Source organism: Cryptomeria japonica, chromosome 10 (genome assembly GCF_030272615.1).
Source record: "Cryptomeria japonica chromosome 10, Sugi_1.0, whole genome shotgun sequence".
Classification (NCBI taxonomy): Eukaryota; Viridiplantae; Streptophyta; class Pinopsida; order Cupressales; family Cupressaceae; genus Cryptomeria; species Cryptomeria japonica.
In genome coordinates, this window is record NC_081414.1 from 901,062,639 (window position 1) to 901,134,727 (window position 72,089).

The 72,089-nt window shown below is 37.4% G+C and overlaps 1 protein-coding gene across 2 annotated transcripts; it reads right to left on the minus strand.

Annotated features, from left to right (window-relative positions):
* Nucleotides 1-31,418: 31,418 nt before the first annotated feature.
* Nucleotides 31,419-36,730, minus strand: LOC131032015 (protein STICHEL). Of its 2 annotated transcripts, XM_057962899.2 has the most exons (5): nucleotides 36,366-36,730; nucleotides 34,765-36,226; nucleotides 33,791-34,010; nucleotides 32,601-33,233; nucleotides 31,419-32,079 (listed from the first exon to the last, which is right to left on the minus strand). In XM_057962899.2, the coding sequence occupies exons 2-5, from the start codon at nucleotides 36,121-36,123 to the stop codon at nucleotides 31,727-31,729; spliced, it is 2,565 nt and encodes an 854-aa protein (XP_057818882.2). In that variant the 5' UTR covers nucleotides 36,124-36,226; nucleotides 36,366-36,730; the 3' UTR covers nucleotides 31,419-31,726. The 2 variants fall into 2 exon arrangements, with proteins under 2 accessions (XP_057818882.2, XP_057818881.2); XM_057962898.2 differs by lacking the exon at nucleotides 36,366-36,730 and having other exon boundaries at nucleotides 34,765-36,332.
* Between the last annotated feature and the right edge of the window lie 35,359 nt (nucleotides 36,731-72,089).

Here is a 72,089-nt window from a genome sequence, read left to right on the forward strand (position 1 = left end):
AAATAATATTAACATTATTTTTAATAGTTATCTCAAACTATTGTCCAATGCCCGGAATTGTACATTTTAAATTTAATTAAATAGAATTAAGTGAAAGTCTATACTTAATACTTATAGTCTATGACTCTATAGACTATAAATCTCTTTTTCGGGAGGAATTTTAAAATGATTTAGTAGACTTTAAAAATAGACCAAAAAAGTAACGAGTATGGTGATGTGCCAGAAAAAATGGCAGAAGTCATGGGACCCACTTCATCGAAAAATAGGTACCATCGACCATTGGATGAACAAAGATCAACGGCTAGGGTGGATTTCGGCCCGAATGTGGGAAGCGAACACCTTTCTGAGAACTTCGCCCAGAATTAGACATTTTAAGTTTAATTAAATATAATTAATTCTAAAAATCTCTTTTTCAGGTGGAATTTTAAAATGATTAAATAGACTAAAAATCAAACTGGAAAAGTGATGAGAGTATGGTGACATGCCAGAAAAATGGCAGAAGTCATGGGACCCACTACATCTTAAAACAAGTAAGATCAACCCGCGACCATTGGATGAACAAAGATCAACGGCTAGGGTGGATTTCAGCCCGAATGTGGGAAGTGAACACATTTGGGAGAACTTCACTCGGAATTGGACATTTTAAATGTAATTAAATACAATTAAGTCTATAAAGCTTTTTTTCGGGCAGAGGTTTAAAATGATTAAATAGACTAAAAATCAAACCAGAAAAGTAACACGAGTATGGTGACGTGCCTGAAAACTAGCAAAAGTGATGGGACCCATGACAACTGACAATAGGTACCATCGTCCATTGGATGAACAAAGATCAATGGCTTAGGGTGGATTTCAGCCTAAATGTGGGAAGTGAATACATTTGGGAGAACGTCGCCCAGAATTGAAACATTTTAAATTTAATTAAATTTAAGTAAGACTGTAAAGCACTTTTTTGGACGGAAGTTTAAAATTATTAAAGAGACTTAAAAAACTCACCCGTAAAGTCACAACAGGTACCTTGGTCCCTCATCCATTAGATGAGCAAAGATCAACGGCTTAGGGTGGATTTCGGCCCGAATGTGGGAAGTGAACACATTTGGGAGAACTTTGCCCAGAATTGAACGTATTACATTTAATGTCCTTAGAAATTTAGAATTTATACTGAAGTATTGAATGTTTTGTCCTTTGGCATCGAATAATTAATAATAATTAATAAAATTACAACATGATTCTTAATGTCCTCGAAATTTATACCAAAGTAATGAATGTTTTGTCCTTCGGCATCGAATAGTTATTAATAGTAATTAATAAAATTACAACATGATTCTTGATATTTTTCCCTTTAGGTTTTACTTTTCTACTTTTTAGAGTTTTCAAAATAAGAGACTCGTAAATTATAATCGTCTTTCATTTCTTAGATAAACCTGTAAATCGAGGGAGATTCAGAAACAGCTACTAGAATGAGGAATGCAAGTTGCAACAGAGACTGTCTGCGCCAATCTAGTGAAATAGAAATTCCAATTTCTGGGTAAAATCTAGAACACCTACATCCCACCTTTTTTGCTTTTGGTAATCTCGTGGTCCAATTTGAGGGTTAGCATTTTCAAGTTTTTATCTAGCTGCCTAGCATTATTTTGAATTATTAACAATAATAGTGATGGGGAAAACGGGAAGCAGTAGTTCAACAAGAAGCCAAGTGAAAAACAAAATGTACCTAACCTAACTGGTTAAAACACCAAGTTTCACTGATGAATACCATGATATTTATGACCCTGCTATCCATGGTGAAAAGCGTATCATAGATATTAGATATACATTGTCTAGTAAGGCGGCAGATGCATCCAAGGCAAAATTTTCTGTTTTCAACCCAATGTTACAAAAAATAACAAATAAAATCGCATCGTGGGATGTTGGATTGGGAAGCATGGTGTTACCTGAAGTATTCCCTTGCCCTGATTTTGTCATGGTCTACGCCAAAAATTATGATGAAGATAAAAAAGCAATTGTCAATACAAATACAAAAGAGGAAATTCTATCCATAAACGAGGGAGAATTCGCTCGTTTGTTGAACCTAGAATTTGAAGCCCAAAATTCAAACGTCCAAATTGACCTTGAAAAGCTGGCAGGGAATTATGAGAGTCTCGATCCAAGTCGTAGAGATTCATTTATCAAAGGTCTAATAAAGATTGGTACTAGTATTGTGTTGGATCAAAATCATAAGCCTCCTTATGATTCTAAAATTTTTGTTCCATGGGTTGAGGACAGTATTTCCTTGCTGTCGTTTTGCCTGGGATTGGAAAATGATAGGGAAGTGGGTGCAAGCCTTCTTGAAATGATTTATAATATCCATTGTGCAAGTCAGCCAGTAAGATATAATTTTATTGATCACATTGTAAAATCCATGCAAAAACAATTACTTATGATCAAAAAAGGTTCCTATAAGACATTTAGGTTCTCATCCTACTTGTGCTATCTCCTTCTATCCAAGTATCGTGCAATATTTGAGACCAACAAGCTTCAAATTATGAGCTATAAGATTGATGAGAAGACTGGGAAGAGAACAGACTATCCAATATATGATTGGAGCCCAAAGATAAGGATGCATGATAACAGAAAGAACTACAACCATTTTGTAGACTTCTTTTTGGCACCAATGTATAATGAAATTACAAGCACTCCAATGCCTAGGTTGCCTATGTCTTGTAGAGATTGCATTCAACTCGGAAGTCAAATAGAATTGGTTGACTGGTTCTTCATGGAAGAATTCACTGTGTTAAGGTTATACAGATCGGCAGTAAAACCATACAGACTTCCAATACATGTGACAGAGAGGGTATTTGCATTAGAGTATGTACGGAAATTGGAGAGCACAGATAGGCACTTCCATGGTCAGCAAAAGAAGAGCATATTTCCTTCCTTGCCTTTCTCATGTGGAGGGTTCACATTTGAGAGAAAAGCATTCATTGTGGCACATGATTTCTTGACAGTTTTTAACTTTGGTGACAAAGGTCTCTGGCAGTATGATCCAATCGGTGTAGTTCAAGCAAGGCTTAAGAAAAATGGGAACTCTTCAGCATTATGTCAACATGAAAGTAAACCATTGCTAGAAAAGCTTAGAAACAAGGACTCCTGGGATGAGGTTAAAAAAGAGATGGAGAAAATTGCAGCTGATAATAACATTTCAAATGAAGAAATTTCATCACAAATTATGGAGGGCCAGGGCAATGAGGGCATCCAAAATAGGAGGTCCTACAATTTCTACATAAAATTTGCTAATCCATCTAAGAAAACTATTCCCAAATCAATTATGCATGAATGTAAAGAGAATTGCTAGACTCAAACCAAAATAAATGATTTTTGGACTATGAGGAGGAATCTCGGTGAACCAAAGACAAGTGTAGAATTTGAGAGCATCGACGAGGATGCAGAGTTTAGCAAATTGTGGGATATGGAGCATGGTGGGACTAAAGGTGATGATGATGAGCATGAGGTTGTTGTTGAGCCCCCTCCAACAACTACTACAATGCCTAAAATATTAGGTGGGGTCAGTGAGTCCATGAAAGACAAATATAGAAAAGGGGCAAACCTTGTGGAAAAAATGGGTTTTCAAGGTGGTGGTCTAGGTCCCAGAGGAGAGGGCATTTGGTATCCACTTTAGGTACAACTTCCATCATAGTCAAAATCAAAAGGTCCTTATAAACCAGTCATTGGACTTGATTCTTTAGATTCATCAGGGATAGGTACTACTCATTACCCTCAGGGTCCACCTACATTTGTTTCTAGTTCAAATCCACAACCACCACCACATCATGGTATTTCCATTGGTGGTGAATCAAGTGCCACTGCCATTGGTGGGGAATCTAGGGATAGTATTCCTATTATTGTTCAGTCAAGTGCCACTATGATTGGTGGGTCAAAATCAAAAGGTCCTTATAAACCAGTCATTGGACTTGATTTTTCAGATTTGTCACTGATAGGTACTACTCATTACCCTCAGAATCCACCTACATTTGTTTTAGGTTCAAATCCACAACCACCACCACATCATGGTATTCCCATTGGTGGTGAATCAAGTGCCACTGCCACTGGTGGGAAATCTGGGGATAGTATTCCTATTATTGTTCAGTCAAGTGCCACTGTGATTGGTGATGTTGGCATGGGTACTACTACTGATACTATTTGTCTTGGTGTTGGACAAGGGCAACAACAAAATATCTCTCTCAAGAGGCCACTAGAGGTAGATACTCAATCTCACACTATTGAGAATCCTATATCAAGAGCCACTGACACTACAAATCAATCATTTGCAGCTTCAGATCACACACCTCAAAAGACTATGAAAACTACACATGAAAGTGTCAGTGGGAGTGGGATAGCATTAGGAACTATTGTTGGTAATCCTAATCCTGGTCAAGCATTAGTTAAAACCACAGGAATAAGTGGAACTGGAGCCTATGGTATTCCTATGTCACCTTTCAAACATTTAATTGCTTCAGCAAGCCCAGATTTTCAATTTCATGATTACTATGAAAAATATGAACACACAACAAAAACAAATAAAGAAAAAAAGAAAGCATTTCATAGGAATTTTGTGTCTGAAGTTGTAAATGAACAACCTACAAGGAACAGGGTATTTCCAACATATGACCCACAGAAAGATATGATGGAGTTCATGGTTGTTATGTCCCCAGACACATCTAAAGATAAAAATCCACCACATAGTCAGATAGATCCCTCTCAATTTCAAGTTAGCACCCTCCAAATGGATTTTTCCAAAGTACATAATGTGGAAAAAATTAGTGTGTCAAAAAGGACTAACGAAGTGGTCTACACTTCACTGCTAAAGGTGGAGAGAGAAAAAAATAAACTGGAGAAACAAATAGAAAAGTTACAGGTAGACCTGGAAAATGAAAAATCAAGGAGGAAAGCAGCAGATAGCAAGTGCAATGAATTACAGAAAAGGATAAAAAAATTGGGCTCTGCAGTAGAAATCGTAGAGCAGGACAAGAAGGATGGAGAATTGAAGGACCTGACAGAAAAACTGGCTAAAAGCAGTAAAAAAATTGTTGAGGAAAAAGCCAGTTTTCAAAAATTATACAGAAGTTATGAGTCTGTTGCCGCCGAAATGAAAAAATTATAGGACCTATTGGATCATGGGAAGGAAAAAGAAAAACATTTGCAAGAGGAAGTAGAGGAAGAAAGAAAAAAATGTGCACAAATGAAAGAAGACCTGCATAATGCAAATGATAAAATAAAAACTTTGGATGATAGATTCAAAGATAATATGAAAAATACAACGAAGTATATACAAGAAAACATTTGGCGAGAAATAATGCAGAGGAGTGAGAAGTTGTGTGAATGGTTTCAATTGACTGAAAGTATGAGACAAATTTTTATAAAAATCAAACGGCACTATGAGAAGAGCACACATGTTTATTCAAAAGAGGAAATGGCAAAAAAGATTTTGAAAGTAGTCTACAGTTCTAGTGACATCTACTTGGCATCTAAGGGAATTAAGAGCTGCATTGATGCCACAATTAAGACATCATCTATCATTCAAAAATGCCAGAAGCTAAGGGAAACATCAGAAGTTATCGACAGTTGTGGACAAAAGATAATGAAGCTGCAAGAAAAGAAAAATAATTTGATTAAACTTGGTTTGCCTAAGCCTGTTGACACAGAAAATAAATTCATTGGAGAAGAAGCTTACAAAGAAATCATGGAGAAAAAAATGAAGTCTGATTTAGACTTGCTTCCAAAGGACACAACTCCCAAAAGCTTTCTGGAATTCATCCAACCATTTACAACTCTAAATTCGCTATTGGATGAAACAGTGATGTCAAGTAAATCTTCTAAATATGGAATGTTGACGAAGTTGGAGTTGACTTTCCATAGTTTACAAAATATTGACCTTCCATCAAACGAAGAGTGGAGCACCCTACAAAAACTGGCACAGAATTCTTAAGAATCATAGTATGTATTGCACAATTTTCTTCTTTTATTCTTAATTTCAAGGTTTTTTTTTTTTCCTGTTTGCTATTTTGCTAATCCAGCCTATGAATCTAATTTATGAATAGGAAAAAAATAGCACCCGCTATTGCTATTTTGCTAATCCAGCCTATGTATCTATGATGCACACTACAAAACTTCAGCCAGTACATTTGTATTCTCATATTCTCCCTTGCTTTAACATTTATGCATTTCTCTATTTCCGATTAGTAGGTTTTAGGCACTCCTATAGCTAGTATCTATGTTTAATTTGTCATGACTCATGGCATGAATTAATATTTAATTTTGAACTCTGTTTTTTGAACAGGAGACATCAAACATGTAGCAGATGTTAAATTGCTAATACGGCCTATGATGGCCATATAAATATGTGCTGAGTTTGTGATTTTGATGTTCAGTGTTCACATGTTGCAAACTTGCAATTCGACCTGAAGCTGTTGTTGCGCCCTTGTTTCTATAAAAGGGAATTCAAGGTCATTTGCAATTTTGCAAAGGGTTCTGAAACTTTGTATTCACTTTTGCATGGACATTGGAGAATCACACAGGAGTTGTTGTTGCTCTCTTGTTTCTATAAAAGGGAATTCAGGGTCATTTGCAAAGGGTTCTGAAACTTTGTATTCACTTTTGCAATTGGCATGTAGAATCACACAGATTGGTGTATTACTATTGAATGAAATGTATCATATGGCTATATTTTGAAAGAATTAATGAAAATCTAAGTTCTCGACATGTGTATTACTATTGAATGAAATTTATCATATGGTTCTGAAATATATCACATAGATTTGAGACTCAAACATGTATAAATAAACAATAAACATCTTTGTATCAATAAACACATTATGGTTTTTTTTTATTATGCTATTTTTAATTTGGAAATAGAAAGTTGAAAAATAAAATTACAAATCAATATTAAATTCTAATTGCAAAAAGTAATATACTTTTGTAATATGAATGATGAGATATAGTAATAAGATTAATAAATACCAATCTCTTACAGTTGCCATTCATCCTCATCAAATTCAGTGCTTTCTTGATTCTCATATGTGGTTTCTTTACTCTGAGACTGAGTCTGCATATCTTTGCCGAACAACATCTCAATGCTACCAGTAGGTCCACTAGTCCCATTGGCACTTTGGTTTGAAGTGTTGCCCAAACCTCTTCTTTCACATTTGGACCTCCAGATTTGCAATGCCCTATCCTAAGGAAAAGTGTGGACATCATACCTAGATGTATAGAGCCTCAAGCAATTCTCCAAATTTTTGTCTAGTTTGTTTCTTAGCTTTGATTTTAGGAACCCCAAAGCACTGAAAACTCTGTCATCTTCCACTAAACCCAATATCATGGTAAGACATAAATCAGCAAGCTTCACATATTCTGGCATTGAATCATGCAAGGATGCATTCTCAGCTATATATTTCCAAACCCTTGTTACTGATCCCTCTTCGCGGGGGTTCTCCATTTTGGCATATTGTTGTTTCATAGTGTATGAAAAATGAGATGATTACTCTCGAAGATGAGTTTCATCTAATATTCCATTTATAGTTACTCCATTCAATTCTCTGGATGTGCAAAATTGTTTTATCAAAGTCAGTAGCTTAATTCGAAAATCAGATGCACTGTTGAGGCTCCAATAATGAGGAAACACAATAGACATGGCTTCAAGTAGGTTATCAAGAGGGAATCTGCTTCTAATTTCTAAGGAAAGATCATATGCAATTTTCTTCACAGAAGTAGTTACAGTCTCAACAATCTTGTCGAAATCTTCCTTTGTAACTCTTGCTAGTTTCTTCCTGGGGCACTTTCTTGGTTCCTCGGGGTCAACCGTGGCATAGAAGTGCATTGGTATCTCAACTCCCCATACATTGGCACATACCTCCCCATCTGCACCGATTTGTAAAAATTTATCAGGATTGTTCAAATCTATGAGTGTCCGCCACTTAACAAATTTTTCATCAGATAGTGTTGGTTCATTTTGATAGAGATTGTCGAGGGTCATGCATGTCATCTTACACAGTGTAGCATATTCTGCAATATACAGAGCTCTTTTTGGGGCAGCCTTCATAATATTCCTCATTTCCTCTAGCATGGGCAGAAGAGTTGCTAAAGTTAAGAGTGTCTCTAAATTACTTAACCTGCCAAGAAGTTCAAGAAATTTCGGTTGATCTAATTCGTCGCGAGTTGTGTGAAATAGTCCAATCAAGGATGGATATTCTGAAAACACTCAATGTGTTGGACCATCCAAAGAGATCCATCTGGTATCATTATCCTTGAGAAGCTTGTTCCCATCAGTTAATCCATCAGCAAAGTGTTGAAATTCCATAAATCGCTTGGGACTTCGACAAAAGTGTGAGTAGAGCTCTCTGATTAAAATTTCAATTTTTTTAACTAAAGAAAACTTGCTCACAATTCCAAAAGCTAGATTCATTCTGTGAGCCATGCAGTGAATTTCAGTAATGTATACTGCAAATGAAGTTTCAATCTTTGTACAAAGACCATTCCTGTGACCTTGCATTACTGAAGCTCCATCTGCTCCAACACAAACCAATTTTTTGGCTACCGTCATGTCATCCATACCTCCATATTCAATTAAACTTCTCTTTACTAGTTGAAATAAATTTTCCACTGTCGCACTCTCCTTCATTTTAGCAACAGATAGTAGATGAGGTTGGCAAGTATGATTCTCTACAGTATAAACATGCATGCATACCCATGAAGTATTGTCTACTGTCGTAACTTCATCTAAAGAAAATGCAATAAAGTTTGACTCTCTTATTTTTTCCTGTACATCTTCTATTTCAACCTCAGCAAGACAACTTGCCCATTCCCATCCACTGTTTACTGACTAGTGTCTATTAGGATAGTTAGGAACTTTCAAAAAGTGTAATAAACCACTAGTTGATGGGAAATCTGTCATAGCACGCCCTCTGCTCAAAATATGAAAAACAACGCTTAACTGAACAACTTTTCCCAGTTGTTCTATTTGCATTGCTTTTCCAAAAACAGCTTCAGTAGAACCTTTAACTTCAGCAGGCTTCGTCTGTAATTTCTCATGAAAATAATACTCTTCGGCATTCCTCACATGCTTACATTCATTCTTTGTTTTCCATCTTATCACTGATTTTTCAACCCCGTCTATCATTTGTTTTTCATAAACTTTACCCATATGCTTTTCTATGGTGTCAAATTTTAGCTACAACCTAATTTCCTTCTTATTTTTCCAAGTGCAAATCTTACACCTACATTCTATTGGAGGCTCGCCTTCAATTGGATTCTCCACTGGTTCAATGAATGGATACTTTGATGCCCAATTAATTTGAAAATTCCTAACTGACATATCCCACTCCCGATCCTTTTTTGATTGTGGTTCACCATTTTTTGATATGGCTTTTCTTTTCCCCTTTCGTGCCTTATCATCAATGGAATTATCACCCAAGTCGATTATATCATTCTGGCTAACTTGGGTATCTACCAGATAATCTTCTTCAAGATCATCTTGATCTGAGATATCAGGTTTGCCGCCATCTTCAACATGCGGTGCAGGTGGCGAATTTTTTACTTGTACTTGTGATGATGTACCTTCTTGATTTTCACCAGTACCACAATCTTTTCCAATGCCAAAGTACGAAGACAATGTTCTGCTTTTTGTTGGCCTCTCCTGGCCTTCCCCACATTCAGGTTTCCTACCCCTCTTCCTGTTCAACATCTCCAACGAAATAAAGGCTGCCAAAAAAATATCAATTTGGTGAAGACGCAATAATAGACTATAATGTATAATATACCAGTTCAAAAATATGATCGCTCACCTTTAGCCTTTAGGTAACAGGCAGTCGCCAATACAGTCAACAACAATGATTTTCCTTGGTCTGAAACTTCGCTTTTGATCAGAATTCAGAGCCTAGAACCCACCAGATTGTGTTGAGATAGATATGATCTTTGCATGTATTTATACCAATCCTTATATGGTGAATTCTGTGGGAATTTACCAGTATACAAATATTTGGCGAATCTTGTGTAATTATAACACGACTTATGTAATTTTTGAGGTGATTATAGGTCGTCCAAATATGACTTATGTAATTTTCGAGGTGATTATAGGTTGTCCAAATAATAGGCGAATAGCGAATACAATATAGTTGGCGAAAGTCGGGGTGACTGGAGACACACGTCAGCAAGATGTTAGGCGAATTGGGTCCCCCCGAATAACAAATCTTCACATGCCTATGGGCGAATTAAGGTCATCTATTAAGGCAACCTCAGAGAGTGTAGGCAAAATAATTAAATTTACCGTGCATCCACCATATATTGTATTGGTGAAATCATCACATAGAAACATTTAATTGCATAAAACATATGGCAATCAGGCCATGACGTTGACGAAAATTGATAATGTTCTGGCGACATGGCCACCCCCATACGGTACAAAATATTCGCCATTTCCGATAGGGCCGACATGAAAAATTTGTCATTGGTGAATGTTTGCCACTAAAGTAATCGCTGTGGTTTACCAATTTAAGTGACTATACCACTACCGGTTTAGTGTTCATCAAAATACCTGCTCTATACATCAAATCTTGCTTATCCGGTTGAATCTACCAATGTGGTCATGAACATATCTCTAAATAAATATCTCCATCACTCATGTAAAGCCACATCATTCAACTCTTCATCAATCGCATGTACTGGTTGCATGAATGCAACTCTGTCTTTGTTTACCGATTAAGAACCTATTTGTCGGTTCACTAGTAAACTTGTCTTTTGTACTGGTTATACCTTACCAGTTGGCTTCCATGACTTATATGACTACAAAAACATTATTTCCATCAATGACAATATAAGACTTAGTCATCAAACATTAATCTCAATCTCCTCTTCACGTTCACCAATCAATCATTTACCGGTTCAGTCAAGTGCCAACATTCTCCCCCTTTGGCATTGATGGCAACACTTAAGAAAAAAAGTGTCAACTAAGTGTGCAAAACAAAAATTGACTTCATGACATATACTCCCCCTTAGCAATTGTGTGCTATTACAAAAATTTGACTCTCTACTAATTCTCCCTTTACTTTTACATGCAAAATTTTGACTGACTCTTCAACTATTACCCCCCCTTTGACAACAATGCCAAACAAAGAAGTAAAAACATGAAAGATAAATATTTGTTACATCAAAATTGCATAGAATATATATAGATGTAGGAGTTCAAAATGTTTTTACAATGCAATTTTAGAAAAATCATCACTAAAGTGTGATTTCAACTGAGTCAGATCATTATGTCAAGTCTCCAAAATAGTGTCGGTTATCTCCACATGTGTCTTTATCTACCCAGCAAACTCCTCCATGACATCTATGGTACTCATCTCTGGTGTTTCAAGGATGGCTTCAATTCCTTTATAAGCTCTCTGCAAGATTTCCAACTCCGGTATCAACTATGTCTATAATTCCTACAGTGATCTGATCCTCTAACTCATTCATTTTCATAAGCTTTCAGCTTATGCTAAAGTTCAACAATCGATTTTCCAAATTTGATAGCGAAGTCATTGAGGGGCTTGAATGACTCACTAAGAACTTCAAGTTCTTGCTCAGCTTCCTCCTCCTTCTTCTTCAAATCAGTACAAAACAATGAAAATTTAGAAACAGTTGAGAGGATTTTACCTCCGGTCTCAAGTCCTTCTTTCAAATAGTCCTTATTGATAGTAAGAGCAACTTTCCCTTTATCAATTTCAAGCATTAAGTACTTTGTTCTCTTCTTCTTGTAATGCTTCTCAACACTAATATAAGCTACATCCTCAAAAGATTTCATTTGTTCTCTGGCATCATAAACAAGTTGTCCAAGCTTGTCAATAGGAGTGACAAAATTATCGGTATCAATCTCTATTAGGAGACTTGACAAAATCTCAACAACATTTCTTATTGTTTCTACCTCCTTCTGTTGTTCTTTCATCCTCTTCTTCTTGGCCTAGGATTTCATGGCAATTGCAATCTCCATCAACTCAGTTGAGCTCAAATTTTCCATGTTTAGGGGTACTTTGATGCTTATAGCATCATCATCATCTTTATCATCAACAATTTTCTTTTTAGAATCAAGTGACAAAGGTGTCACTTTAGGTTCAGTCTTCTCTGACTTCTTCTCCTCTGTTTCCTCTTTGTCTTATGTTTTCTCCTCTTCCTTTTCCTTTTATTTTTCTTTTGTCTTCTTTTCCTCTTTCTTTTCACTTCCCTTATCCTTTTTAGTTTCTTGTACCGGTGGGGGCTTTGTATCAACAGTTTGAGTAACTACTGGTGGCTCCTCATCTTTCTTTTCTTCTTGTCCCTGTTCTTGTTCATGTTGCTAAGACATTTCAACATCATGTACATTTACATTGTTAGTGGCATTAGCATCATCATTATTATCGGTATAATCATCGTCAGAGATATTCACAAGTTCAATTTGTGTGTTCACCGGTTGATCATCTAGCACAATTTCATCAGGCTTAAAATCAGTTATTTTAACACCTTTCAAAAGATCTTCAGCCTCAAACCTCTTTGGTTCATCTTCCTTAACTTCTTCCTCTTCATCTGGAATCAGACCCAGTACCTTCTTCAAAATTTGTTCAGACTCCTCATGGACTGATTGGGTCTCACCAATTAACATTCTTGCCAACCTTTTCTTTGACCTAAAAGATGACTTTTCCTTAGCAAAAATTTCATCTAGCTCTTCCCTAGTAGCTTCAGGTTGCAAGTTTTTCACAAAATATTCAATAAATTCTCTATCTTGTCTTATGGTTGCTTCCCATCTAGCGTCAATTATATTATACAATGAATTTGGAATTTTCCCTTACAATTCAATTAGGGCCTTGTTGTATTTATTCATCATGTAAACAACTGCATCTTCTATCTGCCTTTGTTCATCCTCACTAAACTTATCATAGAGTTTCTTCACACCAGTCAATACACCATATTATTTAATGTTTATTATTAAATTTTCAAGAGGTGTGAGCTTGATTACCGATTTCTATGGAGATTTCACAGTTAGAGTACCAACACACTTTGACCTTTTGCCGCTAGCCCTTAGGGATTTCTTTTCTCCTTTAGACTTAGTCTCTTCTTCATCAGCATCTACTAGTTTATGTGCTTGTTGCTTTTTCCTTTTACTAGTTTTAATTAGTATAGTAGGTGGTTCAACAATCTTACCTTTTCTCTAGAACTAAATCTTTGATGGTTTCTCCTTCTTTGTTGCTACTGGTTTCTCCTTCTTAAGAGTTGTTGGTTTTTCTTTCTCTATAGCTTTCTTCTTTCCAGCTCTTTTATTTACACCGATGGGGGTACTGGTTGGTACCGACCTGTTAAGTAGCATGTTTTTCTCTTGCTTCGACAATGGCTTCCTTTGTGAATCCTACTTGATCTGCAAATGCTTCAACTTCCTTTCTAACTTTCTTTTCTATTATCGGTCTGTTAAGTTCTGAATGCACTTGAAGGGATTTCTCCTTTTAAATGCCAAAATGTTCTATTTTTGTATCTACCAGTTGGGCAAGCAAATGATCAGCATATGCAATCAAAAGATCTGTGTCCACTTCATATCCCATGGGCATAACCCATGTAGTCTAGGGCACAGCTGCCTCCATCATGCAAGTATATGTATCAACCATAAATCAAATTGTGTTGGCATGCATTTTCTTCTGAAAATCTTTAAAATATCCCCATGAAATCTTGTCAAAACCATTACCCAACATTCTGTTGATATTCTTCATTTGCACCAATGTTGGAGTGTCGTCTATCCATTGGATATCACCAATACCGGGGAAATAATTCTTAAAGTAAAAGAATAGACCAAGAATTAGTTGTCCAAACTTAAACCTCAACCTCTTATCCTTCTTGATGGATTCTAGGTTCAGCATCAGTTGACTCCTCAATGCCTCTGACAAGTCATAGTCAACATCCTCTTTTATCATCCAGTGGGCGGTGTGAATAACAGCAATAGGGATGTTGTTCATCTTGCTAGAGTAATAGATCTAGTAACCGATCACCATAGAAGCATACTTTACTGTCGGATCATTGATATTATTCACCGTCATTGCTCTTCCATCCCATTTAGATCCTATTATATTTTCTACATCATTCTTAGGAATGGATTTGAGTACAAGAACCTCACCAGTGGTACAAAATCCAGTGACTGCGTGAATAGCTTCCTTAGAAATTTTATGTGGTTGGTCAAGCCATATAAACTGGTCATGAATTCTGCTAAGCACATATCTCACAAGTTCATCATAAAAATCATTACTGAAATTTAGGGCATGGTGAAACCCTTTCTCGGTAACCCTTTTGAACTATTCTTTTATCACTCCGTTCTTATCGCACAATGCTTTATACTGATAAAAAATAACAACAATACCAAGATCCTCTAGTTTGCAATGATAAAACAATCTAACATCTTCAACATGTAAGACACCATAAGGAACTCCAAATAGGGCTCCAACAGGATCAATTGCCTCAGACTTAAACTAGTGCCTCTTAAATTTAGGACAGGGTCTATCGGTAATATCAACAAGATGTGGAGTGTCCATCTTCAATGATTCAGAAAGATAAGCAAATAACAAGATTTTTGGATAAATACATTTTATCACTTCTTTACTAGGGTTCCAAACACCAACAAAGCTTTCTCACTGATTGTCAATCGCAAATCACACCAAATCACTTCAAATCTCTACCAATGTTGCAAACACAAACTCTTCTTTGCTCTATTCTCCCTCCGAGTACTCACAAGAATGCAATGTGACAAATAACATTCAAAAAGTTCCTTTTATTTGCCCATTATCTACCGCATTGAATGCCTTTACCGGTAAAACCTTAAAATATCTTATAACACACTATCGGTTCTCATAACACATCAAACCAACCGGTTTGATCACAAAATCACTTCACAATATCATAATACATCAAAGTATGCAGATTCAACATACCTCATGGTCCTTTAGGGGGTTCCATAATAGATCTAACATTAAGCTCCCCCTAAGCTTTTTTAACAGTTTAGTTTGTCGGTGAAGGGTTCTCCACACTAGGTGAAGAAATAGAATCTTCAGATGGTTTGATTTCATTTTTCTCATCATCCTTCTTTTTCCAGATTCTATTCATTTCAGCTCAGGTCTCCTCCACATCAACTTTCTCCTTTCCTTTCTAGTCAACAGATTGATTCACCGGTTGGTTGACCTTAGCCCTACAAAACTTTGCAATATGTCTCGATTTATGACAATTATAAGAAGCCATACCAAATGATCTTCAAGGTCTAGCATTGCCTCTACCAGTCCTTCTTCTGCAATCCATAGCTACATGATCGTAGGTATGACAGATTGTGCAAACCACATTCATCCTCTTTTCCATCTCATAGGGACTAGATTGGTTAGCATAGGGTCTTTGCCAGTTAGGACTTCTTTGGTCATTAAAGGTACTTTGCCAACCACCACTAGACCTTTGACTCATGTGAGGTGCCAGATTATTTGCTCCATACATGCACTCAACAACTCTGTGTCCATGCATGTTGCAAGTGAAACAATAACCATTAAAGGTTCTAAGCTTATATCCTTGATAAGTATTGGGTCTATAACCATTAGCAACATCAGATCTGCTTCTACAAACATTAGCAGTATGTCCTAGCTTATGACAATTGAAACAAACAGGCTTATAGGATTTCTTATCGGTGGGTTTCTAAATCTTAGGCACAGATTTACCTTGTTGCATGTTTTTTTTAGTATTGGAAGGCTCACCTTTCTCAAATGTATTGTAAGCCAATCCAGCTGTATCACCATTCATCCTTTGAGATTGGATTTGTTCATCAAGCATGGTAGAACTTTTGTTAAACTTAGCAAGCTTCTCATTAGCATCAACTAGTTCTTGTGTAAGGTCTTCATTCCTTTTCATAAGAGTCTCTCTAAGAAACATTTCCATATCCAATTTTGCCTTTATCTCTTCTCTTCTTTTTCTTCTTTTTCCTCATGCCAGTGTGCATATAGAGTGTCATTTTCTTGATTTATCTTGAAGATCTCATGTTCTTTCTCTTTTGATCTTGTCTTCTATTGCCCTCCTTGCTTCAAGTTCCTGACTCATCAAATAGTTAGGGCTTCTAGCTCTCTCCTCAAGTTAGTCTTCTCATCATTCAGTTTCTCCACCTCATTAACCAATGCACCTATGTTTGCTTCATCAGAAGAACTGCTCTCATAAACCTCCAACAGTTGTTCGATTATCTCTCTTCTCTTAGAAAGTGAATCTTTATACTTGCCTCTCAATGTTTCTAGGGCTTCCTCAGTTTCTGCAAGTTTATCAGACATCTCTCTATAGCTCATATCCCCCATGTCTACCATAGGAATCCTTCTCAAGTGGTTAAGCCTCAAAGAAGTTTGGCTCTGATACCAATTGATAAACTTATAAGGCACCGAGAGGGGGGGTGAATCAGTGCAAAGAAAAATAAAATGAATTTGATCACCAACTTAAACAACTTAAAACTTAACAAGCATAAGAGGAATATCACCACATAAGCTAATGCCCAATAAAACAAATTCCACATAACACAAGAGATTTATATGTGGAAACCCAAAAGGGAAAAACCATGGTGGGAGTTAATACCCACAAGATTCATTATCTCCAGAATAGAAATCTTGACCGGTTAAGGTCTTACAAATATGCCCTGTTAGGAGCAGACCTGGTTAGGAGTCACCTAGTTAAGGGATTTAAATGATTAGCCCTATTAGGAGCTTTGACCTGTTAGGATCAACCTCACAAGAGGATTTAACACTCTGATATAGAGCTACCTGGTTAACAACTAAAAATAAAACAAAACCTATGTCAGTTTATCGATTTAAGTGATTGTATCACTACCGATTTAGTGTTCATCAGAATACCTACTCTGTACATCAAATCTCGCTTGTACGGTTGAATATGCCAATGCGGTCATGAGCATAGCTCTAAATACCTATCTCCATCACTCACGTAAAACCACATCATTCAACTCTTCATCAATTGCCTATGTCGGTTGCATGAATGCAACTCTATCTTTGTTTACCTATTAAGAACCTATTTGTCGGATCACTAGTAAACTTGTCTTTTGTACCTATTGGCTTCCAAGACTTAGATTGCTACAAAAACATTGTTGCCATTAATGACAACATAAGACTTAGTCATCAAACAAGAATCTCAATATCTTCATCACATTCACCAATCAATCATTTACCGGTTCAGTCAAATGCCAACAACAAAACCCTATATACATCAAAATTCAAATGAATTTACAACATAGATCATCACAGATCTTTACAACTCATTACAGATCATCAAATGGATCATTACAATCAATTACAAATCAATTGCAGCCATTGAATGATCACCGCACCTCGATCTGATACATTTTCAAACCCTTAGCTCATTCCGCTAAGCACTTCGCACATTCCCAAGAAATTCACTCTTTGATTGCGTCAAAGCATCATTCAAACACTTCATGCAGTTTCAACCACATCATCACCAACTTATAAACATAATGTAGTACACCACTGAACTCAAAATCGTTACCGGTTATAAGAATTGAATATTGGTTCTTAAACCCTACAGAAAATACAACAGATCTCATAAAAAATGATTTTCGGTAATCAAAGAATGAGGTGGTTCCAATCAAAGATACATTACAATGGTACAAATACATGTTCCAAAACTCAACACTTGACTCATCACCAATCTCCAGAACCAATCAAAACATTTCCACATTTACCGGTTAAGGTCCTAATTCCTAGTTCACTGTCTTCATTACCGATAAGGCATTTCCGGTAGACCAAAAAGACTTAGATGACAAAATAAATATGAAAAACATAGTTGACATATAGTTTTCCATCAATAACAATGCAAATAACTGATCAAAGTCATCAAGCCAATAATCTCAATCTCTTCATCACTATATCATTACCAATAGTCCTTTATCAATTCATCAACATTCTCCATCAGCATCAATTATGCCAATCATGCCAACAGTATCCAACAAACTTAGTGTCTTTGTCTAAAACTATTCTCTTAGGCAATCCATGTAATCTTACCACCTCCATGAAAAATAGGTCAACAACATGTACTGCATCTGTTGTCTTCTTACAAGGTATGAAATGTGCCATCTTTGAGAATCTATCCACCACCACAAATATAGAATCATTTCCTCTCTGTGTTTTAGGTAGTCCAAGTATGAAATCCATGCTTATGTCTTCCCAAGTTCTCTCTGGAACTGTCAAAGGCTTATACAATTCAACATTCTGACTACCACCTTTTTCTAATTGACAAATCCTACAGCTCTAAACAAATTTCCTAATATCCTTATGAATTTGAGGCCAAAAGTAATTCTCTCTTATCAAGGTTGTTGTCTTGTCTACTCCAAAGTGTCCGGCTAATCCTCCACTATGCTTCTCCTTTATCTGATTTTCTCTCATAGAGCTCCAAGGTATACACAACTAATTTCCTCTAAACAACATCTCATCTTGAATGAAATAATCCAGCCACTTACCCCTATCCACCGCAACAGTTTCTATGCAAGCTCTCCAAGGTTCTGCAAAATCCAGGTCATCCACATAAAAGTTCTCCAATTCCTCAAAACCCAATATGTCTGCTCTCATCTTTGTCAGCAAATTTCTCCCTCTGTTTAGGGCATCAACAACTTTATTTGACTTCCCACTTCTATGCTTCAAAACAAAAGTATAGCTCTGCAAGTTCTCTACCCATCTCATGTGTCTTTGATTCAACTTACCTTGACTATTCAAATATTGCAAAGCTTGATGATCAGTATACAACACAAACTCCTTATTCAGCAAATATTGTCTCCACTTCTTCAAAGCTTGAATTATGGCATAAAATTATTGATCATACACTGAATACCTCCTCCTTGCATCATTCAATTTCTCATTGAAATAAGCTACTGGTCTTCTCTCTTGACTCAACATTGCTCTAATTCCATTCTCACTTGCATCACAATCCACTTGAAATACTACTGAAATCTGGTAAAGCCAACACGAGATTCTCTATCACCTTTTGCTTCAACAATTCAAATCTCCTATTTGCTTTGGTTGTCCACTTGAAATCCTTTCTATCTCCTCCCATTGTTTTTGTCATGGGACTACAAATTGAACTGTAATTTCTGATGAACTTCTGGTAGAAACTAGCCAATCCATGAAATGATCTTACCTCTCCAATGCTTTCCGGTGTAGGCCAATCAACAATTGCTCTTACTTTTCAAGAGCCATCTTCAATTCATCTGCAGATATCACAAATCCCAAGTAAATTAACTCTTCCTTCATGAAACTGCACTTCTTAATGTTTATCGACAACTTCTCTTCTCTCAACCTTTGCAAAACTTGTCTCACAAGTAATAGATGCTCCTCCTTTGTCTTACTGAAATATCAAGATGTAATCCAAGTACACAATAACAAACTAACCCAAAAATTTCTTCAATACCTCATTCATCCATCTCATGAAAGTACTCAGTGCATTAGCCAGTCCAAAAGGCATCACCAACCATTCATACAGTCCTTCATTTGTCTTGAACGTTGTCTTCCACTCATCTCCTTCTCTGAGTTTGATCTGATGGTATCCACTCTTCAAGTCTATTTTTGTATAATATCTGGCTCCACTCAAACAATCCATTATGTCATCCATCCTAGGTAAAGGGAATCAACATTTCACTGTGGTCTTGTTTATTGCTTTGGAATTAGTACACATCCTCCATTCTCCATTCTTCTTAGGTGCTAACACTGTTGGAACTGCACAAGGACTCAAACTCTCTCTGATCAAACATTTCTTCAACAACTCCTGCACTTGTCTATTCAACTCCTCATTCTTTGTCAGTGTCATCCGGTGTGTTACTTTATTAGGCAAACTAGCTCTCGGAATCAGGTCCATGCAATGACAAATGCTTCTCACAAGGGGTAATCCATTAGGTACATTATTTGAAATATGTCTCCATACTCTATCAGCAACTCCTTTATTTCCTCTAGTTGTTCTTCTTCATGCTCCGAATTCTTAGTCTTCTTAGGAATTAAGGTAAAACACATATTCTCATGTCTCATCCCATCTAGGAATTTCCTCACATCAACTAGGCAAATTATAGCATAAGTACAAACTTCACTCTTCACAGGCTCCTCAAAAGGCAACAAGATCTATTTCTCCCCATCAGCCACAATAGTGTATATATTCCTTTCTTCCATCATGCATTGCTTGTCTATCATACTACCAAGGTCTACCCAACAAGATATGACATACAACTATAGGCATAATATCACACAAAATTTCATCATGATAAGCTCCAATCTTCAATTTAACCAAACATTGTTCACTTACTAATACCTTATGCTCATCTTGAATCCATTCTATTTGATAGGGCTTAGGGTGTTTCAATCTCTCCAAATTCAACTTAGTCATCATTTCTTCCAAAACAAGGTTAACAGTACTTCTACTATCAACTATAACTATAAAACACTTACCGACTACTTTGCATTTTGTCTTAAACAAATTCTTCCTCTGCAAGGGCTCTTGTTGTCCTTCAGTATGATATAATGCTCTCCTCATCATCAGCAACTCTCCATCCTCCAATTTGTTACCTGATTCGGTAGGTTCTTCTTCTACCAAGGCTGCTCTTCCATGGTCCTCTATCTTCTTGCATTCAAAAGAACGATGTCCTTCTCCTCCTCATTCAAAGTAGGTTTGTCTAAACACTCTCTTCTCTTGTCTTTTGTCTTCATTTCCATAACCCTCATTCTGGTAACCTTCATTTTCTTTCTTCTGGTAAAAATTGATGTCATCTCTTCGGCAAGAACTACCATCTCAGCTAACTTCCTTGTCTTTATTTTGATCTACACAGGTTCCTCAACCTCTGCTATAGGATCTTCCTCCCTGAAATCTTCTGCATCTACCTCATTGCTTCTGCTCATGTCTTTTATTCAACTTCTCTTTTGCCTTCAAGGCATACTGATAAGCATCTTCAACACTCTACAACTTGATCAAACTAAGCTCATCTTGTATTGACATCTGTAATCCATTCAAATATCAAGCAACTTGTTCAATCTCATCATCGGTGTGTTTGGATCTGATGTTCAGCTTGTAGAATGCTTCAATATACTCCTTCACACTAGATTCTTTCTGCTTTAGGTTTTGCAACTTTCAGAACAAATTCACTTGATAGTCAGCAGGAAAGAACTTCGATTTCAACTCATTAACCATTCACTCCGACGATTTGATCTTTTCTTTACCTCTTCTTTGTCAGTCTACCTGCAAATGTTCCCACCAAAGAGACGCATGACCTTTCAATCTTGTACATGCATATTTCACCTTTCAGTCTTCCGTGGTGTTCTCAAAATCAAAATACTTTTCCATCTTCGTTATCCAATCCATTAATTCATCTAAATCCAACTTGTCATCATAATTCGATGGGGTAAAATGTGGTTTGGTGTTCGCTTTACTCAAAACCCTCAAGAACCTTTCTTCTTCCTGATCGATCGTTGATTGATTTTCTACTGCTTCTCCCACCTCAACTTCTTCTTTGTCATCACTCACATCTTCAACATGTCGACCTCGTCTTTGGGCCTTTTGAACAACTTCTAATCGGGCTGCAATTCCTCTCAACATTTCCATCACAATAGGGTTTGCATTTCCACACGCTCCACCACCTCTAGCATTTCTTCACATCATCTTCACGCAAGTCCTCTATAGTTGCGGGTCGGATCCTCAATTTCGCTACCCCACAACAAAAATCTTATAGGACTTCGCAATCTTCGGAATGAAATCTCGCTCTAATTCCACTTGGTGCAGTCACGGTTAGGAGGGTCCTCAAGGAGAACAATCTGGACCGTGCAGTAGATAAAACACAACACAAACAACACAATGTGACGGAAGCAATGCAAAATTAGATTTATTATATCATAGAAATTGATTAAAAATTGTCGACAACATCCGAGTTCACAGATTCGGCTCACAGGCTTGAGTACAAAACATGCATGTTATGCAACATTCGGCTCAAACAAGGATGTGAGCCAACTCTGGAACTGCTAATCTTCCGATCTATCTTCTATGTTCCAAAAACTAATTCCTAAATGCTTAATTACATTGATTTATATGATCAAGAATGATTCGCGTTGACCCAAGATGAAACGTGTAAAACAACAAGGTTGGCCTCCGCTAAAGAGATCCCTCTGGCAAATCCAAAGAATGAAGTGTGGACCCAAGGGAAGGTCGGCCATGAACCAAGGAATGTTGGAAACAACAAAATCAAGCTTTGCAAGCAACGTGAAAAATCCACAAGCATCATCAACAGCAACTAGGTCCGACCGGTCTAGTACACAAGAAAGAAAACAGTCCCATATTCCAGAAGCGATAAATTGGCAGAAAAAGATCCAAATGTCCTGTGGACCAAGGATAAGATTGATGAACATGTCCACGAACCAAATCCAACTCCGCAACATCCGATGAACAAACTGTAGCGTCCTAAAATTGTGACACTTGCAATTTCGACCGCATTTGGGTCTTCATGATGGCGACGCAACACAAAACCTGAATGGAGACCCCGAAACTTGTCCATGACATCAAAAACTACATTTTTTCAGCACCCTGGCCTGATCCTCCTTGCACCCTGCTGTCCCGGGAGGTGGGACCAGAGTGCCTAGCACCCTGGTCCCCCAGGACCATGGCGCCCAGTGCCCTGGTCCCTGGCCCTATTTTGGGCCCGATCTCTTTTGGGACCTCGGGTCTTTATGTTTTCAATTTGGAAAATAATCTTTCCTGGTTGGCCTAAGGTCGGGAAAATCAGTCTTTTAACCCTAATTGGCAAGTATATAAACTACATTTCCTCTCCCATTCTTGTAAGATGAGGGAAAAAGGCGGAAGCGATATTCAAACACTCAAACATTCAAGCATTCAAGCATTCAAGCATTCCTTCAAGCAATTGAGCATTCTAAGTCTCCATTCAAGGCTAAGTGTTGCATTCAAGACAAGGATTCAACCATTGAAGAGGAGATCACATACAACATACAACATACAACAAACAACAACATCTATACCTTCGCATATAAGGATACAAACATCCTTACAACAAGGTACTAGTACTTGTTTTGCATTACAATCATTTACATTTACAACATTTCTCATTTCTTGGTTAATTCCAAAACCGGGGTTTGACCTAAGGGCAAACCCCTAATCCCTAACCCCCCAATCGTCTTCGCTTTTCTGTGTGTAGGTTGCAGGTACGCGGCTGTAATTGAAGATCTGGAATCCTTGTGCAGAGACGAACAGATCCCCCTTTGTTTCGCGGATTTTTCAGAGGACCGTGTGCACGCTGGGTGCCATTGTCCTGTCAACTTTCGCTCAAATTTTCAGGACAGCGTCGTCTCGACATTTTACTGCTAATTCCAGGTCCGCAGCTTCATCCTATATCCCTATCTCAGTTTATAAGCGAATCTTTCTCACTTTCTATGTATTCCTAGCTTAATCATTCTATCCACATTCTTTACAAAAGAGGGTAGCCTTGCTGTCTTAACCCTTGAAACTCATTTAGAATCCAATCTTGCATTGTGTGGGATTGGATCTTGTGGGTTTCAACCCCTCTTTTGAATGTAAAGTCTCCCCTAAGTGAAACCGTCAACCCTAGTGACCTCCTTCCCCTCTCCTCGGAGTGGTGGGGGGAACACTTAGGGTTCGCTCGCGATTTTTCGCTTTACATTTTGGTGAACCCGACGTGAACATCCTTTCTGATTATTCATGGTTAGATCTAAAAATTGGCTTCCTTGATTACATTTCCATGTTTGATCTTTTGCAAATTTTAGAGGTTGATTGCATAAAAACCCTAAATTTTCTTTTTGAAAATTGAACTTGTGAAATGTTTAATTGTTAATGCTTGTTTCAGATCTGCCCTTCTACTGCAAATTATCAATTCATATCTGTGCTTTAATTTTGGAAATTAAGTGGTTAAGTGTCAAAACCCTAATTTTTAAAACCCTCTTGATTCAACCTTTGACCGATAATTTCACTGATCAAAGCATCTCCAAATCGGTTGTAACTTTGGATTCCGCAACAAAATCATAATATCTTTCATCTCTAAAAATTTGGAAAAAAGTTGCGAGGACCGTGTGCACCCCGAGCGCCGTCGTCCCCGACATTTTTTTCGAAATTTCGGGAGTTAGATCTTACTGTATTTTTCTGCTAAAATCCAAAATTTTGGCTGATTTTATCAATTACAACACTTTCAAAATTAAACTCAAAGTTGGTCTAGGGATTGCTTGGATTAAGGCTTCTAATCATTCAAAAATTGTTGAAATTGAAATTTTGTGTCAAAATTATGTTCTTACTGTCCTAAATCTGAAAAGTGTGTTGGTGTTCATTCGACATTTCAGTGCTTTATTCAAATTCTTGCAATTTGTGACTTTTGAAATTAAGTGCTTAATTACACCAACTTTGATTTCCGCTTTCAAAATTGAATTTTGCATGAAATTGAGTCAATTTTTAAAATTCAAAGCTTGCATTGCTCTTAGTATTCCCTCTAAAATCATAAAATTCAAAATTTCAGTTTCCCTCTTTTTCTCAAAATTCAAATTTTGCATTTTTCAACAATCTTGGTAGGGTTCAATTTTGAGATTGCAACTTTAATTTGGCCTATCTACAGATCGTAAAATCACTCAATTTTTTCAGATTAGCTTTAAAATCATCATACCTTTCATCCCTGCAAATTTTGAAAAAAGTTGCGAGGACCGTGTGCACTCCAAGCGCCACGGTCCCTGACATTTTTTCTGAAATTTCGGGAGATTGTCGTGATTGCATTTAACAGCTTAAATCTAGGAGATTGGCCGATTTTACTGAAATTTGCTACCTCTAAATTCAAAATCTTCTCTCTCTCTAGTGCATAAGTTTTACAACAATAAGCCCTACTTACACTATTCACGTTAGACGAAGCCTTAGAATTAAGTCTTTCCAAGGTTTAATTACTGAGGAGATGGAACCTAATTTGAATAGCCTTTTTAACGAGGACATGGGTAATTCCTCTAATCCTCTTAATGATGAAGAATCTCTCCATGAGGTTTCTGTAGAACAACTTTCGAAATTGGATAACCAATTTGACGATTTTCGACAATGGATGTCTCAAGAATACCTCGATAGTCAAGCTCTTCCTTTAATTGAGGGTCTAAAACGTATGCTTCAAAGTGATAAGAATGGAATTGATATTTTGCGTGGTATTGCACACATTGTGGATTTGAATGTGATGCCTATGAAGAGTTGTGCTGAAACTTTAGGTTATACACAACCTCCTACTCAAGTTAATCATTCTATTCCTTTGACAACTTCTATTGCTAGTATGCCTACCTTTACATCAAACATAATGGCTACTTCTATACAAGACATTTCGCCTATGATTACCAGTCATGGGGGCAATCCTCCCTCTTCAATTAATCCTCTTCCTTCATTTAATCCAACTTCTTCATTCATTCCTTCAATGAGTGTTCCTATTACATCTCCACAAATGAACATGACGCAAGGGGGCAATTCATTCAACCATTCCATTCCTCCTTGTAGTGTTCATCTTTTCCAATCTTCTCCTATGACTAACTATCATAGTGTCCCGCCACCTTACTCTTTACCTTCTTTCAATAACATAACACCTCCATCTCAATCTAACACGTCTAATATGAACTCTTCAACTGAAGCGACCATTAACAATCTTGCACAAACTGTCTCTTCCTTGTAGCAACAAATTGCCTCTATGAATCAATCTAAGTTTAGTGTGCCTACATTTGATGTTGCGAGCCCACTTTCTCTTGACATTGTTCGAGCTATCCCTCCTAAACATGTTGAAATCCTGCATTTGGAGCTTTATAACGGTAAAGGTGATCCTCTAACACATGTTAAGACTTTTCAAACAATATGTACCGATTTTGCTTACGACCAAAGGTTGCCTGCAAAACTGTTTACTAGAACATTAAGAGATAAAGCCCTACAATGCTATTGCTCGTTGCCTTCTTATTCTATTACTTCTTTCGAACAACTTGCAAATGCTTTCATTCAACAATTTCAAAACAATATAAGTCCTAAAGTTACTTTGATTGATTTAATGCATTGTAAGCAAGGTGTTAAAGAAAAAGTGACTGATTTCATTGGTAGATACAAGCATTTGTATGCTCAAATTTCTTTTCCAGTGCCTGACAATGATATTCAAAGAATCTTTATTTCTAATTTACAAAAAGATATTCCAGATAAACTTCTGTTTTCTGAGTTTACTTCTTTCCAACAATTGTGTGCAACTCTTCACAATTATCAACTGACTATGAGTCAAATGGAACAATCACATCCTATGGCTCCGAGTGATAAGGGTGATAGTAGTCAACAACCATTTGGGAAGTTTAAACCGAACAGAGAGTCTGTTAAATTCAATGAAAACATCATCAACAACAATGTGAATGCAGCATCAGGTGTGCCTCCTATTTCTAAGTTTTTCAAGAAAGAAAGAAAGTTTACTCCTTTGAATGAATCATTGCATAGTATTATGAATAAGTTATTGGAACAAAATGTGCTTACTCTTCCTCCTATAAGGCAAATAGATCCTACAAAGATTAATTCACCCTATTTTGATAACAAATCTTTTTGTCAATTTCATCGTCAACCTGGGCATGATACTGAAAAATGTTTTGCTTTAAAGGGTAAAATTCAAGATTTGATTGATAATAATACTATCTCTGTTTCTGGAGTGAATGATAAAGGCAACACATCTGTAGCTCCTCCTAACCAAAATCTTCAGATTTTTACTGATCCATTACCTTCTCATACCTCTAATGCGATTGAGGCTAATGATTCCTCTTTCTCATCTGATGGTCTTGTGTCTATGACTCCGAACGTGATTAACTTTGTAGAGCAATAGAAAATCCCTAAAGAACCTTCCATCACATTTGATTCTAGTGAAACTATCAGGGCACCTAATGGTCCTTTATACATAGTTGCAAAAGTCAAGAATACACCTTGCCGTGGAGTGCTTATTGATCCTTCATGCATGGTTAATGTTATTACTGAAGAATTTCTTTTTACTTTGCAATTGAATCAAGTGATCTATGACAAAACAGATGTGATTGTGAAATTATTTGATGCATTTTCTTCTCCTGCAATTGGTTCTATTACATTACCTATTGAAGTCCATAACAAATCCCTTGATGTGAACTTTGCTATTATTCCTTCATCTGAACAATTTCGTGTGAAGCTAGGCTATCCTTGGCTATCTTCCATGAAAGCTATTGCTTCTCCTATTCACAAATGTTTGAAATTTCTCCATAATGGTGAAGTTGTTACTGTCAATCATAGTCTCTTTAAACCAGTTGAAAGAACTTCTAGCGTTCCTATTGATAATTTTTGGCCTAAACAATTCCAATCTCTTCCTCCGTGAAGTGATCATCTTTTCAAATCTTATCAGAAGTGGAAAACAGATATGATCCTATCTCTAAGTGAACCTAGAACACCCAAACTTGATATTCTTATTGTTCTTGAGAAGGAAGTTCTTCCTTTGAAAGATAAAACTAATGTCTTTCCTCAAGAAGATTCCCAACCCATTCCTATGGATGTGATTATGTCTATGTCTAATAAACTTTCTAAAAGTAGACCTATACCTCCTCGTCATGATGGACTTGGTCTCCTTCCTAAACCAAATATTCCTCCTTTATATGGAGCGGTTCCTCCTCCTTCCTTCTATAGAGAGAAGAGACCTTCCTCTTCTCCTATTATCCAGCCTAAGAGACCACAACCTAAACACCCAAGTGATAAGGATGAGAACATTCCTCCTCCTCAATCTTCTCAACTCCCTACTAAGACTAGACGAAATCGTTTTGCACGTGAACGCCAACGAAAGCATCGTCTTAGAGCTCAAGCAGCTGCTTCTCAAACTTCGCAATCTCCAAAAACACCTTCAACAAGCATTATTCCATTCTCTCCAAAATCTCCAAAACATAAGATGCATGATGGTCTTGATCCTGTGCGAGTTAAAGACCCTATTTTATAAATCTTGATGATGATATAGATGAAAATGTTATTCAAGACGAAAATGTTACTTCTCTTGCTTCCGATAGTGAATATGAACTTGTTGATATTGATAACCATCTATCTAACGAATTTTCTAAAGCACTTATCCTAGTTCCTAGACAAGAACAATGTGGCTTGGAACATGAACATAGCCCTTGTTTGGATCTTGTGATAGCTCCATCTGCTGTGTTGGATGTTCCTCCTCTAGCATGTTCCCTGCCTTCCCGAAACATTGATCAGCAAGATCGGGGGTAGATGACGTGCTAGACTAGTTTCATTAGCATAGCAGATTCTCTCCTCCTCTCTTTTGTTACTTCTTCTATGTGTTATTCTCATTCTTCTATTTGTTGTCCTTAGTGTTGTCTACTTGAGGACGATGCAAAGCATTGAGATCTCTTTTGGTCTCTCTCATGTTGACTCAAAAGACACATGTGTTCCCTTCTTCTAGGTGACCTTCCTTGATTGGGGAATGAAGAACAATTATGCATACATACATATGATATACATGAATTATCATACAACATACTGACCCTGAGGAAAGCGAAGTCACCTCGTGCTTTGTCTATTATCCTTGGGTTTATCTCACACTTGGGGGCTAAATCTTTGTGATAATGTGCTCCTTTCCCTTCTCATTTCTTATGTGTATCACTACCTTAAAGCAATCACCCCCGTTGAGGCATGTGCGATTGCTTTAACGTAGGGGGGCATACACCCCGTCTATCCCTTCAGGATACTTGAAAATTTCTTGGCGAACTTAGCTTTGCCTTGAAAATTTTTGGTATTTCTCTTGCATGACTCATAGTGAGGGAACCTTACTACTGACAGTCATGGTTCTCCCTCGTGATCTTCCCTTTTACTTTGTCAATCGAAGTCGTAAGATCCTTAGTCCACTGGGGGCTTTGTGTATCTTGCCTCCTTGACGTGGTGAAAGTCTTTCAATGTTGTTTCCTTGTACTTTACCGGAAGTATGAGCGTACGCTTATACTCCCGCTAAAGTGGGGGCTAAATGTAGCGTCCTAAAATTGCGACACTTGCAATTTCAACCGCATTTGAGTCTTCACGATGGCGACACAACACAAAACCTAAATGGAGACCCCGAAACTTGTCCATGACATCAAAAACTGCATTTTTTCAGCACCCTGGCCTAATCCTCCTTGCACCTTGCTGTCCCGGGAGGTGGGACCAAAGCGCCCAGTGCCCTGGTCCTTCAGGACCAGGGCGCCCAGCACCCTAGTCCCTGGCCCTATTTTGGGCCTGGTCTCTTTTGGGACCTTAGGTCTTTATGTTTGCAATTTGGAAAATAATCTTTCCTGGCTGGCCTAAGGTCGGGAAAATCAGTCTTTTAACCCTAATTGGCAAGTATATAAACTTCATTTCCTCTCCCATTTTGGTAAGATGAGGGAAAAAGGCAGAAGCGATATTCAAACACTCAAACATTCAAGCATTCCTTCAAGCAATTGATCATTCTAAGTCTCCATTCAAGGCTAAGTGTTGCATTCAAGACAAGGATTCAACCATTGAAGAGGAGATCACAACATACAACATACAACAACATCTACACTTTCGCATGTAAGAATACAAACATTCTTACAACAAGGTACTAGTACTTGTTTTGCATTACAATCATTTACATTTACAACATTTCTCATTTCTTGGTTAATTCCAAAACCGGGGTTTGACCTAAGGGCAAACCCCTAATCCCTAACCCCCCAATCGTCTTCGCTTTTCTGTGTGTAGGTTGCAGGTACGCAGCTGTAATTGAAGATCTAGAATCCTTGTGCAGAGACGAATAGATCCCCCTTTGTTTCGCGGATTTTTCGGAGGACCGTGTGCACGTCGGGCGCCATCGTCCCGTCAACTGTCGCTCAAATTTGCAGGACAGCACTGTCTCGACATTTTACTGCTAATTCCAGGTCCGCAACTTCATCCTATATCCCTATCTCAGTTTATAAGCGAATCTTTCTCACTTTCTATGTATTCCTAGCTTAATCATTCTATCCACATTCTTTACAAAAGAGGGTAGCCTTGCTGTCTTAACCCTTGAAACTCATTTAGAATCCAATCTTGCATTGTGTGGGATTGGATCTTGTGGGTTTCAACCCCTCTTTTGAATGTAAAGTCTCCCCTAAGTGAAAACCATCAACCCTAGTGACCTCCTTCCCCTCTCCTCGGAGTGGTGGGGGGAACACTTAGGGTTCGCTCGCGATTTTCCGCTTTACACAAACAAAAAGAAATGCTGAAAGAAATACTGAAACTGCAAAATAAGAAACAAACTGAAAGGAAAATGTTTTTAGTTGATGCAAGATTGCCAAGAACCATCAAATACTCAAATAGTATCAAGTACAAACTTATTTAATTCATTGTGACAATCAAAGTACTATTTTGTTGTCTAAGAATCCACTGTTTTATGCTAGGGAAAAACATATGGAGGTCTATCACCATTATAGTGGGCATCTCATCTAACAATGGGTGATCATCTTCAACATTGTAGGATAAAGGATCTTTCACCAAGGCCTTAAGTGGGACCAAGTTCGTATATCTTAAGAGTCTTTTAGGATTATGACAAATCATATGAATATTTGATGGTTTTCATTCAAGAGGTATTATTGTGAATCTCTACCATTGTGTTAGTGAATAAGTGAATGTAAATGAGTACCTAACAATGCTTTGTGCACGAACCCACCTTTTCTAGATTATGGGAAGATACTTAAAAAGTGATTAGTACAATTAATTTATAGGGGGATATTAGAATAAATTAATAAGCTTTGTCAGCACAAGCCATTGTCAACACAATCGTATGTTGCTCACCTCACCGTCCACCATAAATAGTTCAACCAACTAATTGTAAATTAATGATGTCTTTTTCTTATAGATTGAATATAATGAGGACGGGATTTGTGTACTCCAATTCACAATCATTGCATTTGTTTGTTTCTCTTTATTTGTTTCTTCTCAATATACACCAATTCACTTTTGAAAAAACCCTTAGAGAAATCTTAATCTCTCCAGCTATTAAGTTTTGAAATCTTAAAAATTGTAATGCTTTATGTATTAAGGTGATGATTTTGAAGATATAGTGGCTTTTAATTCTTGATTTAAAATATATTTGTTTAAAGGTATAAAATCGTCTAGTATAGTTGAATTTGTGAGTTTTTAGATTAAAATTGTGTAGTAGTTTTCCTGTATCAATATTTCAGACCACACTCAATGATCCATTAGTGGATAACAGAATGTTTGTACATATAAATGTACTTTTTTTATTATGCTATCTTAACAATAGATAACTAATTGTGATCTAAAATATTGAAACAAAAACTACTAGACAGTTTTAATCCAAAAACTTACAGATTCAAAAACTGTTTTTCAAAATTAATAGTCATCTATGTTTGTGTATATATATACATATATAGGATAGGCTCTTCATCAAGTCATCACCTCCTCTTCTTACAAGATGGCATGGATAGGAGACCAATTTCAGTCTCTTTTCAACTTACTGCAAATAGAAGTTGCAGTGAATTCAAAACTCATTTATATAAACTGTAATATAATTCTCTTAGAAATGAATCTATATGCTATTCAGTAGTAATTTAACTCATGTAGAAAGACTTCCATATGATTTCCGGCTTACACTTAACTTTCATGAGGGTTGGTATATTTTTTTGAAGTAGTAAATGTATAGACTTGCCTAGTGTTAACAGTCCGCACAAAGACATCTTTTAAGAGAAAAGCAGATACAGCTTAAGTTTAGGCAAGGCACACAGTTAAAAGGGAGTCCAAATTTTCTCCTCTTTCTCAAAATTCTGTGCTTCGAGGAATTCAGTTTACTTTCGTGGCAATGCAATGTAGCTTTTGGGTTATAAGGAATAGAATTGGAGCCATCCAATGGAATGTTATTTTCACAACATGAAGGAACCATCATTTTCACCTCAACAGGGCATCCAAGAGCTTCTTGTAATGCATTGGATATGCTTAGCTCTAACCTTTCCACTTTTGCTTTTCGCTGATGGTTTCTGAGTTCCACATGGGCTATTGCACCTGCGTTGGCTGAACATAGAAAATGTTTATTGTGTTAGAGAAATAAATTATACTTTGTCTACAAATGATTACAATAGGCAAGTCTGTCACTGAGAATTAAATTAAGGACAAAAAACAATGGCACATTTGTCTTCTTCAATGACACTCAAAATTACTATTCAACACTATTTCATGTTCATAAATGCTTCTGTTTATGGGTACTACAATGGGTCTTATAGGCTGTTTTCTAAGATATCATCAATGATTAAAGATATCAAGTTTATATAATTTATGAGATTAAGAAGAGTTGTTTTTGGATCAGATTGTGTGATAGTTTTTAATCAACGTTTCTCTTCACATTCTGTGATCCATCATTAGAATGATTGAGTGCTATCAAAGAGTGAATTTAATGAGTAGTAGACCAGACAAAAAAAGGAAGGTGACGCAAGAAATGAGATAAGGAGGAAAATTAAAAATTTTAAAAATAATAAATTAATTAATAGAAAAGAATGATAAGAGCCAACAAGACAACATTCTGAGAAATCATGTACCTTGGCACAACAATAGGGACACCAATTTTCCCTGACCTTGCAGCAAGTCCTCAAGAGTAGTAGACTGACTTGTTTTCAGCACTCTTTTCCATATCTCTTCCACTGTGCATGGGCTCATAGGTCTGAGATCCAGGTTTTCTGCTTCACTTGTGCAATTTTGTGATGAAGATGGCACTGGAAAAATGATTCCTTGAGTATCATGTGAGTGAACAGTTTTGATTGTACCCTGGTTGCAGAAAGGATTAATTGAACTCTCTGCTAAGCACCATTTTGTATCAAGTGAATCTACATTTCTGGAATCTTTATCTTCAAATGCTCTGGATTTGGTTGCTGAGGGAACTTTGTGTGGAGCTTGATACACATTCCAATGATCAATGTGATGAGCTATTTCCTCTTCAAGAGCATGATCCATTTCATACACCTCCCTCTGGTTCTGATTATACAAGGCCATATTAGTATGAGTTGTGTTTGTATCTATTGCTGGGTGGGGATTTGGATTCAACTCATCTGAGCCAAACTGTAGAAGGACAGCTGTGAGCCAAGAAACGCACTCATTTGAAGCCCTCAGTTGCTTTTCTGCATCTGAAAGGATTTTAAGAGCTCGGCCTAACTTCTCTGTTTTGTCCATCGATACTGCACAGAATTATTGCAGTATTAATTATAAAAATGCGCAACTGTCACTTTTCATCTAGTAAAGTGCCCTGTTTTCATCATTCATTCAATTTTTAGAGGACCTTAGTATTAAGAATTATAGGTTATGAAAGTAAGAGTAGGCTATCCCGCATGCAAACTGAACCACAAATAGTGCAGGCTTTCTCTGGGCTTATGCTAAAGGATATACATTTTTTTCATGCTACAACTACTACATGATGGAAGGTCTAGACACTATGTTCTTTACATCAGGGCATTAAAACAAAATAAGAATCAACAAGTCATATGTCAGCTGTCTTAGATGAGATTATTCAACTAATTATAAGGTACAATTAATACTTTAGCTTGTAACTATAGATTATTAACAGATTCTTCAACTACTTATAAGCTACAATTCATACTTTTGCTTGTAACTATAGATTATTTACTATCTTCATTTGAAAGTCTGCTGAAGTAAGATTCATGAGGGCAAGAGGGTGAACCTTTTATTTCATCCTAGTTGTCCAAAGCTATGCCCAAGGGATTAAAATGTGACTTACTGGAAGAGTTGCCGATTGAAATTTGGGTTTCATCTGCCTTTGATGAAAGGCAATTACTGGCCAAAATGCTTGTAACCAGAGTTGCTAACTGAGAAACCAGCGCAAGTGGCTTGACTCCACACTCAATGATCTCTTGTGTGCATCTCACAGTATTTTCAATGTCAGCTGATAAGGCAAAGTCGAGTAAATCAAGCAGTTTTTCGTCTGGCAACAAACCAATCTGCAAATTAAAATTTCAATCAGTGGCAATGTTAAACTGAAACGCAATATATCAAAACATATAAATAAACTATTGTGAAAATTATTATCTATTAAAATATACTGGCATCAATATAGAAAAATAGTACCATCTTAAAAATCAACTGGCACCAATATAAGAAAAACACTCGAGCTACGAAAATGTCACTAATATCCCACCTTACTAAATGAAATAGCTGAGCTCAGTAAGAAAATGGGTACAATCAATTAATTTGTACCTTTTAACCATACGAATTATAGAATCATATGCTTCTTCTCCCTATAATCTAAAGAAAATGGGGACACTCAATTAATTTGTACCCTTTAACCATATGAATTATAGAATCATATGCTCCTTCTCCTTGTAATCTATTTCATGACAGTAATTTCAGACATTAAATTTTTACAGTTTATCTGTTTCTGTCTGTTTCTGTTGTTGAAATTATGTTGTTGAAATTATTTGTGCTGTTTTTGTTTTTGAAATTATTTATGCTGTTTCTAAATTCAATTGCATGAGATTCTTTTTCATCAATGTTTTGAATCACACTCCATGATCTATCATAAGAGCTTATTAAGAAAAAAAATTTATTGAGAGAATTGTAAAAAGCTTTAGGATTCAATTTTTGAGCTAGATATCCACTAGAGACATCTGCTATAACACTTATAAACTATGATTTTTATTTTTTTTAAATGGGCATTGAATCTTGTATATAAAAATGTATAGAGATGAAATGTACCATTTGGCGAACCCTTGAAAGGGTAATTTTCGAGGAAAGAAGGCTGAACTGCTCCAATGCTGTCTCTGCTTCCCACAATGAACCGCCTGCTCTTGTTGTGATTAAATGCAATGCTTCCTCTTCAATATTGATATTTTCTGCAACCACGATTTTCTTAAGCCTATTCAATATATCTGTATCTCTCAGTTTCTGAAAGCAGAATTTCTGACTTCTGGACATTACTGTTTTAGGAATCCAATCTAAATCCACTGCAATCAGAATAAAAACCAAATACCCAATAGCATTTTCCATGCATTTCAAGAATGAAGTGCTCCATGCCTCCGGACTGAGTTCATGGCAGTCTTCTACAATAACCACCTTGTACCCAGAAGCCATATGATCGTACTTTACAGTTTCGAGGCATAATTTAAGTATTTCAATACCATCATTGCCAGCCGCATTTAATTCGGCCATATGAGGGCTTTCCCCCGACAGGCAAAGACAGCATTCTCTGCATTTGCAACAGGGTTTTATTCTCGCGTCGGGAGATGAGCAATTCAAAGCTGAAGCAAAAATTCTTGCAGCAGATTTTTTCCCTGTTCCTCTCGGCCCATAGAACAGATACACGGGAGCAATCTTTTGTTTCAGTATTGCATTCATAAGGGATTTCCTTATAATTTCCTGTCCAACAAACTCATTGAAGGATTTAGGTCTATATTTTTGGCTCAAACCCACATGATTTTCTTTGATCTCTCTCACACTTTGATCAAGATCACCCAGCTGTTCATGGTACTCATGATTTTTAAATGAATGAAATGTGTGGTTTCTCCATTCTTTCCTTCCATGCAATGCAAAAGCGCACTGCTTTGCATGGTTGGATGTGCTCTTGGATGCATGTAATGGATCCATTATCAGATACTTGTTCTTATCACAGCATTCATCATATGAAAAGTTGCAGCTTCTGCTGATCCCTTCACCGCGGCTTGAAATGCATGAGGAATTCAAAGAGCAATTTTCAGACCCATTGTAAAAATTATATGATGATCTTAAGCTAGAAGAAATTTCACAACTGCTCTTACCACTTCTCCTCCCTTTTGGGAGCCTTTTGACGGGACTAGGGCCCTTTATATGACCTCTGCTGTTTCTGCTATATACTCGTGTGAGAGCCTGAGATCTTGAACTGTTTGTCATGCCATTTTGCATCTTGAAGGCCGTTTCTGCCTCCAAGTCGCTGGCTGAGCACAAACAGTTTTGGTATCTGCTGAAAGAGCTGGATCTTTGCTTGTAGTAGAATTCTGCTTTCCTCCATCTTCTATCTACAAATTTATCCTTTCCTGACATACTTCTCAGCATTTGCATTGCAATGTGCCTCTTCTTCATTCGTGTGTTACAAATGCTGTGCTTTTAAAATGCAATTAAGGTTTCAAGTAGTAACGTATCTGGAAAAAGACTGTTCCTGGGCATTGATCGTTTGATCTTCCAACTAAAATTGCATGCAGAAATCATTACAAATTAATTCTAGAATCCACAAAATGAGGACTTAATATAATTTTAACTATACCATAGCAGCAGCTTAAAGGTGAGAGTTTTGAATTGAAAAAAACTCCAGTTCATAATCTTACCGTAGTTCGTGGCTTTGAAAAAAATGTTTGCGTTTACGTAGCAATCAACTGTTAAAAAACGTTATCTTTTCAACATGGTTGAAATTTTTGCACCGAGTTTTATTAAGATATACTTTTCTCTGTAGTCTGTATTGATGCAGGGTTTATTTGCAAGGAAAATGACATGTTTGACTAAAACAACCATAAAAAACCTTTGAATTCGTTTTTACTTATTTCAATAAAAACACTTTCCTCAGTTATGCAATGATCCTCACAAAAAAGCTTGTGATTGTCGAATTTCGCGCTACCCCAGCTGAAAAATATAGCCATTAAAGCACCATTACTCTAGCCGCTCTGCAGTGTGTTAAAATTATATTTCTGACACCCAAATTAGGAAATCCAATGAAGAAAAGGACCATTCAAGAAATAAATAAATGGTTCAAGTTTCCCAAATAAATCAGATCCTTGATTAAAAAATTAAGTTATGTTCTAGTAATTGACGCAACTGATGGGACAGTGCCATTTGTTCCAGCCAATACGAATCCCATTTTTTCTCGCCAAAAGCCGAGATTTAAGCTCAAAATCTGACAAAACTGTACCCCAATTCCTCTCTAGAAGATTACCCTGACCCATACATAAGGAATTCTTGAAACAACACACGTGACTGATAAATTAAAAAAAGTTGAAATTTTACAATCTCAGACCATGTTTTTTGTTTTTAACACTGCAAATAGTTGTCTGCGCGGTGTACTGCCTTTTATCGTCTATTTCCCCAGTACAAAAAGTTGTCTCTTAAGAGGAGGATTCGTCCACTCTTCTTGTCTCTCCATTAACGATCTTAGTCTTGAAGAAAACAAAACAAATGTCAAATCACTATGAGAATAGGGGAAATGGCCGTTGTTACGGATGCAATCATTCATTCATTTGTTCCTGCAAAAGCTTCAATCAGTTGTTTTATGAAGCGAGTATTTGTAAGGCTTCATGATCTCTCCATTTATATGCAGAAATTGATATAACCTGGAAAAGACTTCAACTGCTGACTTTAGACTCTTACACTTCACATTTCATGCATTTCCATGTCCTCAAACTCAAGATAGAATAGTTAGCACAATCATGTTCACTTCAAATCCATGTTCTCTCTATTTTGATTTGTCTTCATATAAAATTTTGAGAGTAGTCTATTCAATTGTATGTCAAGTGTCCAAATTGAAGCCTAAATTGTCAAAATTAAAGATAAGCCCTTAGTCACTAGTGAATAATAGGCAAGAAAGTACATCCAATCTACAGAAAGGAATCAAAAGCATTTGTCAATCATAGGTGTGCATTAACATTTATAAAAAACATATATATTACTTCAATCTTCATCTTAGGTATTCTATATCATTGTATCTTTGATCATGTGAACAACAACATGGGTCTGACTAAGGCATAACAATTTATCTAATTTCAACCTTCACATAATAAACTCCTATTGAGGTGCTCCCCAAAATCATATAACATGCTTTCATGGATTAGATGAAGGCAAGTTAGATTTCAAGTTTTCTAGCTATAAATGATGGAATCGTGTCTAATTTGGATGAGCTCATGACAATTAGTCAAGATTGTGGACATGATGTTGTGTAAGATCACATATCAACAAAGTTTGGTTTGTCACAATAAGCTACACATTGTTCTAGTTTCAAAGTAAGAACAAGTATAAGGATAAAAGTAAGAAGTTGAGTATACTTTTAGTAATGCATGAATCAACATGGCATAAGGACATAAGGATAAAAGCAAGAAGTTGAGTATACTTTTAGGAGAAGTATCATGAGAAAAAGTTGTTTTAGGGAATACAGTCACATTTCATAAAAAAATGCATATCCATTTAGGAACAAAAACTCAAACTTAAATGTATACTCACATGTTTCGATTTGAGCTACATTAAAGTTGGTATATGTATTTATACATGTTTTAACAATGATGTACACTAAATTTTTTATATGTATTGATTACATTGGTGCATAATATAAATTGATATACACCAACAATTAATATAAATTCAATATGGTAGAATAAAAACCCTCGAAATATCAATTGATATACATCAATTTAATGATCTTTACACCAACAATTAATACTATGTACATGAAATTTATAAACCTAATAAATGGGACGCAGCTAAACTGGCTCCAAAAAGGGGTTATAAAACTCGGGTTATTAACTTTTCCAAAAAAAAAACTAAATCTGTTGATCACAATCAACGATCTGTAATTTTTGAAAATTTTTGTGTTATTCACTTTTCGTGTTATTGACGTGTGGTTTTGGAGCCAGTTTAGCCGTAGCCTAATAAATGTTGAAATTTAATGCTATTTTTTGTTATTCTAGTAGAGATGAGTAATCATCAACTAGTATCGCGGTAGTCTACTCTGGGTATGCGCCCGATGTGGCCAAAGGCCTACATTTCATCCAAAGTTTGAAACAATGGGGGATTGTAGGGTGGTTGTCATAGCCTCTTGTCATGTCAAAGTTAGATTTATTTGGGGACCTTAATATGTATAACAAATTGACATGCATTCAGCATTTAGTTGCACAAGTGACACTTTCTATTGTTAATTTTTTTCTTTGAATATATTATGCAACTCAAATGTCTTATGCTATATGAAGTCATATTTTTTGTACATTTTGAAGACTGTTGTAACAATGGATTTTTATATTTCTTACCATGGTTTTTTCTCTTTTATCAAGTTTTGCATGTAAATTTATGCATTTTCTACTTATTAATTTTTTTTGTTTAATAAATATTGTAATTTTCATAACAATAAAGCTAATTGCAACCATATTAATCTACTCTATTCAAAACAAATGCAAAAATCAATATTGGACAAGTTAGAAGATCAAACAAACATAAAATATCAATGATAATTCCATGTTGAATCCTCTAGTTACCCTCCAAGATTGATTTTTCCCAAATTAGATCAATATGTGTACTTACAAATTGACATCATAACATTGCATTCCATGTGATTATAAAATGGGTGTAGGGTGGGTTGGTTTTATAGAAATGTAAAGGTTGTAATGGATAGACATGTGGGAAACTGAAATTGTTGTAGAGAGACATGTGACAAGGAGGTTCAACAACTTGACCACCCCTTGAGGTTCCACTTGTCATGGCTATGCAAGACAAGTGGCACTCCCTTGTTCTTTGAATTTTAATTATATGGATTTTAGAAGATTAATGAAGGAACACTAATTAAATATAATTAAAAAATATTTTAATACAAGAATTAGGAATATGGATAATTGATCAAATGTAATTAATCAATTATAGAGGAATAACAATGATTGATAAAGTGTCAATAGGTGTCTACATTTTGCTACTCTTTGAGATGGTGTTATGAAGTAGCGTTATTTCAAAGAAAATCAAAACATGGTGCTTGGAAGAAAATGTTTGGATTATGGAAGATGCACCAATCATTCAAAGAAGTGACTAGGAGGAAATATGATGAAAGCAGGGTTGAGGATAAGGAATTCTACCCTCTTTGAGATGGTGTTATGAAGTAATGTCATTTCAAAGAAGATTAAAACATAGTGCTTGGAAGAAAATGGTTAGATTATGGAAGATAACCCTGTCATTCATAGAAGTGATTAGGAGGAAAGATGATGAAAGTGAGGATGAGGATAAGGAATTTTGCCTCTTTGAGATGTTGTTACATAGTAGTGTCATTTCAAAGAAGATTAAAATATAGTGCTTGGAAGAAATTGGTTAGAATATGGAAGATGTTCCAATCACTTAAAGAAGTGACTAGGAGGAAAGTTGATAAAAGTGAAGATGGTGATAAGGATCACCCTTTCAGAGGGCATACAAGGAAAAGGGGCTTGGTGTTAATATTTAGGTGTCATCAACCATGTAAATCTTTATTTATTATTTTCGTAATGTCTTTTGTAATTTACCCATATGAAGTTAAACCGTTTACCAATAGTGGTGAAAAATATCATGTAAAGGCAACGTTACTTTTATCGTTTGCGCTCTAAGAAAAGGACAAAATAGCTAGGTGAACCCTCTTGGAATCCTCTATTTTTAGGTGGTTGGACACTTGTTAGGGTTTGTAAGAGAATCTATGATGGTTATGATAATCATTATTGATTCTATGACAATATTTATGACAAATTCCTCATGCAGGTGCCCATGCATGAGAGATACCTTATGACAGTTGTAAGAGCATTTTTAAGAGGCTATTTTGGGTGTTTTTGACTCATTTCAAGGAGATACACTTGAATTTTTCAAGTTAGTTTTGTAGCCTATTGTTTGGTGATACCATGGTGGTATTCATCCTCACATTATAAATCAGGGCCTTAAGTTAGAGTTATTCAATTACTCTTGTTCAATTTACAAAATAACAAAGTGTTGTCAAATTTTACAGAGGTCTACAAGAGAAGTGTATTGTTGTTTTAATATTCATTTGATTAGTAATATACTTGTCTCTCTTTCTGTGGCGGAGTTTTTTCCCAAAAGGGTCTCTCCACGTAATTTGGTGTTTCATGTGTAATGGTTTTCTCATTCTTGTTTTGATTCTACAATCACTTTGATAAGGGTTAATCTTAGTTTTAGATTTGCAATAATATTCATTTAAATTTCACATTGCAAGCTTTCTTCACCTTGTTTTACAACATTTGGTATCAAAGATAATGGTACTGTTGAGGAAGGAACACCTTTCTCTATAAGTGTTGAAGGTTTTTTGTTGCAGTGGGAGCTTTTATTTTGTGGTTTTTTTGCAGATTTGAGAAAGGTTGTATATCATGGTCTCCACCTCTCATCAATATATTGAGAAGTTCAATGGCATAGGTTATGAGATGTGGAAGTTGAAATTTGAGTATCTCCTAGAAGAGACAAACCAATGGCTACCAAGTTTAGAAGAAAATAAACCTTAGTATTCTTCCTTAACAGATGGCAAGTGGAAAAAGTTAGACAAGAAGGCATGAGAAACCATTTGATTGTGTCTTTTTGAATCTATCCTCTTGAATGTATTTATAGAAGACATTGCATACAAGCTATGGAAGAAAATAGGTGATATCTATCAAACTAAGAGTTTGTCTAACAAGCTTTATTTGAAAAGACGTTTACATTCTTTGAAAATGAGGGATGGTGATTCTATTGTTGAACATTTGAATGCTTTTAATTTGATTTTAAGTCAACTTGCATCAATAGATGTTAGTATTGAAGATGAAGATAAATGTATTCTTCTACTTTTCTCTTTGCCTAATTCTTGGGAAAATTTAATTGTTTCCATAAGTAGTGGTGGTGTAGAGCCTAAGATGGACAATGTGATCCCCATACTTCTTTCATAAGAGATGAGGACAAAGACCATGAATGTTGGCTCCCAAGATGCCTTGCATGTTTGAGGAAGGCCTAAGGAAAAAGGACCTAAAGGTGATAAAAAAAAAGGATAAGTCAAAAGGATGTTCTAAGACCCTCAGAAAGAATAGAGTAAAGTATTGGAACTATGGTAAAAGAGGGCATGTGAAGAAGTGTAAAACAAGAAAAAGAGTATTGAATCTTCCACAGATAAGTCCTTAGATGATGGTGATTTCAATGCTTTGTTTCTTTCAACTAACTCTATTAGTAATGATGCTTGGCTTGTTGATTCAGGTGCTTCCTACCATATGGCTCCTCACATGGAGTGGTTTTCCAAGTATAAATGATATAATGAAGGAGAATTTTTTCTTGTTGATAACATCTTAGTGAAGATTCTTGGCAAAGGAAAGGTAAAGTTGTGTTTCAGTGATGGGGAGGATTATTTTATACATTCCAGATCTTGCAAGAAGTTTACTTTTGGTTTCCAAGTTAAATGGTTTTGGAATGCATGTGACATTCGATAAGTTTCATTGCAAGTCTGTAAGAGGAAGTTTAGTAGTGGCTAAAGGATCTTAGATAGGGACTTTGTTTAAGCTACATGCTTCTACTTTTTGTAATTCAACTTTTGTAACTAGGATTAAAAATGCATGTATGTTGTGGCACCATAAATTGGGTCACATTGGTGAAAAAGGTTTTAAGACCATTCTAGATAAGCAACTAGTTAAGAGGATTTGTAAGTATTCTATTAATAAGAGTGATTTCTGTGAGCATTGTGTGTTTGGTAAACAAAATAGATCTTCATTTCCTGAAGGAGTTAATAAAGCTAAGAGACTTTTAGAGATTATTTATTCAGATGTATGTGGTCCAATGGATGTTGACTCTTTGAATAGATCTTGGTATTATGTTTCATTCATTGATGATGTCACAAGATATACTTGGATTTATTTTATGTATTCAAATTCTGAAATTTTCACTAAGTTTAAGGAATTTAAGGCATTGGTTGAAAAGCAATCAAATTATAAGATAAAAGTATTGAGATATGGAAATAGGGGTAAATATTTCTCTGTGGAATTTGATGAGTTTCGTAAGAATGCAATATTTTTTTAGGCAAAGGACTACACCTTACACTCCCCAACAAAAAGGGGTAGTTGAACTCTACTTTAATGGAAAGAGCTAGGAGCATGTTAAGTAGTGCTAATATTGGTAAATGTTTTTGGGTATAAGCTGTTGGCATTGCTTGTTATTCAATTAATAGATCTCCTTGTAAATCTCTTGCTGATAAAACACCTTATGAGATGTGGTTGGGTAAAGAGCCTTCAATTTCACATTTAAGGGTCTTTGGTTGTGAGGCTTTTGTTCATGTGCCTCACGAAGTGATCTAAATTGGATCCAAAAGCTCATAATGAATCTTTTTAGGATATGGTGAGAATGTAAAAGGTTATAAGTTTTGGAATCCTTTAACTCATAAAATTATCTTTTCTAGAGATTTCATTTTCAAGGAATTTAGAGCTGACTTAGGTAAAGAAAAACCAAAGGAAAAGTAAAAAATAGTGCATTTTGAAACTAAGCAAAAAGATGTACATGTGGAAGAATAGAGAGATGGACAAGAGCAAAAGAGTTCAAGTGAAAGTTTTGAATATTTAGTTGTGACAAAGGGTGAACCCACAATAGTAGGTTACACTTTTTTGGATGAAGAAATTGCACTCGTTTGTCCAAAACATATTTTTTACCACTTTCGATCGAATGCCATGTTCAATAAGACCAAAAAAATGATTTGATCAAACATATTATTTTAAATACGTTCAATTGAATATAAAATTATTTAAAAAGGGGGTTCCATCTTTTTTAATGTTTTTTTTTAAAAGAACATGGTCGTTTAAAAGAAATTGCTTAAAGAGGTTCAATAGAACATGGATTCGATCGAACCCTAGGGGGTTTGATAGAACCTCTTTTGATAGAACATATGTTCTATCGAACCCGCCTGCTAGAGATCTACCCCCAAAACTCTCCTGGTTTTTGCAAATTTTTGGCCTTTGAAGCTCAAATTGGGGGCTCAAATGGGTGAATTTTGACAAACCCAAATGCATGATAGTAGTACTCGAAGCTAACTTTCCAATGATTATTATTTTAATATATATTTTTAGTTTGCCTAAAAAGGGTATGGAGACCTGAATACCCAAAGCCATGTAGGAGGAGATAACAACTATGGATAGTTGTGACACTTGGGATCTTGTTAGTTTACCCAAAGGAAGAAAGTCCATTGGATGCAAGTGAGTATTTAAGAAGAAATTTGGAGTAGAGAGGTACAAGGCCAGACTAATGGCCAAGGGATACTCCCAAAGAGAGGAAGTTTATTTTGGTGAAATATTTTGTCCTATTGGTAAGCTAACTTCTATTAGATTCCTATTATCTATTATTGCTACTTATGAGTTTGAGATAGAGCAAATGGATGTTAAAACTTATTTCTTGCATGGGGATCTTGAAGAAGAGATTTATATGTGTTAGGCTAACGATTTTGTTGAGAAAGGAAAAGAAAACTTGGTTTGCAAGTTAAAATGGTCACTGTATGGTTTGAAACAGTCACCCAGGATGTGGTACTAGAAGTTTGATTTTTTTGCATTAACGTTGGATTATGTTAGAAGCGAAAAGGATCATTGTGTTCATATGAAGGTTATTGATGAAGAGTTATTAATTATTGTCTTGTATGTTGATGGCATGTTGTTTATTGGTAACAACAAGTCAATGATTAGAGAGCTCAAAACTCAGCTTTTTGGCACATTTGATATGAAGGATTTGGGGGCTTAGTTAAGTTAGAGTAAGTATGTTGATAGTATTTCACAAAGATTTAAAATGCAAGACTGTAAACCAATATTTTTTGTTGGTACTAAGTTGAGTTTAGAAATGTGTCCCGATTCTAATGATGGTATTGAAGAGATATCTAATGTTCTTTATGCTAGTGTTTTTAGTAGTTTAAGTATGCAATGGTTTGTACTAGACTAGATATATCCCAAGCAGTGAGAGTTCTAAGAAGGTTTATGTCTAACCTAGGTAAAGAGCATTGGATTTTTTCTATAATGGTATTGAGATACTAGTGAGGTACTTCTTATTACTATTTGGTTTATCATGGTATTGATGATGTAGATAAATTGTTGGATGTATAAGGTATTGTTGATGTAGATTGAGCAGGTGACTTGGATAGTCAAAGGTCTACTAGTGGCTATGTGTTTACTTTGTTTGAAGGTGCAGTGAGTTGGATGAGTAAAAGATATCCTACAAGAAGATAGTTTGCTTCCAAAGAGGTAGTTTGGTTACAGAGACTTGGCAATGGTATTGGTTTTGACTATAGTACAATGAGGATTGGATGTGACAGTCAGAGTGCCATATGATTGGTAAAAAATCCTATGTATCATGCTTGTACTAAACATGTTGATGTTTAATATCACTTTGTGCAAGAGATGGATGAGAGTGGACATGTCTTGATTGAAAACATTGAAACTTAGGATAATGGTGCAGATTCTCTTATAAAGCTAGTAACCACAAATAAGTTCTCTTGTTGCAGGAGGCCATGGGCCTTGATCACTATACTTGATTTGTAGTTTGTATCTCTATGGGGTAATTTAAATGAATGATGTCAAGTGGAAGAATGTTAGGATTTAGGTCCCATCAACATTGTGAATCCTTTATTTATTATTTTCCTAGTGTCTTTTGTAATTTATCCATAAGAGCTCAACAAAGAACGGAATGTGGTTGCAAGTAGGATCGTAGTGTAGTCAATTGATCAAGTAGTTAGGGTTTGATAATGAAGAAAGCATCTCCTTATATAGAAGACACTATATGCAATGGAGGGATAAGATTGAGAGGTGTAAAAGGAGGTCGGCTATGATTAGAGGGTAGGTAAAAGAAATAATAAAATAATGAAAGGGGTAGGTAGTGTATGAATTAAGAGATGAATGACATGTGTCATGGGTAGAAAAGGTTAATGAATTAATTAAATAAATAAAGATTTATTTAATTAATAGAAGAAGTGGGATCAATTAAATAAATAAGATATTTATTTAATTTAGGAAAAGGATAATTTAAATAAATAAATGTATTTATTTAAATGAGAAATAAGGCTAGAAGAGGATAAATGAATTAATTAAATAAATAAAGATTTATTTAATTAATAGAAGAATTAAGCTTAGATAATTAAATAAATAAAATATTTATTTAATTAGACATGACAATTTTAGGTTTCTACATTTTTCCCCTCTTTGAGACAATGCGGCTTGTCACGTTGTTTCAAAGAAGATAATATGAACTGATACAGAGTTGCCCCAAGATGGGAATGATATGCCCCCTCGAGAGATTGGATGAAAATGTCTGAAAAGATTGCAGACAATCTCTCGATAAGAAAGAAAGGCTAGAATGGACTGACCAAATAAAGTGACAGAGTCACGGGATAAAGAAGACTGACTCGGGAAACGAAGGCGAGGGCTAGGGTAGGCTATAAGATAGACCACGGGGGAAAATACATCCTCATTGTCATCTACACATCCATGAGAGCATATTGTAGAGCAAGAATAGAGCAGCAGCAGTCAGCAGCGATGGCTTTCGTTCACAGATTCAACCGCGTTCACCGATTTCAAAGGCCAGCAAAGGCAGGAGAGCCAGTAAGTACCGCAAAACCTCCTTGTACTTTGACGCATTTAATTTTGTCATTAATGCATGCTAGATAGGGTCATAAATGCGCTTAGACAAGGGTCCAAAAAGTGTCAAAAAACGTCCAAGTGCGTCTACGTTGGTGCCAGGCGCGTCTGTGCTCACTAGGCGCGTCTGTGTTTATGCTAGGCGCATCTACATTTGGACCCGCGTCTGTGTCAATTGCGGCCGCATCTGTGATGTGCAGGCGCATTTGTAGCCCAAATCCTTCTAGTTGTTGGGGCAGGAGGTCGGACCTCTGGTAGCAGCCCACACACATACGGTTCTTAGTAGAGATACAAAGTTCGCCATGGGGAGTTTTCGTGGGGACTGATGCTTGGCTGACCCAAGAAGTGAGTGTCGAGGGTGGAGCCAGTGAGGTCAAGCATCTAAGTATCCGCTCTAAATAGCGTAGCCTCGGGGGTAAAACCCCATGTGGGATCAACAACTATTGTCTTGGCCAGCCATAAGAATTGTGCTTGACTTATGTTAAACATTCAAAACATTCAAGACCAAATAGCAAAACATTGTGTCTTTTGTGTCTTCAAGTGTATGCAAAACATTTTTACATCAAACAACACACTTTTCTTAGAGTCATTTTGAGTCTAGACAATTGCAAACATTGAGTCCTCATCAACATTGTGTCCTCTTGTCACAAACAGTCAAACAATCAGATTTGGTCACAACAAAACAACTTCACAGATTGGAAAAATTGCACAAAATTTGCAGAAACGCGTCTGTGTCGGGCATAATAGCGTCTGTGTTGTCTAGCCGCATCTGTGAAGGGCAGAATCGCGTCTGTGTTCCAACAGTCAACATTACACTTTGCAAAAAAATCTCAGAAACGCGTCTGTGCTAAACAGAGTAGCGTCTATGTCGGGAAACCGCGTCTATGAAGTATACAGGCACGTCTGTGTCCAGAAATGAAAAACTGTTACAGTCCAGCAAACAAACACAGTTAGTTTCGGAATTCTTGAGCTTCCTAGGTCATTTCTCCAGGGTTTCATTCAGCATTCAACCTGTCCTTGAGTCTCACAAAGTCCATCATTTCTTTACATCTCTCATTACATTCACAATTGTCTAAACTTGAGTCAAAAGGTCACTTTCTTGTCCTCATCATACTTTGTCAACACACTACATACAACAACACTTTGCTAAGTGGTCCCTCATCAAGGTTTCTTACCTTTGGGTCTCATTTGGTCTTACTTAGAGTCAAGGTTAACTTACCTCATCAAGAGAAACTATCCTCTCTTTGGAAGGTCACACCTACTCTACTACATACATACTTGGTCTTACACTTTGGACATTGCATAATACACCTCAGATTCATTTACATTCCATCCAACTCTTGGTCTTCCATACTTTTTCCATTTTCATCTAGTCTCACACATCTTGGTCAATACCTTGTTCATGGTTGAAACCCATCTTCAAAAATCTAGGAGAGAAACTAAAGAGGCTCAAGAGTCTGCAAACATGAGTTCATATGAGTATGACAATGATGTCTTTTTCAATTCTGATCATACTACATTACCTGACATGGATGCCTATAGAAACATTCCAAATGTTGAGAACATGGACGCTATAAACAACAATGCTACACACAATGACAATGTGGACAACTTTTTAGTACATTCAGCAGATGTGGAAGAATCCATTATGAATCCCCATTTCAATCGATTGGTTGAGGAAATAATGAGAAGGGATAGACAATACTTTTTACAAATGATGGCACAAAGTGGAGCCAAGATACCTCATGATTTTGACATGTCTCAAATAATGGAAAATCGATTTGCAACAACCTCACTCCAACATGGATCAAAGGAGACCTAATAGTGGAGGAAATAGAGGACCACATATGGTACCTGAATCACCATCAGCTTTGCTTCAAAAACCAGAGGTCCCACATATACATGGTCAAACATATGATACTCACCTTCGTAGACCATTATGGAAATATTATGGAGAAAAATATGCTCAATCACATATCAATGCTAAGGATCAACCACCAAAACAATGGGATATTCAAAGGCATGCTCAAAATTTGGACACAAGGAAACCTCATGTCAAATTTGGGGGCAACACAATAGAACATGACATGCCTATAGAATATGGTATACATGCACAAAATAGACATGGTGTTCCTCAACATGAATCTATACCAAGTGGTCCACATACACAACATTACTATAGACCTCCTCCATATGAACATGTGTATGATCAATATCATCCATATATGCAACATGCTCCTCCTCCAATTGGTGCCTCAAGCATGGGGTATGGTCCAAGAAGTCGATCTCCACCTAAGAGCAATTTGGAGCAACAAATTAGGGACTTACAAAAGAAAATGGAGGACATAAATACACCAAAGCCAACATACACAATGAGAGACATGTGTCCTTATCCATTTGACAAGAGCATTCCAATGCCTCCTTTTCCTACACACTTTGTGACGCCTAAATTTGATAAGTATAGAGGAAAAGGGGATCCTAAGGCACACATAAGACAATTTTTCACAGCTTGCATTGAGGTAGCAGCAGAAGAGACATATTTGATGAGATTATTCCCACAAAGCCTAGGCGATCAAGCTATGGAATGGTTCTCCCAACTCCCACCTGGTATTAAGTCATGGGGTGATCTAGCAGAGGCATTTATCCAACATTTCTCCTACAACATAGAGATAGACATATCAGTCACTACTTTGTACAACACCAAGCAAAAAGAGGGAGAATCTTTTGCATCATTTTTACAAAGATGGAGAAATCTAGTCAGCAGATGCTCTTGTGAAATTCCGCAAAAACAAATGGTAGAGATGTTCACACAAAATGTTCACAAAGACATTGGCTATGATCTAAGGAAAGCTTGTTTTTCCACCTTCAAGGATGTTATTGAAAAAGGATTAGCGACAGATAAGGTCCTCATTGAAGAAGGAGTCATTAAGATATTCAAGGAAAACAAAGATGACTTTAAAGGAAAAGACAAGCCAAGATTTTGGAATAAAAATAAGAACACAGTCAATGATGGTGTTGTTGATGCCAACACAGTGCGACCCAAATTCATCTTTTCAGGATCAAGTTCTACAAATAATCAAGTAAATACTCAAACAACTTCCAGATCATGAAGGAAGTATACTCCATTGGGAGAACCACTTGAGTCAGTCTTCAAGAAGCTAGTGGCAAACAAGGTAATCACAGTTCCAAATTTTCCTCCATATCAACCAAAGGTTAAACCAAATTGGTGGAATGATGATGAGTATTGTGAATTTCATAAGAGCAAGGGTCATAAGATAGGAAATTGCCATCGACTGAAGAACGTCATACAAGATCTCATTGATAGAGGTGACATTGAGATTGAGGGACATTTGTCTAATCAAGAACATGAGATGTTTAAGGAACCATTCCCAAAACATGACAAGGGAAAAGCTAAAGCCACAAATGACCAAACCAACTATACCAGAGCATCCTATAACTATGATTCAACCATCAATCACATCTCGATGGACAATTATGTCTCTACTATTATCATCAAGGACAAAGCATCTGAGAATTCTACTCAGAGACCCAAGATTGTCTTAAAAGGTTTTGGATCTTCTTTGGAGCCTACCTCTGAATGTCATGTTACAACCCACCAAAGTAAATTCACTTTGCAAGGTGCTCTAACTAAAAACACTGCCTCTTCATCAACCAAACCTGAGTATGATCTTGTAGAACAGTTAGGGAAGACACCCGCGCTCATTTCAATCCTTGAGCTATTATGCATATCTCCTGCACATAAAGCCATTCTTGACAAAATCTTGACAGATACTGTTGTTCCTACTGATCTGAACGTGGACCAGTTTCAAGCCATGGTGGGATACCTTTCCATTCCACACTCCCTTACTTTCACAGAAGCTGATGATGCCTCTGTAAGTCAGCCACATAATGCACCATTACACATCAAAGCCTACATACACAAACATTGAATAAAAAGAGTCCTGATAGATGGAGGAGCAGGTCTAAACATTTGCACATTAAGCACTATCACACAATTGGGATATTCTAATAAAGCTGTGAATTCTACAAACAAAATCACCATTAAAGCATATGATGATGAAGAGCGTTCATCCAAGGGCACAGTCACCTTACCTCTCAGAGTTGGGCTAGTTACAAAGGATGTGGTTTGTCAAGTCCTAGATTTAAATCTCACTTATAACATATTGCTAGGACGTCCTTGGATTCATGAAATGAGGGCAGTACCATCTACATATCACCAATGTATTAAGTTTCCTCATAAGGGAGTGGAAGTAATAGTTAACGGTGATCCTAATCCATTCATGTACTACAATAATCTGAAATCAAAGACTGAGACCATCATTCCCAGTAATCGTGAGGCTGTTCCTTCGTCGGCATACATTGATCCTGAGTCATTAAAACCTTCGACATCAAAACAAGGTGAGCTTAAAGGCAAGTTTCAGGACAAAGGCATGGGGGAATATACTTTCAATCAGACCATGTACTTACGACAAGTCATGAGTTCCCCAAAAGAATATGGAAGACCACATCCTAACAAACAAATATCCATCATGATGCTCAAATGGGACCCTACCACCTTTCAAAGATGGGGTGAACTAGAAGAGGAATATCTATACCAAATTCTTTTCAGGGACAATGAAGAGGAAACACAAGATCACATTGTAGCATAGGAAATTAGGAATCATCACAAGCAAATCAATATTAGTCATTAGCTCAATCACAAAAGCAAATTGCAATGATCTATCCTAAACACATTCAATAGAGACATGAAGATAAAACATTCAAAAAGATTATGCAAACCAGATGTAAATCCAAATGTTTCCTTCATGCGGCTCCATTGTTCTTCTTTCTTCTCCAAATAATTTTATTGTAGATCTCACCTTCAAGTGCATAAACCTAATTATGAAAGCAAGATTGACATTGACACAAGAATACTCGAAGCGTGATTTGACAAAGTGATTTTAGAAATTCGATAGTCTGATTAGGGGCTTTGATTGAAGAAACTCATCCAATTTATAGACAAATTGGAGAGATGAACAAATTAGCATGATAGTGATTCGAATGGAAATTCAAATCAAGAATAGCAAAATTATGACATGTCTATGACAAATTGCTATGCAAGGATTTATGACAATTTATGACAAATTTCTATGTCAAGAATTTATGACAATTTATGACAAATTTCTATGTCAAGAATTGATTGATTGTCAATTATGACAAATTATGACAAATTTCTATGTCATTCCCATGAAATTAGGAGAGAAATAGGAGGAAATTGAAATTAAGAATTTAGAAAATTAGAAAAATTAGAAAAAGAGGAAATTAGGAATTTAGTGAATTAAGAAATTGATGAAAATTAGAAATTAGGTAAATTAATCAATAATTTGTCATTTACTAATTAATTCACAAAGAGGAATAATTAGCCAATTAAATGAACATTTAATTGTGATAAGAAGACTTAGGATAAAATAAATAAATTATTAATCCTAGAGAGAGAAATGACACACAAGGTTAAATGATTAAATCATGAAGCCCTAGAAGATGAATTAGCAATGCGAGAATGACAATTAGGTCTTGATTGAAGATAATTGATATCGATCATGATTCTAATTAAATGATTTGATTAATAAATGCGCCAATTGATGAGGAACAATGACAAATTGATCCAAATTGACATAATTGAGACAGACAACAATCGATAGCGAAATGATCGCCAATAACAAGGATCGATGACAAAATAGATTGCAAGACGACAAGATTAAAAATGACCACGATTGATGACAAATCGATCGCAAAATGACAAGATCGAACATGACAACGACCGATGACAAATCGATCGCAAAATGACAAGATTGAAAATGATAAAGATTGATGACAAATCAGTAAGATTGATAAGAGGAAAAAACCCTAATTAGGATTGACGATGTCCAAAATGATGACAAATGAGCACGCATATTGATGCGATAGGATAAGATTGACCAAAATCATGTTTGAAGATTGTTGTCGACAAGACCAAATTCGAAGGCGAGATGAAGGAAGAATGCAGAAGAAAGACTCAATACTCACAAATGATAAAGACCAAGTGTGAATCATAGGAGAAATGTTAATGCGACGCAAAAACCTAAAATAAGGCAATGCGTAAATGTTAAAGTATGATTCCGCAAGCGTTGACCATTTTTAGGTGTCTACATTTTGCCCCTCTTTGAGACAATGCGATTTTAAGCGTTGTTTCAAAGAACAATAATGAAAATGCCCTAAACTGTAATATTAATGACATATGCATGCCCCCTCGAGGAATTGGCCAGAATCATGCAGAAAAGAGGCCAATTGATCGATAAAAATGATAGGATCGAACGGACTGACAATCGGATACCGGATGCATGAAGGACAAGCAATTTAAGATGCAAAAGACCACGACCAACATAAGATGGAGAGGGTGCACGTCCATCTATGCACTGACAAAGATCTATAAATGAGGCAAAGAGAATGAAATTTTCTCATTTGCACTAGACCAAGAGGAGAATTTGTTGCTCTAGACAAGGACACTTGCAGAGAGATGGTGAACATTCCAATGGCGGATCACCTTGGGGAATGTGTACGCACATTCAAATGACCGGATGATGCGGGAGCAGCGGTATGTATCTCAAAAACCCATGTTTGCAATTTGATGAATTTTGATTGCTTGCGGGACATTGTGGGGCCCACAGGGAGTGCAGAAATTGACTTTTGCGCTTGTGTAGGGTGAATCATGTGCTTGTGTGAGGTCTTCTACACTTGTGTAGGGAGACACAGGCGCAGGTTACAAGACACAGGCACAGGTTCCTTGACACAGGCGCAGTTGTGCAATGCAAACCCTAATTTTGGTCAAAATGACATGCAAATGATCTGAAAAAAGGGGATAAGGGTAGGATAGGTTAGATTAGATGAAAAAACACCTTGATGTGGACATGAAAATGAGGAAATGAAACCCATAGGAGCAAACCCTAAAACTAACAAAATATGCCCCAATTGTGATGCAGAGTCGACAGTATCCACTGATCACGCGGGAGAATCGACCTGACTGCTTCATGCTACGACATAGACTCAGGAGCATAGAGAGAGACACATTAGTAGGACTTGGGATATACTATGTCACATTCATGCCCGAGATTAGGGCAAACACAAGACTAATTACCGCATTGGCAGAGCGATGGCATTCAGAGACTTCCTCATTCCATCTGGCGACTGGAGAGGCGACGGTGACACTGGAGGATGTATGGCGTATCCTTCGCATTCTGATACATGGAGAGATGATAGAGTACGACCCAGTGATAGGGAAAGATGCATTGTGTAGATTGTTTGAGTGCGACGCAAATGATCTGGATATCATGGAGAGGGAGATCGGCTAGGAGACCATGGCATCAGAGTATGATCGACGATATGTGGTGATAGCATGTCTACTAGTAGGAGACAGATGAGGACATGGATTCCCTATTGGCTGGGGAAGAGTGCTAGAGGGGATGGCGACAAAGGGGACAGTATACGCATGGGGACCATGTGTACTGGCTATGCTATATTTTCAGTTGCATCAGATAGCATATCAGGGAGTTTAGACTTTGAGCTGTGGGGTTACACTGCTGCAGGTATGGGCATTTGAGCACATAGCCATATGTTGACCGATTACAGAGAGACAGGTAATACCACATCAACCATATGTGTATTGCTATGGTGGAGCACTGAGACACGGTCCTTTTCGATACATATTGTACTGGCGACATGAGCTGGATAGACTGAGAGAGTTCATATGGAGGCCATATCGGGATTGCCCTGGATGGTCAGATGACAGCGATGAGCTACCTTATTGCAGATAAGAGAGGTACTTGATTGGGTGACCAGTGAATCACCAGAGAGTGATTGAGATGTACCTACCAGAGAGAGTCAGACGACAGTTTGGAGAGAGGCAAGATGTACCTAGGAGGACTGCACACTTTGCCCGATCTCACAGAGAGACGAGTCAATGGGGTGGTATGATTCAGCCACACACAGCATATGCTGACTTCACACAGCTACAATAGAGACAATGGGATTGGAGATCAGATGTGGTGGACATTGGGATGACAGAGGAGTATGAGAGATGGTTTGCACGATGGCGGCTAGTGCCATTGACAGATCTGGACATTCCAGTACCTAGGCGACAGGAGGACTTCCCACTCACAAAAGAGGAGGAGGAAGATGATGAGGATGAGGAGGATGAGGGTGGGGATGAGGATGAGGAGGATGAGGGTGGGGATGAGGATGGGGATGATGAGGATGAGCCAGATTCAGGCGAGCAGGAGGCATTGCAAGATATACCCATAGAGCCGGAGACAGCTAGGACAGAGGAGATGGAGATATTCAGGGCTACCATAGCGATTCAGCAGGATCACATTGTGACTTTAGAGAGAGAGCATGAGCAGTTCAGAGCAGAGATAGCCAAACTCACAGCGGCTCAAGACACATCAGTAGCTCAAGCACAGGGAGAAGGACAGAGAGTCATTGAGTATATTGGGTCGATTCGAGATGCCAGTGTACGGGAGCTAGCACAGATGTTGGTAGAGACCGGAGAGGAGATATGCCATTGGAGTACATTATATGAGAGTGCCCTGCCACCAGAGCAGAGAGTACCTTCATATTGGGCACGATCAAGGACAGAGAGCAGGGCACGCTCTCGGAGGTCATTGAGCAGTATGGGGGTGAGTGGACCTATGAGACCACCACAGCCAGGACCAGGAGGGACATCATCCGTGAGACATTGCAAGGATGAGGAGGACAAAGGGAGCACCCAGTGACAGAGGCACGTGCTCCTTAGGACAGATAGTGGACATTATGTAGTTTGACATTTTGTAGTTAGCCTGCGGGCCATACTTAGGACAGACAGTCTAATTTCGTACTCTGATATTTTTGTGATAGATGATATGATATGCATCGATATGATGGGATGCAATATGTTATGACTTATGGTTATTTTTCATGTATGGATGACTTATGCACTGTTTATGTACCATTGTGGAACATGTATGGATGTATTTTTTTTATGTACTTTGATGCATTTATAATATGAAATGGATAAAATGTTTGATGGGATGCTCGATGTAATGTAAATGTACTAACCAAATGGATGTAGGATGCAGCATGTATGTTTGGAGATCGGAGCACTAGATCGAACTAACTATCCGAGCGGACGGAAGAAGTGTTAGTAAGAAGAAAATGAGACAAAGGACAATTAGAGATGAAGAAAAACTTGCTTTCAGTAATGCACTTTGTAGGTGAGAACCTTTATTTTTATGTAGCAAAACGGATGTGTAGCATCATGGCATGGAAGGCCAGAGCTGAAATGCAACCCTTTTTGCAAAAGACAGACACATCATAGAAAAACAACAATCACAAAAAAAAGAAAAGGATCATGATCCATCCCGGTCACTCTAAATCACTCAGTGACATCATCGAGCAACATAGGAACATGATCGAAGCCAAAGATAAATCAATAAAAAGATAAGATGCACAAATTCCAACAAATCAAACAAACACCTTGATCTTTGTTGTCAAAAGTTGAAAGTGCTGATAGGATGATCATGCTGTCTGGTTTCAGGACATGCGGTACCCCGTCTAAGACAGGACACAGTCTGGTTTCGAGTATACCACACCCTGTATAAAACCCATGATAGTAGAGACAAGGACAAATGATTTTGATGTTAACATTCAATTGATAAGACAATTGTGATCAGTTTGAATGTCTGGTTTGATTGGAAAAGTTCACCTATTAACGCATGATTTCAGTAAAGCACAGTGTTTGATTGCGAGTCATTGGATGTATACTCAGTGAGCTATCTATGCACAGGGGGGTTATTTATGTTTTTGTTTTGCTTTTCGATTTTTTACAATTTTTTTGTTCATTTTTTCAGGACTTTATTTGATTTTTTTTGGATTATTTCAGGACGTTTTTCAATTTTTAAGAGATTTTTTCAGGACATTATTTGATTTTTTATGCTCTTTTTTCAGGACATTTTTGAGATTTTTATGATCTTTTTTAAGGACATTTTTGAATGTTAAAGCTCCAGTGATCGATCATGACAAGGGGAACACACCCAATGTGCATCTGAAAGACATACACAGACCGGGACCAAAACATATGTACAAGAAACTGGGGTTTTGCAAGACAATGATGTTGACCAATAACAGACCTAGAATAGAACATTGGGTTAAGACTAAGATAGACATGATAAACCGACGGAGAGAAAGCATGGCTTAGAGGTCATGACAGATGACGGAGCAACGATCTTATTTTACACATGGCACCTGTTTACCAGGTTTTCACCAAGGTACTTGCCCCAAGCGCCTGTTTACCAGGTTTTTACTAGAGGGCGAATCATTTTTTTCTTTACTTTTTTGCTCTTTTTCTCTTTTTTTGCTTTTTGTATTTTTTTTGTATTTTTTGCTCTTTCAATTTTTTTTGTATTTTTTCAGGATCATACTTGAAGAAATGCTGATAGAAAATTATGCCCAGTACTTGCGAAGATGCATGCTGTTGACAAGATCAGACAAAGGTTCACCTTCTGGAGTGGCAAGCTGATATGCCCCCGAGCCATAGGCTGCAGTCGCTATGAAAGGCCCAACCCAATTAGGTTCAAACTTACCTTTGATGGTGTCAGTAGACTGTGCATTCTTAGGGTTTGCCTTTAAAACTAGATCTCCCACTTTGAAGTGTCGCCCTTTGACCTTTTTATTATAAGAGCGACGGAGATGGTTTTGATATGCTTGCAAATGTGTTAAAGCTGTTTGACGCTTTTCATCTAACATCTCAAGCTGATGCAACCGAGAGACTCTGTGTGTCTCATCATCAATCAGATGTTGCAAGGAGACTCGCAAGGAAGGAATCTCCACCTCCAAAGGTAAAATAGCTTCTGCACCATACACCAAGGAATAAGGTGTTGCGCCAGTGGGTGTGCGAATAGAAGTGCGATAGGCCCATAGTGCTGGATTTAACTGTACATGCCAATCTCGACCAGCATCATTGACAACCTTCTTCAGGATCTTGATAATGGTTTTATTTGACGCTTTGGCTTGACCATTCCCCTGTGGATAGTATGGACTGGAGAAACGGTGTTGAATATGAAATTTTTCACAAAGCTCTTTAACATCTTTATTCTTGAAGGGGCGACCATTATCAGTGACTATGGAAAGAGGAACCCCATACCGACATATGATATAATTCAACAAGAATTTTGAAATTTGGACACTAGTGATATAGGTCATGGGAATAGCCTTGAGCCATTTTGTAAAATACTCTGTGGTTGTAATGATGAACTTATGTCCATTTGTAGATGTCGGGTGAATTTTGCCAATAAGATCCAATCCCCACTGAGAAAAGGGCCACGGAGATATGACAGAATGAAGCTCTTGAGCTGGTGCATGAATGTAATTTCCATGGATCTGGCATTTGTAGCACTTCTTAACAAAATCATGAACATCTTTTTCAAGAGTGGGCCAATAATACCCAGCACGAATCAAATTTTTGGCTAAGCTTAGACCATTGAAATGGCCCCCACATATACCATCGTGAACCTCGTGTAAAGCCATTTGTGCTTCATCAGAATCCAAACACCTAAGGAGGGTATGGTCAAAGGAAAGATGATAAAGGGTGTCGGTGATGATGACATATTTGGCTGTCTGTCGGATAAAGGCTCGGCGTTGGTTAGCGGAAAGGTTGGGTGGTAAGGTTTGGGATTTCAAATATTGATATACATCATTGTACCATGGGGAGTTGGGACCAACAAGAACGCACATCACATCTACTGTCGGAATGTCAAAAGAAGGAACCAGCAATTGTTCAACTAAAAATTCACATTTGTCCATATTGTTTGGCATATTCAACATGGAAGCAATTGTAGCCATTGCATCTGCCAACTTATTTTGCATTCTTGGAACTTGACTGAAATGGATAGCCGTGAATTTGGTCTTGAAGAAATCTATCATATGCTTATAGGGAATAAGCTTTTCATCTTTTGTTTCGTAGTCATCATTCACTTGTCGAATGACTAATTGAGAATCTCCATAGACTTGCAAATGCGTGATGTTCCAGTGGACTGCTACTCGGAGTCCTGTAACCAGTGCTTCATACTTTGCAATGTTATTGGTGCAGTGGAAAGTTATTCTGTAGGACTTTGGAATAGCATCACCTTGAGGGGTGACAAACAAGATGCCGGCTCCGGATCCAAACTTGGTATGGGACCCATCAAAGTATAACTTCCATTCATTAGAGGATGTGAGAGCAAAGACTGATTCATCTGGAAAATCGGTCAACATGGGATGATCATCAGAAATAGGAGCCTCTACAAGTTGATCTGCTATGACTTGTCCTTTTATCGCCTTTCACTCCATATACTCAATGTCAAATTCACTGAGAATCATGACCCATTTTGCTAGGCGACCCGTCAAAGCGGCTCGGCTAAGTAAATATTTTAAGGGATCAATTTTTGCAACCAACAATGTTTGGTGGCTTAGCATATAATGTCGGAGTTTCTGCATTGCAAATACCATTGCTAAGCATGCCCTTTCAATAGTTGAATAATTTAGCTCATAGCCTACCAGTGTCCGGCTGATATAGTAAATGGCTCGCTCTTTGTCGTTCTCATCTTGTTGGGCCAAGAGAACTCCTAATGCCGTTTCAGTTGCAGAAATATACAATAAAAATGGCTTTCCTTCTATTGGAGGCATTAGAATAGGTGACGACAACAAATATTCTTTGAGAGCTTGAAAGGCTAATTGACATTGCTCAGTCCATTTGAAAGCGACACCTTTATGCAATAGATGTTGGAATGGATGACATTTGTCAGCCAACTGAGCTATGAAGCGGAAAATTGACTGGAGCTTTCCTTGCAGACTTCTTAATTGCCGAAGGTTTGAAGGTGGAGGCATATCCATTATTGCTTTGACTTTGGTAGGGTCGACCTCAATGCCTTGGTGAGAAACAATGTATCCTAGCAATTTGCCAGCTGTGACACCAAAGGCACACTTCTTTGGATTGAGCCTAAGTTTGTAGGTCTCCATTCGGTCAAAGATTGGGCCCAGGATGGCTAAATGACTATCTCTTGTGACAGATTTGCATAACAAGTCATCAACATAGTCCTCCATCAAAGTATGCATGAAATCATGAAAAATTGTCATCATTGCTCTTTGATATGTTGTGCCTGCATTTTTAAGACCGAAGGGCATCACATTCCAATAGTAGGTACCCCAAGCACAGGTGAATGTTGTCTTATGCTGATCTTCAGGAGCAATGCGAATTTGGTTATAGCCGAAGAAACCATCCATCAATGAGAGCATCTCATATCCAGTCGTCATGTCCACTATGATATCTATGTTTGGCAATGGAAAATCATCTTTAGGGCATGCGTTATTGAGGTCCCTAAAATCTATGCAGATTCTAATGTCCCCAGTTACTTTGCTAACTGGTACTAAATTTGAAATCCAGTCTGCATAATCAATGGGTCTGATGAAGCCCACATCTAGTAATTTTTTTAGTTCCACTTTGACCAAAAGAGCCACCTAAGGATGCATCTTTCTAAGTTTCTGTTTGATAGATTTGGCATCTGCTTTCAATGGCAAATGATGAAGGACTAATTCTGGATCGAGGCCAGGCATATCTGCATAGGACCATTCAAAGCTGATCTTCTTCTCAAGAAAGAAATTGACAAAATCTACCTTTTCCTGTTGTGATAGAGAAGCAGCGAAATGAATGACCTTAGGGTTGTCAGGTGTACCCAAATTGATTTCCTCAGTCATTTCCACAAGCAATGTTGATTTGTCCTGACCTGACAGGGGTATGTCCACTCTTCCACCTTTGGGCACCTCAGAGAGGTTTTCACCCGTAGGTACATCTTTTATTTTTACTTTTGTATGATCAGAGAGTGCCTTACGGTTTTCACTCAAAGATCTATTCTTTTGATTTTTCACTGTTTCTTTTCTTTTTTCATTTTGATGACTAGAAGAGGGAGTTGACTCCCCAAAATATGCTGTGGAATCCAGATCAATAGCAAATCCTGCCTTATGATCACCTTGTGGTATGCCTTCCCGTAGTCCAAGGAATTTTGCAATTGCTTCATCATTTTGAAAACAGTCCAATGTGAGTGGTTCTTGTTGGTCATATTGGATAAGCTGGGGATAAATGAGAGGCATTTCATCATCGATTGTAAGGAGAGAGAGGGCTGATATGGTAAAAATGTGAACATCTATGGTGTCACTATCCGAACTACTTGTATCGGATTCAGAGCTTGGATCCCAGAATGACTCTATCCAAGCATGAGGACATGTTTTAGGAAGAGGAGTTATTTCATGTTTGTCTTCCATAGGCAAATTATCAGGGTCAATGAAGATATTATCGAGGGCATAGGAGCTAGAAGAAAAAGAACTCCACTCCCATTCATTAGAATCAGTTTTGGGTCGGGTATCCTCAAGTGTTATTTCATCGTCAGAATCATGCCCTTTTCGACACGTGGGAACTTTGGTAGATGTGGATCCAATTCGTAACGGTACAAAACCTAATCCTAAAGTTGGAGGTCGCCTCTTGGGTATAACAGGTTCTAGCCTTCCATTGTTATTCAGGCCTAAGCCACTACAGCCGTCATATCCTTTCTTTTGCAGCATAGTAAATCCTTTGCCGTAGCGTTCCACTGGCAACTTGACAGGTGGGGTCTCAGTTGGATCTTTGTAAAGCCAATCTATGACATCATCATCTACAGTTTCTTTGTCAAGTTCTCCCCATCTTGTAAATGTAGTGGGAGGCTGATATTGAATAATGACCTTAGGTTCCTTTTACAATAAATGCAGTTTGCCATATGATTTTGGAGATATTGGTAAATTCCCGATAAGGAATGTTTGATCCATTGAATATTCTCCACACCCTTGGTCTTGTATCTTCAATTTTCCTTTAACAGCATCTAACAATTCATTAGGATCCACATAGTTATGTGACTTGGCCTCTCTATTAACTGGGACTTGCTACTGAGGGGTATCCTTTAGAGTAGCACAAAATTGAAATGGATTAGGATCTCCCAGAATTGTTATCTCAGTTCCATTGTAAGGATATTTTAAACATTGATGATAGGTGGATGGAACTGCTTTCATTGCATGGATCCATGGACAGCCAAGGATCATATTATAAGGGAGATCAAGGTCTAGGACTTGCAGGAAATTGTTTTCTGTCACTGGACCGACTCTAATAGGCAATGTAATTATCCCTTTGGATGGTCGCTCAACATCATCATATGCTTTAATTGTTATTCTTTTGGAAGCATCAATGTCAGTTTCTGTATATCCAAGGCCAATGACCACTCTCAAGGTACAAATATTAAGACCTGCTCCGCCATCTATCAAGACTCGTCGGATTTTGCAATTATGGACAAAGACTTCAAGGTGTAAAGGATCGTTATGAGGGAGCTTATCAGGTGAGATATCATTATCAGAAAATTCAACATTTTGGGAAATAGCTAGATGTCCAATCCAGGCTTGAAACTGGTCAACATCAATATCTGTTGGGATAGTGGACTCAATTAAAGCTTTATCCAGGACTGCATGATGCATGGGAGACATTTTCAACAACTCAAGGATTGATATTTGTGTAGGTGTTTTTCCTAGATGATCCAAAAGATTATACTGACTTGCAGGAGTTGGTTTGGAAGGAGCTGCAGGAGCTCCTTTCAAGACTATTTTGGATCGATGAGTGGTGACCGCGCAAGAAGGATCTTGTTCCTTTATTTTTAGGTGGAAACATACTCATTTGACACACGAAAACAATTAATGACATTGTTATAACCGGTATTTACATACTTGGTCGTTTGGGCAGAGTTGGAAGAAGATGCTTTACCCTTGTCATGATCAAGCAAAGGAGTTTTGAAAATAGTATGATCAGTGTTAGAGGTCGGATGGGGTGGATCTACCTCAATTACTCCTTGCTCTAATAAATCTTGAATCATATGTTTCAATTGAAAACATGATGCAATTTTATGTCCTTTGGACCGATGATACTCACAGTACGCATTATCATTCCACCAATGCGGTTTTACCGTTGGTTCTGCCTTGATATCTAGTAGCTTAATAAATTTTGCTTGTATCAATTGTCTCATTACTGATTCAATAGGCTCTCCCAATGGCGTAAATTGTCGAGGAGGCCCATCCCGCTATCGGAAGGGTTTGCATTGTTGGTTTTGTTGTTGGCCTTGTTGTTGATTATATTATTGAGTATGCTATTGTTGAGCATGTTGTTGGTATTGTGGCTATTGAGTAACATTGCTCATTGGTGCTTGATTTTGTTCCATAGTCGACATATTAGGAACACTCAATTTCTTGATTGTGAATGGGGGTTGATTTGCATTCACTGCTCTTGCATCAACAACTCCATCATTAGTGACATTCTTGTTCTTATACCAAAATCTGTTTCTATCCCCTGAATAATTTATGTTGTCATTGTCTTTATTGAGCTTCATAATTCCTTTAGCTACAAGAGCCATTTCAATGCTCATTCCTTTCTTAATGAGTTTCTCTATAGTACTGGGACTTTTCAATTTTAGCTCATACATCATTTCTGGGACCAAATTTTGGATAAACAGATTCACTTGTTGTTCTTCAGGTATATCGAGAGAAGAACGACTATACAAGCTATGCCATCGTTGCAAAAAAGTCACTAATGGTTCACCTTGCTTTTGCTTGGTATTGCATAAATCTGACATAGTCACGTCACTGTCGATATTGAACACGAAATGAGATAAAAACTTTTGAGCCAATTCCGACGAAGTCTTTATATTTCCTGGCAGATGTGAATACCAATCCATGGCTTGTCCCATGAGACTTCGTGCAAATAATCGCATTAAATATGTCTCCTCATAGCTCACTTCAGTACATGCCACGAAAAATGCTCAAATATGATCTTTTGGATTGCCATTCCCTTTATTTTTCTCAAAATTAGGTGCCTCAAAAGGAATGGAGGCATGTATACACTCTTGTCAAATGGATTAGGACATAAATCTTGATCTGTATACAACTTCTTTGTTCCTTTGGTTTCTAATGTGTCAACTTTTCTTTGCAACTTCTCAAGTTGTTGCGCAATTGTATCAGATTTTAGAGGTCCATCATTAATCCTAGTGGGTACTCTTTGTTGATACATCGTGTTTCCAATCGGTTGTTGATATTCTGAAATGGCCGTTTTTGGTGTCTCTGGCATATAAAGTTCTTGGTACATCTCTTGTTGTTGCGGTTGTGCTATGCCTTGATATCGACCTTGTTGTGCTTCTTGTAGCCTGGGTTGATATTGCAATTGAGTATGTGGTTGATATTGCACAGGCGCCAATTGTGGTTGTGAAGTAGGATAGCTTGTTTGCCTTGGCACATATTGAGGCACATGTTGTTGATGTTGACTAATCAGAATTTGTTGACTTTGTGCCAATTGTTGTCGCGGTGTATATCCCATCATTTGTAAAAAACTTTGTTTAGGTGGTTTTTGTTGCTTCTCCTTAGGATGGGGTATGGCACTTGCATTAACTTGCTGTGTTGTTTGTCCAATCCATTGTGATGGTTGCAAGTTTGCATTAACTTGTAATGGTGCCGAAGGTGCTGCAATTTGTTGTCGAATGCAAAATTGTTGTTGTTGCACATTGCTAGTTTGCACATTCGATTGTACCTTTTGTATATTACTCAATTGTTGCAACTGTAGACACCCAAAATTGTCATGTCTAATTAAATAAATATTTTATTTATTTAATTATCTAAGCCTAATTCTTCTATTAATTAAATAAATCTTTATTTATTTAATTAATTCATTTTATCCTCTTCTAGCCTTATTTAAATAAATACATTTATTTATTTAAATTATCATTTTCCTAAATTAAATAAATATTTTATTTATTTAATTGATCTCATTTCTTCTATTAATTAAATAAATCTTTATTTATTTAATTAATTCATTAGCTTTTTCTACCCATGACACATGTCATTCATCTCTTAATTCCTACACTACCTACCCCTTTCATTATTTTATTATTTCTTCTACCTACCCTCTAATCATAGCCGACCTCCTTTTTACACCTCTTAATCTTATCCCTCCATTTCTTATAGTGTCTTCTATTTAAGGAGATGCTTCCTTCATTATCAAACCCTAATGAGCTAACAACTTGATCATTTGACTATACTACGATCCTACTTGCAACCATATTCCGTTCTTTGTTGAGCTCTTGTGCACATAAAATCTGAGAGCAAATATACCAAGCAAGATCAATGGAGATAGGAAAAATGAAGATCAAAACCCTATTGGACATGTGATGGTATCATCTTTGTGATTTCATGTGATTTGCATTGTCTTAGGTAATCTTCATATGTTATGGTGGATCTTTGTTGATTGTTAGGCTAGGGTTTGGTGGTTGAATTCATTTAGCCTTTCAATCTTGTTATTATTGTTATCCATTTTCACCATAAACATTTTGGCACGCCTGGTGGGACACTTGTCCCTTTGCATTTAACCCCCTTGTTGCAGGTCTTGTGTTTTTGAAGTTGCAGATCGGATATTTTCGGTAGCATTTTTGGTATTTTCGCGTCTGCGCACTTTCGGATCGCATTTTTGATTTTCTGGCGCATCTGAGACAGCTAGATCCACGTCTGTGTTTTGGTCATATTTCATTTTGTAGGTTCCAGGGAGGTGCGTCTGTGTTACTGAAACGCGTCTATGTCGTTTTCACCCGTGTCTGCGTACAGAAAGCGCATCTGTGGTTTTTAATCACATCTGTGTCTCACAGAACCGCGTTTCTATTTCGGAGTCACGTCTGCATAGGTGGTAATCACGTCTGTGTATTGCCTATTTCAAAATTTTGGAAATTTTATTGATTCGGTTTTCGGATTTTGCATTTAGGGTTTCAGATCTGGTTTATTTTTTGGACTAACATTTTCAGATCTAGCTAACACAATTGGTGCAGCTTGCCTTGGAAGCTAAATCGTTTGGTTGAAGGCCCCTATTTTCACAAAGTCTTTTGGGTTTTAAAATTTACCTAACTTGTGTGTTTGCAGGAAGGGGTGATTATTTCAAACAACCCAAACTACTAACAACTCTTTGTTGCAGGTCCTTGGCAAGAGTTTTTGATTTTTATTGTGTGCCTTGTTTTCATAGACTAGCAAACACTTCCATTGGTGCACTAAAATTGAATCATTGTCTTTTGTGTCTTGAGCAATAGGCTCTTTTTGTTTAATCTTTAGAGGGCCTGTCTTCTCGTGTGGTCATTAGGACTACTAGTGAGAAGAGAACGACCCAAGTGGTAGCGAGGAAAACCCACCTCTTCCGAACCACTATAATCAAATGTATTCATGGTGAAAACTATGAATAACGTGTGCTGATTAGTTCATACCAACACTATGTCTCCCCATAAACCCGTTTGATCAAATTTATTTGATCATTTGTAGGGCGTAACCCCTACCGGCTAGGAGCCTTCTGTATTTACAGAGCTGAAAGTGCCACATGTATGGCCACACGAGCGGATGCCCTTACTAGCACCTTTTTGTTTTAGAAGCCCAAATCCTTCTAGTTGTTGGGGCAGGAGGTCGGACCTCTGGTAGTGGCCCACACACATACGGTTCTTAGTAGAGATACAAAGTTCGCCATGGGGAGTTTTCATGGGGACTGATGCTTGGCTGACCCGAGAAGTGAGTGTCGAGGGTGGAGCCAGTGAGGTCAAGCATCTAAGTATCTGCTCTGAATAGCGTAGCCTCGGGGGTAAAACCCTATGTGGGATCAACAACTATTGTCTTGGCCAGCCATAAGAATTGTGCTTGACTTATTTTAAACATTCAAATATTCAAGACCAAACAGCAAAACATTGTGTCTTTTGTGTCTTCAAGTGTATGCAAAATAATTTTACATCAAACAACACACTTTTCTTGGAGTCATTGTCAATCTAAACACTTGCAAACATTGAGTCCTCATCAACATTGTATCCTCTTGTCATGAAAAACAGTCAAATAGTCAGATTTGGTCACAACAAAATGACTTCACAGATTGGAAAAAATTGCACAAAGTTTACAGAAATGCGTTTGTGTCATCTAAGCGCATCTGTGAAGGGTAGAATCACGTCTATGTGTCTAACAGCGTTTGTGTCGAACAAAGACACGTATGTGTCTTGGAATCACGTCTGTGAAGTATACAGGCGCGTCTGTGTTCAAAATTGCAAGAAAATTACACAGTCTAGCAAACAAAAGAAATCAGTTTCCGAATTCTTGAGCTTCCTAGGTTGTTTCTTCAGGTTCATCTAGCATTCAACCTGTCTTTGGGTCTCACACAGTCCATCATTGCTTCACATCTTATTTTACATTCACAATTGTCTAAACTTGGGTCAAAAGGTCACTTGCTTGTCCTCATCATACTTTGTCAACACACTACATACAACAACACTTTGCTAAGTGGTCCCTCATGAAGGTTTCTTACCTTTGGGTCTCATTTGGTCTTACTTAGAGTCAAGGTCAACTTACCTCATCAAGAGAAACTATCCTCTCTTTGGAAGTCACACCTACTCTACTACATACATACTTGGTCTTACACTTTGGACATTGCAAGTACACTTCAGATTCATTTACACTCCATCCAACTCTTGGTCTTCCATACTCTTTTTCCATTTTCATCTAGTGTTACACATCTTGGTCAATACCTAGTTCATGGTTGAAACCCATCTTCAAAAATCTAGGAGAGAAACTAAAGAGGCTCAAGAGTCTGCAAACATGAGTTCATATGAGTATGACAATGATGTCTTTTTCAATTCTGATCATACTACATTACCTGACATGGATGCCTATAGAAACATTCCAAATGTTGAGAACATGGACGCTATAAACAACAATGCTACACACAATGACAATGTGGACAACTTTTTAGTACATTCAGCAGATGTGGAAGAATCCATTATGAATCCCCATTTCAATCGATTGGTTGAGGAAATAATGAGAAGGGATAGACAATACTTTTTACAAATGATGGCACAAAGTGGAGCCAAGATACCTCATGATTTTGACATGTCTCAAATAATGGAAAATCGACCTTTGCAACAAACTCACTCCAACATGGATCAAAGGAGACCTAATAGTGGAGGAAATAGAGGACCACATATGGTACCTGAATCACCATCAGCTTTGCTTCAAAAACCAGAGGTCCCACATACACATGGTCAAACATATGATACTTACCTTTGTAGACCATTATGGAAGTCTTATGCAGACAAATATGCTCAATCACATACTAATGCTAAGGATCAACCACCAAAACAATTGGATGTTCAAAGGCATGCTCAAAATTTGGACACAAGGAAACCTCATGTCAAATTTGGGGGCAACACAATGGAACATGACATACCTGTAGAATATGGTATACATGCGCAAAATAGATATGGTGTTCCTCAACAGGAATCTATACCAAGTGGTTCATATACGCAGCATCGTTATAGACCTCCTCCATATGAACATGTGTATGATCAATATCATCCATATATGCAACATGCTCCTCCTCCAATTGGTGCCTCAAGCATGGGGTATGGTCCAAGAAGTCGATCTCCACCTAAGAGCAATTTGGAGCAACAAATCAGGGACTTACAAAAGAAAATGGAGGACATAAATACACCAAAGCCAACATACACAATGAGAGATATATGTCCTTATCCATTTGACAAGAGCATTCCAATGCCTCCTTTTCCTACACATTTTGTGATGCCTAAATTTGATAAATATAGAGGAAAAGGGGATCCTAAGGCACACATAAGACAGTTTTTCACTATTACCATCAAGAACAAAAACCTTGAGAATCCTCCTCAACGACCCAAGATTGTCCTAAGAGCTGTTGGATCTTCTTCCGAACCTACCTCTGAGTGTCATGTTACAACTCGTCAAGGTAAAATTACGTTGCCAGGTGCCTCCACTAAAAATACCGCTTCTTCATCAACCAAACCTGAATATGACCTTGTAGAACAGTTAGGGAAGACACCCGCGCTCATCTCCATCCTTGAGCTCTTACGTATATCCCCCACTCATAAAGCTATTCTTGACAAAATCTTGAGAGACACCGCCGTTCCTACTGATCTAAACATGGACCAGTTTCAAGCCATGGTGGGATACCTTTCCATTCCACATTCCCTTACATTCACAGAAGCCAATGATGCCTCCGTAAGTCAGCCACATAATGCACCACTACATGTTGAAGCCTTCATACACAAACATCGAATAAAGCGAGTCCTGATAGATGGAGGAGCTGGTCTAAACATTTGTACATTGAGCACCATTAAACAATTGGGATATTCTGATAAAGCTGTGAATTCAAAAAATCAAATCACCATCAAGGCATATGACGACGAAAAGCGCTCATCCAAGGGCACAATCACCTTACCTCTAAGAATTGGGCCAGTCACAAAGGATGTGGTTTGTCAAGTCCTAGATCTGGATCTCACTTATAATATATTGCTAGGACGTCCTTGGATTCATGAAATAAGGGCAGTCCCATCAACATATCACCAATGCATTAAGTTTCCTCACAATTGAGTCGAGGTAACAGTTAACGGTGATCCTAATCCGTTCATATATTGTAATAACTTGAGATCACATACTGAGACCATCATTCCTAGTAATCGTGAAGCTGTTCCTTCTTCGACATACATTGACCCTGAGTCATTGAAACCTTCGACATCAAAACAAAGTGAACTTAAAGGCAAATATCAGGACAAAGGCATGGGAGAATACACTTTAAATCAGACCATGTATTTATGACAAGTCATGAGCTCTCCAAAAGAATATGGAAGACCACATCCTAACAAGCAAATACCCATCATAGTATTCAAATGGGATCCTACTACCTTTCAAAGATGGGGCGAACTGGAAGAGGAAGGTTTATACAAAATGCTCTACAAAGACATTGAAGATGACACACAAGATCAAATCAATATACCCTGTGAGAAATATGGCAAAGGCTTCAAGATTCTACAAAAGGGAACGCTCGAAGGGACTTGGTTTCTTGACTTCCAAAATCCACACTAAAAGGATAGAAAAGGCATCACAAATTAAAGTTGCCAAAGTTCAACAAGAGGATCGCTATTCCACAGACTCCAATGAATGGGAGTGGGGTTCAGACAAATCCTCCAGTGATTATGAGCTCACCGAGACATTCAGAGAGCCAGATGAACCCACAGAAGAAGAGGAATTTTATAAAAAGTTCAGAATTGGTCAAGAAACAAACCATGAGGATTCTGCATAGTCTTCGTCTCAAGGTTCTAGGTCGAAATCACATAGGATGAGAACACCTGTCCCGGAATGTGCTACTAGTGATGATAATTTGGATTCGCTCGTGATCGAGACTGATGAGGAGAGTGCCATTGATGACCTCGATAATTACCTTGATATACCTGAATATAACTCCATTTTCACTCTTAGCTCCCCTAACTTCGAAGACATTAACGACCTTCCCCTTGTTCACCGCCAACTCATTGACTGGGATCATGAAGGACCTGCGCAATTTGATACATTCCAAAATGATGAAGCTTTTATTGACTATCTGGGCATACGAGATGATCTTCCCCCTAGAGACCATAAAGCAGGATACACTATAGAACTCAATAGCGTGGCATATTTTGGCGAGGGTGTCGGACCTTCCAGTCGCAAAAATGTGAAAATAAGAACAAATCAAGAGTCTTATGGCGAAAATCACACCGTGGCGTTGTCTGACCCCAAAAAAGTAAAAAGAAAGGACGTATCTGAGGGCAAAAACCTCTCTGAGGCACCTGAAGATGGAAGGCTCGACATTCTCCCAGCATCATATGAGGAAAAGTCATCCATGTTGGTAGAGGAGACTATCAAAACAAACATTGGTATAGAAGAGGTTCCACACAACATATTCCTAGCTCAATCATTGACAGAGTCTGAAAGGTCAAAATTCATAAGTTTCTTCAAAGAACGACAAATCAAATTTTCCTGGTCATACGCTGATATGCCTGGATTAGATCCAGATTTAGTAATGCATCATCTGACAGTCAAACCGGGGGGCAAAACCAGTAAAATAGAAACATTACTAGTCAAAGCAGAACTTGAGAAGTTATTGGATGTCAGATTCATATGCCCAATCGATTATCCCGAATGGATTTCCAACTTGGTACCTGTTAGCAAACCAGAACGCAACATCAAAATATGTACAGATTTCAGAGACATCAACAAAGCTTGTCCAAAAGATGACTTCCCATTACCAAATATTGACTTGATTGTAGATCTCACAGCAGGTCATGAAATGTTATCATTAATGGATGGATTCTTTGGTTATAATCAAATAAGGATCGCACCCGAGGATCAACACAAAACATCATTTACTTGTCTGTGGGGAACTTTCTGCTAGAATGTCATGCCCTTTGGGCTAAAGAATGCAGGTGCTACATATCAAAGAGCCATGACTACTATCTTTCATGATCTCATGCACATAACCGTGGAAGATTATGTTGATGACCTCTTGGACAAATCAATAGACAAAAATACACATTTGGACATACTTTCAGTCGTCTTTGATCGATTGGAAAAATACAAAGTAAGATTAAACTCCAAGAAATGTGTCTTTGGAGTAACCTCCGGGAAGCTCGTAGGATTCATTGTATCCAAAAGAGGAATTGAAGCTAATCCAGCAAAAGTCAAGGCCATCTTGGAAATGCAACCACCAAGAAATATCAGTCAACTTCTATCCTTACAAGGTAGACTCCAGTCCATCTGAAGATTCATAGCCCAACTAGCAGATAAGTGTAATCCTTTTGAGCATCTACTACATAAAAACATCAAATTCAAGTGGGATGATAACTGTCAACAGGATTTCCAAACACTCAAAGATTATCTTCTAAATCTGCCAGTTCTGATGCCACTAGTTCTAGATCAACCATTGTTACTATACATATCAGCTACTCCAACAGCACTAGGGGCACTCTTAGCACAACAAAGCACTGAGGGAAAGGAAAAAGCAGTATACTATATCAGTCACACATTGGTGGGATACGAGCTAAACTACACACCAATTGAGCGTGCATGTCTCGCCGTGGTCTTTGCTTCACAGAAATTATGACATTACATGCTTACTCATAAGACTAAGTTAGTTGCAAGGATAGACCCATTGAAATACCTTCTCAATAAAGCAACACTTACTGGGTGACTGGCCAAATGGGTAATGATCCTGAGTGAATTCGACATCGAGTATGTGGACAGAAAAGCAATAAAAGGACAAGCCATCGCAGATCAATTAGCAGATGCTCCCATGATAGATGATGTTCCTCTAAGTTCAGAATTTCTAGATGAATCCATTTTGACAATGTCACATGCAAAACCATGGCAACTGTACTTCGACAGCTCATACACACAACATGGGGCAGGAGCTGGCATCCTCTTTATAAATCTTCAAGGGGATTCTATACCAAAATCATACCGCTTATCATTTCCTTGCACTAACAATATAGCGGAATATGAGGCATTAACAACAGGATTACGAATTGCAGTTCAATGGAAGATCCAGGAACTTCGTGTTTTTGGGGACTCCCAACTTGTCATTCGTCAAGCAATTGATGATTACCAAACAAAAGATGAAAAATTAATGCCTTATAAACAAATGGTGGATGATCTGAAACAACACTTCACAAAGATAGACTTTGAGCAGATACCAAGAGAGCAGAATCGCGCTACAGA

Coding starts and splice junctions, on each gene's coding strand:
- LOC131032015 (XM_057962899.2), bottom strand. CDS start 36,123: ATGAAGAAGAGGCACATTGCAATGCAAATGCTGAGAAGTATGTCAGGA. Junction 34,011..34,764: donor TTTCAAGGGTTCGCCAAATG/GTACATTTCATC, acceptor TTTAATTTGCAG/ATTGGTTTGTTGCCAGACGA. Junction 33,234..33,790: donor TTCAATCGGCAACTCTTCCA/GTAAGTCACATT, acceptor AATTCTGTGCAG/TATCGATGGACAAAACAGAG.